The following is a 72,089-nucleotide window of genomic DNA, read 5'->3' as shown; positions in this document are numbered from 1 at the left end:
TCTCAGGAAAAGCAAAAGGAAAACATGTTGCCTGCGCTTTCCTCATAGTGATCCATATTGCCCCATTTGTTCCATGGTTTTTAGCTAACTTAAAAAATCTTTCTCCACAGGTGGATGATGACTTTACAGCCCAAGATTACAGGCTCCAGTTCCGTAAATGCACTGCAAATCATTTTGAAGACGTGTATGTAGGTTCTGAAACTGAATTCATAGTGTTGCACATAGACCCCAATGTTGATTATCAGTTCAGAGTCTGCGCCCGAGGAGACGGCCGGCAGGAGTGGAGTCCTTGGAGTGTCCCCCAGACAGGCCACTCCACTCTGGTGCCTCATGGTACGCTCTTTCTTGTCACACCTGCAGCTCAATGGGTGTAGGAAAGTTTACCTCCTGTGCTGAGAGTGCACATGTAACCACTTTGCTAAGGATAAGCTTGAATTGAGAGAAGATCGGGGAACCTGCCCGTAAAACTCAGATCACTCCATGTAAATTGTTTTCGTTAGCTCTTATCTTTGGAATTTAAATTTGAGTATCACCTAAAACCACACATTGAAAACAGTGCCTAGGACACTGATTTCTTTCTTCCTTCCTTCCTTCCTTCCTTCCTTCCTTCCTTCCTTCCTTCCTTCCTTCCTTCCTTCCTCCCTCCCTCCCTCCCTCCCTCCCTTCCTTCCTTCCTTTTCTTTTTTTCTCTCAAGACAGAGTTTCTCTGTGTAGCCCTGGCTGTCCTGGAACTCACTCTGTAAACCAGGTTGGCCTTGAACTCAGAGATCCATCTGCCTCAGCCTCCTGACTGCTGGTATTAAAAGTGTGTGCCACCACCGCCTAGCTGGTTCTTATTTTTTTTAAACCCTCATAAAAGTCTTATAAAGTTGAAATTGGTCTGTGTCCTCCACTGCTGTTTTAAAAGACATGATCTTTTTCTCCTTTTCCTGGAAGAGTTAGGGTCTTGTTGTGTTGACCAGGATGACCTTGAAATCAAGTCCTATTTCAACTTCCCAGGCAGCTGCACTAGAGCCATGTGCCACATACCTGGCTACCTAGATACACTTAGTTTTATTTTCCTTTTTTTTTTAATTTAAGATTTGATTTATTATTTATTTATTTATGTATATGTGTGAGTATGTGTTCACATGTTTTCTGATGCCCGTGGAAGCCATGAATTACAGGCAGCAATGAGCTGACTGAACCAAACTTTGATCCTCTGAAAGTGGTCTTCACCCCTGAGCCGTCCCTCCAGCTGTTTTGTTTATTCATGTTGTTGTTGTTATTGTTGTTGAGACAGGGTCTCTTGCAGCCCTGGCTGTACCGGAACTCATGTTATAGACCAGGCTGGCCTCAAACTCAGAAGCGTGCCTCTGCCTCCAGAGTTCTGGGATTAAAGGCTTTGCTTATTCATTTTTAATATGCTGCTGTTGATTGAACTCAGATCCTTATATGTGAATACATGCTGTATTATTTATTTAATCAGGTTGTGGTAACCTCAAAGTATTAAATTTGAACATGATTTTTTTTAAAATAGAAGATGATCATCATTTGATTTTTTTCAATAAGTATAGGAATTGACCAAAATCTTTTTTGTAATTTGTGGCTCTAACTCCAATACCTTGTTACTAAATCTTTTATTAAACTTAGTCAGGAGCCCTCTAAGTAATTACTTTGACTCAATTCTGTTTAATACGTCTGTATTCAGTATACTCTTGAAAAGATTGTACTAGTTTTTAATGTCTTTCTTTTGAAGAGTGGACAACTGGCTTTGAAGGGTACAGTCTGAGTAGTCGGAGGAACATAGCACTGCGAAATGACGCTGAGTCCTCGGGCGTTCTCTACTCCAGCGCTCCAACCTACTTCTGTGGACAGACACTGACCTTCAGGCAAGTACACCGAGCATGGCTGCCATGTCTCTAGCAGTGTAAGGGACTGTGGGGGGTGCAGGAGTTTGAGTCTGACGTATCTCAGCTTTAGTCCATCCCTTCTAGGTGGTGACAGTTTGGCAAGGGCTTGGTTTGGGTTTGATTTGTTAAAACCAGGTCTCACTTGGCCAGAACTCATAAAGACCAGCTGGCGCAAACTCAGTGAAATCTGTCTGCCTCTGTCTCCCAAATGCTGGGATTAAAGGAGTGCACCACCACCACCACCACCACCACCACCACCACCACCACCACCACCACCACCACCACCACCACACCAGGTTTTTGGCAAGGCTTTCAGTTTTTCCTCTGTTTCAGTTTTCTCATCTGTGTTCATGGGGTAATTGGGAAGACTAATGGGTGGTGTATGTAAAATGCTCGGGACTTGATGTTTGTCTCTTTGCTCTTAGTAAGTAGGGATAAATAGAATACCTCATAAAAGTGTTTTTAAAAATCAGAGGCATGGGGCATTGTGATGCAAACCTGTAACACCAGAACTCAGAGATGCAGGAACTCAAGAACGGCCTTAGCAGCAGAGCAAGTCCGTTAGTCAGTAAGTCTCTGAAAGAAGCTTGCTCCTGTGAACACACACGTGTGTATAACTAAACACAGCTGAAGGCAAGCCCCTCCCACCGCCCGTCATTGTCCTTTTCCTGCCCGCTTCTCTGTAGGGAAACGTTCCCCTCTTGTTAGCTGAGCACCGTGTTCTATGGTCATACTGCTAAATAGTTCTTTGTAGAAAGCCAGACTTCAAATGTTTTGTTTGTTTATTTATTTTTGGCAAAGCCCAGTTCTGAGTTGAGTGATGGAGTGTGTGCCTGCTTTTTCCCATGATTAGCTCAGTGTAGCAAACTCTCCTCTAAGTTTTGAGTTAAAGATTATGGAATGCTTTTCAAGATTATTTCATTAATTCCCTCCCTCCCTCCCTCCCTCCCTCCCTCCCTCCCTCCTTCCTTCCTTCCTTCCGTAAGATTTGTTGCCAGGAGGGGGTGGCACATTTGGTCCCAGCACTTGCGAGGCAGAGGCAGGCAGATCTCTTAAGATCAAGGCCAGTCTGGTCTGTAGAGTTCCAGGACAGCCAATGATATGTGGAGAAATTCTATCTCAAAAAACAAAAAAACAAAAACAAACCCAAAAACCTGGATCTGGGTTCCAGATAGTTGTGAGGGGACTTGTGGGTGCTGGGAATTAAACCTGAGTCCTCTAGAAGAGCAGCCAGTGCTTAACCACTAAGCCATCTCCCAGCACCTATTTTTATTTCTTTAAAAATGCTTTTAATTACTGTGTGTGTGTGTGTGTGTGTGTGTGTGTGTGTGTGTGTGTGTGTGTGTGTTGGGGCACACACACGTGCAAGAGTCAGTTCTCACTTTCCACATGTAAGTCCTGGGGTTCAGATCAGGCCCTCCAGCTTGGTGACCAGAGTCTTTATTTCCTGAGCCATCTCACCAGCTCAGATGTCTTGTGTAAGGCAGGGAGAACATCTGGAAGTCTGTCTGAGCCAGTGTTGCTGAGTCCCCTCCAGCCAAATCATTTGATCTGACCTCCACCGTCAGGATATGCTTGTTGATGCTTGTCTTGTTTCGGACACCTCCTCCCCCCATTAAGTCATAAAGAAAGAATGATTGAATCACCAGAAAAATGCCGAGAGGAGAGAAAGGAGTCTGTGTTAGCTTTCCATTTCCTTAATAAACACTTGAGATAATCAGCTCACAAAGAGAAGAGGGTTGTCTGGCTCCTCCTCTGGTGTTTTAGTCTGTGACAGGTCGGCTCCGTTTCTTTGGGGCCTGTGCCAGCATATATGGTGACAGGATTTTCACCCATTCCTGACACTGCCAGCCGGGGACCATCCCTTTGACACTGCCCGTCAAGAGCAGGAAGGGGTATTCTGTAGCTCATTATGACAGAACCTGAAACCCAAAATCTACTTATGCCCCACATAGTAAATTGTCTTTACTGAAATAGACTCCTGTGCTTATGTCTTTGTGTACAAAAAATACTTTCATTAGTGAAATTCCTGAAAACCAGGTGCTTATGAACATAACAGACCTCTGAGACTTGATAGATGCAGGCCACAGAATTCAGATAAGAATGATGATAAATAAATAATTGCAGTTGCTATCCAAATGGTACTTACCCTGTGCCAAGTACTAGTGCATATGGTTTCATGTACCCTAGGCTATGTAGCTGAGAATAACCTTGAACTTCTGATCCTATTGCTTCTGCTTCCCAAGAGCTGGGGTAAGCGCTGTGCGCTACTCTGCTGGCTTATCCGTGCTGAGGACTGACCCAGGGCTTTGTGAATGCGAGGCAAGCTCTCTGCCAAGTGAGCTACACAGTAAACCACCTTTCCTCTTAGGATGGCCTAATGTAATAAATGTAGTTAACCATTTTTGGAGTAAGGAAATCGAGGCACAAAGAAGTTAATTATTCAGTGTCTCACAGTTAGTATGTACCAAAGCTGGAATTGAAATCCAGGGAACCTGTCTCCAGAATCTGAATTCCTGCCTCACCCTGCTGAGTGTGGGTAGACATGCATTACCACACCCAGAGAAGTGGTGATCTTAGGCATGTGTCGTGGTCACATCTCCTTGTCTTTTGTGAGGAAGGGAGTGTGAGTCTCACTAAGGAGGAAGGGAGTGTGAGTCTCACTAACGAGGAAGGGAGTGTGAGTCTCACTAACGAGGAAGGGAGTGTGAGTCTCACTAACGTGGATGTCTCCATTCTTGCTGCCGCTGCCTCCTCACTCTGGTGTTGGTGCTTGTGCTATGGCTGAATTTCAGACCTTGGGCAGGTAGCACATCTGTTCTTCCACAGAGCTGCCCATCCCTCCTTTCCAGTTCAGAACCTCTTTCCTCCCCATATGCTTCATCTTAATGCTGTCTGATGTTTTAAATTCCCGCTCTGGGGATACAGAGCAATATTTGATTGATGGCTTTCCTAATTGCAATGATCCAGAGTGACCTGACTCCACTGCTTACTGGTCTCAGTCAAACTTGGATTCTCTGTCCTCTTGCAGAGAAGCTTCCCTGGGCCCTCTGGGCTGAGTGAGTGCCTGAAACTCCCATTTCGCTCAGTTAGCCCAACTGCATTTTTGTCCTTTTCCCCTTGGGTGTGAACTAAGAGTTTCTTAAACCCCTTGTTAAACCGGAAGGTGGATGGGAGGGGCAGGGGAGTGTACCTGCATGAAGATGTCTCGAGGACCTCTCTTGAGAAGGGCGCTGTTCTCTGGCAGGCACTGCTCTGTTGCTGAGCCAGTTGGTCTTTGCTGTGCTTTCTGGAGGGCTTGCGGGCGTGGCCAGCCTTTTGGCATTGAGACTTGGCGTTGTCATCTAGAAAGTGTGGACTTGGGAACTGAGCACTGCTGTTAGGGCAGAGGGGAGGAGGAGATCGCAAAAAAATTTAAATAAAAATATTTTAAGGAAGTGTACAGTTTTTCACTGGGCTGAATTCACAACTGTCCTCGGCTGCGTGTGGGCTATGGGCACAGGTTATGGTGCTTGGTAGAGCGTCTGAAGCCGGTGAGACCTTGTCCCTGGCTGAATGCTGAGTTGTTCCTCGAGTCTGACTGCCTTGGTGCCTGAGTCTGCTGACGGCCTTCTCCAGGCCTCCCGTTTCCTTACTGGACGTTCCTGTTTTCTTTGCTTCTTTACCTTCTCCTGGCACCACCATCATCTGTCTGCTTTTGAATTGGGTATGCCTGGGTGTGCATATGCCATGTGAGTGGAGGTGCCCTTGGAGGCCAGAGATGTTGGATCCCATAAGCTGGAGTTACAGGCGGTTGTGAGCTGCCTCTTGTGGTTACTAGAAATTGAATTCAGTCCTTTGCAAGAGTAGCAAGTGCTCTTAACCCCTGAGCCATCTCTCCAGCCCCTTATTACTTTTTAAATACACTTTTTACCTTCTCTTTTCTGTCACCTGTTTTTTAGTTTGTTTTGTTGTTTTTGAGACAAGGTCTTGTGTATCCCAGGCTAGCCTGAAACTCACTGTAAAGCCAAGAATGGCCTTGAACTTCTGATCCTCCCTAACTCCTTATTGCAGAGGCCATGAGTATGCCACCACACTCCATATGCTGCGCTGGAGATAGAATTCAGGCAGGCGGTCTCCCAGCTGAGCTATGTGCCTGGCCCATCACCTGTTTTTTGTTTGTTTGTTTGTTTGTTTGTTTTTGTTTTTCGAGACAGGGTTTCTCTGTGTAGCTTTGCGCCTTTCCTAGAACTCGCTCTGTAGACCAGGCTGGCCTCGAACTCACAGAGATTTGCCTGGCTCTGCCTCCCAAGTGCTGGGACAAAAGCGTGCGCCGCCGCCATCACCACCACCACCACCACCTGGCTCCATCACCTGGTTTTAAGCTTCCTTTTCCTTTGGTGCTAACAACCTTCCTTCACCCTGGAAGCCTAGGAAGTAGGCTGCTCTTCTTCCTTCTTCAAGTAAAGAACCAAAAGTACACAGAGATCATGTCAAGACTCAAATCTTGGTCGCTCCAAACTCTGTGTTCTTAGCACTGTATTCTCTGTCCTCTTGCATCCTACAGGTCCCACTGCATTCCTGAGGAGAACCAGGGCAGGAACGGAAGCAGAGAGGACAGTGGAAAGCTGCTTACTGACTTGCTTAGCTACCTTTCTTGCATACCCCTGCCCACATGCTTAGGGATGGCACATCTCACAGAGGCTTGGGTCCTTTTACATCAATTGCAGTTTTTTGTTTTTTTTTTTTTAAGATTAATTTATTTATTATGTATATAGCATGTATGCCTGCAGGCCAGAAGAGGGCACCAGATTCCATTACAGATGGTTGTGAGCCACCATGTGGTTGCTGGGAATTGAACTCAGGACCTCTGGAAGAGCAGCCAGTGCTCTTAACCTCTGAGCCATCTCTCTAGCCCCAATTGAAGTTTTTAACCCATGCCCCCGAGGCCATTCATTTGTGTTTTGAGACAGGTTCTCACTATGGTACCCTGGCCCCAGGCTGTCCTTGAACTTGGCAGCAGTCCTCTTTCCTCTTTCTCCAGAGTGCTAGTATTGTGACAAGTACTACCACATCCAGAGCTTGATAGCTTTGGGATGAGTGAATTTGATTCAGTGTTTGCTTGTGGTAGATCCTTTATCCTCCACACCCCTCGGTAAGGGTCTTACTTTATAGCCTAGGTTGGTCGGAGTGGAACTCACTGTGTATCCCAGGCTGGCTTCAAACTTTCAGCAATCCTGTTTGGTGTTAGGGTTACAAGTGTGTGTCACCATACCTGGCTTGTTTTATTTATTATTGTGTGTGCACAAGTGTGTGTATGGATGTATGTACATATGTTTGGTGTGTGTGTGTGTGTGTGTGTGTGTGTGCGCGCGCGCGCGCGCACTCATGCCATGGCATACCTGTGAAGGTTAGATGTGTGTGTGTGTCTCTGTGTATGTGTGTGTGTGTGTGTGTGCACACTCATGCCATGGCATGCCTGTGAAGGTTAGATGTGTGTGCGTGTGCGTGTCTCTGTGTGTGTGTGTATGTGTGTGTGTGTGTGTGTGTGTGTGTGTAGGTGCACTCATGCCATGGCATGCCTGTGCAGGTCAGATGACAGCATTCAGGAGTGGGTTCTCGGCTTCCACATCCTAAATTCTGTGCATCAGACTCAGTTGTCAGACTCGGAAGGCATCCATTTTCATGCCCTGAACCTTCTCACAAGCCCTTGATTTTTGTTTCTGAGACATAGATTTTTGTTTGTTTGTTTGTTTTTAGGTTTTTCAAGACAGGGTTTCTCTGTGTAGCTTTGCACCTTTCCTGGATCTCACTTTGTAGACCACGCTGGCCTCAAACTCACAGAGATCTGCCTGCCTCTGCCTCCCGAGTGCCGGGATTAAAGGCGTGCGCCACCACTGCCCGGTGAGACATCGTTTTTTATGTAGCCCAGGCTGGCCTCAAACTCTCCTCCTAAACGCTGGCATTACAAGAATGCACCAACCGACCACATCTCTAATCCAAGCACTGGAGAGGCAGAGGCAGAGGCAAGAGAATCTCTGAGTTCGAGAACAGCCTGGTCTACAGAGTGAGTTCCAAGACAGCTCCAGCTACACAGAGAGACCCTATGTTTGTATGGGGGGCCGGTCAGTTACTGTACCAACCTTGCCTGGCTGTTTTCTTTTTGTAGTACTGGGGATCAAACCCAGGGCCTAACATATTGAGGGCAAGGCCTCTGCCACTGAGCTGCATCCTCACCTTGTTTTAAGCTCAAGGAGATTTTTTTTTTTTTTTTTTGTACAGAGCTCATTTCTGCCATTACCAGATATATGTGTTAGCTTCTTATATTCAAAAAGTAGTCTAGGACTGGGGGTACACTCAGTGGTGCAATGGGCAGTTAGCATACAGAAGACTCCGAGCTCCATCTCCAGAACCAGAGAAAATACCCAAACTGCCAGCTCGATTCAGTATTACCTAGAAGAGCGCAGTGGAGAAGCTGCTGCTACGGAAGGTGTTTTCTATGTTAGGGGGTCCCTGGTAGGTGGCTCTTGCTCCAGTGGGTGGTCCCACACCCAGGTGACAGGCAGCACTCATTGGACTCTGGGATATTTAAAAGAAAAAGAAAAATAGGAAAGTTGAGCGGGAACATGTTGGAGGATAGTGTTGGAAGGAGCTAGAGGCAGGAAGAAAGATGGTTATGATTAAATAGATTCTTGCATAAAATTCTCAAAGAATAAATAAAAAATACTATTTTTAAAAAATTAGTGTTTGAGTCAGGCACATCACACATGATAATTCCTCCCAGCACCAGAGAGGCTAGGGCAGGAGGATCATGAGTTCAAGGTCAATTAGGCTACCTATGTAAGACCTTATCTCAACACAAAACAGAAATGAAGTTAATTGTTGTTAACTAGGATCTTTGAATCTCGTCTGTTCCTCCATATGCTCTGTGGAGAGACATTCCATAGTCCCAGGGAGAGTGCAGCTGGGCTGGAATTTTGTGTTTTGCTACAGCGATACCCCTAGAGGTACATTGACTGATGAGGTGGACTCTTATTACAGACATGGGAATGTCACCCAGAGGGACTCTTCCCCACACTGTTACAGTGGGAAGAGAAACCAGGAGGTGGTCGTAGATCACTCACTGCCTGACTTCTTTGTTGTTGTTGTTGAGACAGGGTTTCTTTGTGTAGCCCTAACTGTCCTGGAACTAGCTTTTAAGATTTAGTGTGTGTGTGTGTGTGTGTGTCTGTGTGTCTGTGTGTGTCTGTGTGTGTGATGTGTGTCTGTGTCTGTGTCTGTTACATGTTTGCAAAAGCCTGTAGAGACCAGAAGGTATTGGATCCTTTGAAACTGGAGCTGCATGTGGCTGGGAGTTACCTGGTGTAGGTGCTGGGTACTGTCTTGCCAGTCTCACGTTACATTTCAACAAGAGAGAGATGAAATGACCTTTCTACCTCAATTGTAGAGTTGAGACTGTGGGACAGCCCGACAGAAGAGACAGCATAGGAGTGTGTGCGGAGAAGCAGAACGGCTACGACTCTCTGCAGCGGGATCAAGCTGTGTGCATCAGCACAAATGGTGAGATACTCGAGTGGGCCGGGATGGAAGGCCCCTCCCCAAGGACTCCCTTACTGCTACAGAAGGCACCATGTAGTGAAACAGCCAACAGTCCTGCTCTGCTATGAGAACACACACACACACACACACACACACACATACACACACACACACATACCACACACATACAGACATACACACCACACACATACCACATACACACACACACCACACACACAGACATACACACACACACACACACACACACACACACACACACCACACACACAGAGACATACACACACACCACACACACATACACACAAACCACACACACATACCACATACACACACATACACACACACCACGCACATACCACATACACACACAGACATACACACACATACACACAGACATACATACACACCACACACACACACACACACACACACACACACACACACACACACACAAGAAGTTAGGGCTTGTGAGTTGGCTCAGTAGATAAAGCACTTGCCATGCAAATCCAAAAACCTGAGTTTGATCCTGGAACCCACATGAAGGTGTGAAGAGAAAACCAACTCCACAGTTGTCCTCTGGCTGTGGAAATGGGAGTTAATCTCTATTTTAATTCATTATCAATACCCGATTCTGGATTGTTTCATTTTCTGAAGTAGGAGTCAGTTTTGATTCTCTCAGTCATTGCTCACAGGTGAATGTCTCTTAACGTTTCAGGTGCAGTTTTTGTCAATGGAAAAGAAATGACTAATCAGTTGCCTGCAGTTACCTCTGGATCCACTGTCACATTTGACATTGAAGCTGTGACTCTCGGAACCGCTAACAGTGAAGGCGGAAACGTCAAGCTCCGGGTGACCATCAGCTCCAGTAACAGGGAGGTGGTGTTTGACTGGCTGCTTGACCAGGCCTGTGGCTCTCTGTACTTCGGATGCTCCTTTTTCTACCCGGGGTGGAAGGTGCTGGTGTTCTAGCATCATGAGGGCTCGGCTTTGGGGTGAGCGTCTCTATCCTCAGCCTAGTTTAGTTGTGCCTGACTTTTAAAAGGTGAACTTACCTCTGGGACCACCAGAAATAGAGAGCGTGGCTGGGTTTGCATTGTAACATTTCAGTAAGGGGCCTGTGGTGGCGGCGCATGCCTTTAATCCCAGCATCAGGAGGCAGAGGCAGGTGGATCTCTGTGAGTTCGAGACCAACCTGGTCTACAGAGCAAGATCCAAGACAGCCAGGGCTACACAGAGAAACCTTGTCTCACCGCCCCCCCCCCCCCCAAAAAAAGTAGTATTTCAGTAAGACGTGAGCTGAATGGGGTGGACAAAACCATAGTTCAATTTTATTTTTAGCATAAATACCAAACTAGCTTTAAAACTGCATACTTGCTGGCGGTGGTGGCACACGCCTTTAATCCCAGCACTCGGGAGGCAGAGCCAGGCGGATCTCTGTGAGTTTGAGGCCAGCCTGGGCTACCAAGTGAGTTCCAGGAAAGGTGCAAAGCTACACAGAGAAACCCTGTCTCGAAAAAACAAACAAAAAAAAAAAACTGCATACTTTTCCACTGTTCTTCTTCCTAAAGCGGGTCGTTAGAACAGAAAAATGTCACATGATTAAATCTTCAAGATCAAAGGCCGTAAGAACAACAGAAGAAGGCAGCTAGAGAGCAGGGCTCTGTAGTACTGTCAGTCCTGTTGCTCCTCCGGCCCCCACCCCTTGAGTGCGCTGACTGTTCCTGGGTTCAGTAGTCTCTGGGTCAGAAAAGCTTAGTGGTTTCTGCATGTTCACAGTGCCTGAGCAAGCGTCTGTGACAGCCAGTGTCAGCATCCTCCCTCTTCCCTGGCGGTGCGAGACAAAGTAGGATGGAGGGAACCTGGCTGTGGTGACGCACGCCTTTAATCCCAGCATTCTGGAGGCAGAGCCAGGCGGATCTCTGTGAGTTTGAGGCCAGCCTGGTCTACAGAGCGAGATCCAGGAAAGGTGCAAAGCTACACAGAGAAACCCTGTCTCAAACCACCCACCCCCCCCAAAAAAAAAGAAGGATGGGACGGAGGGTCTGTATTCCTCACGGTGAAGCCGCTTACAGTAGTCCACAGCAGTGTTAGCCAGTTCATATGTGCATCTCGCCTCAGCCATGCACATGGGCCCATGCAGAGCGAGCGGATAGTCCAGTGTAATATCAGGTTGAGAAATGGTCTTTCGATGGACCAAAGAAATATAGGGGAAATACTTGACCTATTTTTTTAAAACTTAAATTTGTGTAAAATATTTATTTGACTTACTTAATATGTAAAAAATGCGGTCTTGTTGTACCAGCGTACAGATGAGTGTTAATGTGAATTTTTTCTTTTTGTTTTTACCAGTAGTAAAAAAGTGGAAAAACAAGTGTAATATTTTTGTAAGATAATTTATTTGGGATTTATGTTCCCTTTTTGACAATCATGACCTTTCCTCCTTCCCTTGTTTTGTATAAGTAAGTGCCTTTTCTCATGTTAATAAGAAGTTCTAGAGTGTAGGTGCCTTTATCCAGCCTTCTGAAACAAAATAAAAAAATCAAAAGTTAACAGTGTGTGTTTTGTGGATTTTGTGTGTGTGTGTGCGCATGTGTGAGTATAATGAATCCAATTTTAATATGCTTTTCATTAGAAAATTTTAAAAAGGTTTATTGTGGCTTCAGGCATTTTCTTCTCTTGTAAATGGCTGTTTATACATGCTTGTGTTCTGTCCCATCTCACACCTGCATAGTCCTTGCATGAACCACATGCACCATAAATGTGGATTGAATGAATGGAGATGAGTCAATTTCTCTAGACATCTTCATCTCCAGAATTCTTAAATGTATGTTAATGTGTATGGATTGTCCTGGATCTCGCTCTGTAGCCCAGGCTGGCCTCGGACTCACAGCGATCTGCCTGGCTCTGCCTCCCAAGTGCTGGGATTAAAGGTGTGCGCCATCACTGCTGGATACTAATAGGAAAGTGCCAGCCGTTGATCACAACAGTGGGACAGATGGAGGGAGACGGACAGACTCAGCCTGCCCGAGGTGCTTGGAGAGCAGCTCTTGAAGATGAGTGGCAATGTCTGGAGCTAACAGGAGAGGCCTGGGGTGCAAGGCAGGAGTAAGGGTCTGGCGACTGACTGCAGTGGCCAAGAGTCTGGACAAAGCTTCTGCAGTCAGATTGCAAGTCTTGAATACCTAGTTAAAGAATTAGTATTTAATCAAATAAGTTGAAGTAGATGTTTTCTTGATCTTTTTCCTTTTTTAAAGATTTATTTGTAAGTGTGTGTGTATCTGTGTATATATGTAGATGTGCGCCTATATTTATGATACCAGACTTGTTATGTGACTATTGGGATCCAAACTTTTGGTCTTCATAATTGCATAGAAGTGTTCTTTACCACAGAGCCATCTCTTGAGTGTGTGTGTGTGTGTGTGTGTGTGTGTGTGTGTGTGTGTGTGTGTGTTTGTGTGAGTGCATGTATGCATGCATGTGTATATATATATATATATATAATATATTTATTTGTGTGTGTGCATGGTGGAGCTCAGAGGACATTGCAGGAGTCAGTTCTTGCCCTCTTATCATGTGGGTCCAGAGATCTAACTCAGGTCATCAGCCTTGGTGTCAAATGCCTTTATCTGTGAGTCATCTTAATAGTGCACCCCTCCCTCCCCCATGATGGTACTATAAAAAAGACACTTAGTCTAGTAGACTGGTCATCATGGAAAGACATTGAGCTGTAAAATGAGCAAGTGACAGTGAGGATCTATAACCAGTAGACATTTAAAGTAGTCAGATAGGTGACAGATGTGAATGCAGGGACATAGAAGAGGTTTTCTAATTTGCAACTTGGGGAGGAAAAGGTTTATTTGGCTTATAACTTTCAATCTGTCATCTAGGAAAGCCAAGGCAAGAACTCAGAGCAGGAGCTTGAAAACCCACGGAGGAATGCTGCTTACAGGCTCATTTCCCCGGACTTAGTCTTCTTTCGTTTTGTTTCTGTTTTTGGATTTTTTTTTTTTTTTTTTTTTTTTTTTTTGGTTTTTCGAGACAGGGTTTCTCTGTGTAGCTTTGCGCCTTTCCTGGAACTCACTTGGTAGCCCAGGCTGGCCTCGAACTCACAAAGATCCGCCTGCCTCTGCCTCCCGAGTGCTGGGATTAAAGGCGTGCGCCACCAACGCCCGGCTTCTGTTTTTGGATTTTGAGACAGGGTTTCTCTGTGTAGCCCTGGCTGTCCTAGAGCTTGTTCTATAGACCAGGCTGACCTCAAACTCTGAGATCCGCCTACCTCTGCCTCCCGAGTGCTGGGATCAAAGGTGTGCACCACCATTGCCTGGCCAGCTATCATTCTTATACAGCCCAGGACAACCCCAAGGATGGCATGGTTCACAGAGAACTTGGCCCTCCTACATCAGTCATTAATCAAGGAAATGCTGTTAGACGTCCCCACAGGCCAGTATGAAGGAGTCAGTTTCTCAGTTGCGATTCCCTCTTCCCAGGTATGTCTAGGACTGTGTGAATTGATGGAAACTAACGAAAGAGGATCAAGCTGGCCCTATAACCCTACTAATGACTTCCAAACTGGAGGATCATAGACCCAGTCTGTTCTCACTGGAGAGAAACATAAGGTTTACTTTTTAGTTGTACTTTTTAAGGAGGGCATTGGGAAAGTTTGGGTTTGGAAAAGTCTGGGTCTGATGCTGCACCAGTAGAAGAATCTCTGTGTTAGAAGCCATCCTGTTCCTGGTAGGAAAATCTGATATGTGTTCTGGACTTACTGTTTTCTCTTGTGTAGTTGTTCTGTATGACCCATGACCCGGAAGGTTTCAGGTGGTGCCCTCCTGTCCATTCCCTTCATTACACGTGCAGTGGTTGATGCTTCTGAGTGTGTCTTCACAGAGCTTGATATTTTCATTCATTGAGTTAAAGTTTCTTAAATGGTTTTCAAGGAGTTTGTAGTGATGATTTTATAGTTTTTCAGAATCTCACATAATAAGAGTAGCTGGCAGATAGGGGGGCATATGCCTGTCATCCCAGCACTCAGTAAGTGGATGAAGGCAGAAGGATCAGAAGGTCTAGGCCATTCTAGGGAACATTCTTGGGAGTGTTGCAAGTAAGAAGCAAGCCTGGGAGACAGCGCTTATCTGTGGAGAGACAGAGAAAGAAGCCAGCGAGATCGTTTAGCAGGTAGAGGGACTCACCAAGCTTGGCGCCCTGGGTTGTCCTCTGACCTCCACATACGCACGTATGCACACATGAAATAGAGCAGTTACACAGATTAAAAGTATGGATAACACTGGAAGGCTGTGGCGGGAAACTCACTCGAATCACAAATCCAAGTTGGTAGAGAGAAACCACAAATGTGGGACCTCTGTGATCTTAGTGTCTCCACAGGAAGAGGAAGTGGGAGAAGAGCAGACATGAGAACGGGAGGAAGCCCCAATCATCAGCAGGTGCTCTCTGGAAAGCACTATGGAGCAGTTTGGAAATAGCAGTAAAATTTGGGGGGTTTCCCATCAGTGCTGGTTGAACACAGAGCCCCAGCGAGTGCATACCTTGTTCAAGACTGCCCTCAGAGCTGGTCCAGGGAGTTGTACACCTGTAATCCTACCATGTGGGAGGTCAAGGTAAAGGCATCTGGAATTTCTGCCCAACACAGGCTTCATAGTGAGGCCCTGTCTCAAAACTAAAGGGGCTAGAGCAGTGACTCTCCTTAAGAATACAAACTGCAGGCTGGTGAGATGCCTCAGCGGTTAAGTGCACTGACTGTTCTTCCAGAGGTCGTGAGTTCAATTCTCCCAGCAACTACATGGTGTCTCACAACCATCTGTAATGAGATCTGGTGCCCTCTTCTGGAATAAAAGTGTACATGCAGATAGAACACTCATGCACATAAAAATAAATAACTCTTAAAAAAAACAACTTCTCATGCTAAGAGGAAAATTCATAGCTCTAAATGCACACATAAAGAAGATGGAGCAATCCCATACCAATGAATTAACAGCACAACTGAAAGCTCTAGAACAAAAAGAAACAAACTCACCCAGGAGAAATAAACGCCAGGAAATAATCAAATTGAGGGCTGAAATCAACAAAGTAGAAAAGAAGAGAACAATACAAAAAAATCAATGAAACAAAGAATTGGTTCTTTGAAACAATCAACAAGATAGACAAACCTCTAGCCAAATTAACCAAAAGGCAAAGAGAGAGCACACAAATTAACAAAATCAGAAATGAAAAGGGAGACATAACAACAGACAACGAGGAAATCCAAGATCATACTTCAAAAACCTGTACTCCACAAAAATGGAAAACCAGGAAGAAATGGACAATTTTCTGGATAAATACCACATACCAAAATTAAATCAAGACCAGATAAACCATTTAAATAGACCAATAACCTCTAAAGAAATAGAAACAGTCACCAAAAGTCTCCCAACCAAAAAAAGCCCAGGACCAGATGGTTTCAGTGCAGAATTCTACCAGACTTTCAAAGAACTAATACCAATACTCTTCAAAGTGTTCCACACAATAGAAACAGAAGAAACACTACCAAACTCTTTTTATGAGACTACAATTACCCTGATACCCAAACCACACAAAGATGCAACAAAGAAAGAGAACTACAGACCAATCTTCCTCATGAACATTGATGCAAAAATACTCAACAAAATATTGGCAAACCGAATCCAAGAATACATAAAAAAAAAAAAAAAAAAATTATCCATCACGACCGAGCAGGATTCATCCCAGGGATGCAAGGATGTTTCAACATACGAAAATCTATCAATGTAATACACCATATAAACAAACTGAAAGAAAAAAAAACACACGATCATCTCATTAGATGCTGAAAAAGCCTTTGACAAAACCCAACACCCCTTCATGATAAAGGTCTTAGAAAGATTAGGAATACAAGGGACATTCCTAAACATAATAAAGGCAATTTATAGCAAGCCAACAGCAAACATCAAATTAAACAGAGAAACTCAAATCGATACCACTAAATTCAGGAACAAGACAAGGCTGTCCACTCTCCCCATATTTATTCAATATAGTACTAGAAGTTCTAGCTAGAGCAATAAGACAACAAAAAGAGATCAAAGGGGTAAAAATTGGAAAGGAAGAAGCCAAACTTTCACTATTTGCAGATGATATGATAGTATACTTGAGTGACCCCAAAAACTCTACCAGGGAACTCCTACAGCTGATAAACTCCTTCAGTAAAGTGGCAGGATACAACAAGATCAACTCAAAAAAATCAGTAGCCCTCCTATACACAAATGATAAAAGGGCTGAGAAAGAAGTCAGAGAAACATCACCCTTTAAAATAGCACAAATAATATAAAATACCTTGGGATAACACTAACTAAACAAGTGATGGACCTTTTTGATAAGAACTTTAAATCTCTAAAGAAAGAAATTGAAGATATCAGAAAATGGAAGGATCTTCCATGCTCATGGATAGGTAGGATTAACATAGTAAAAATGGCAATCTTACCAAAAGCAATCTACAGATTCAATGCAATCCCCATAAAAATCCCAACACAATTCTTCACAGACTTGGAAATAAAAATACTCAATTTCATATGGAAAAACAAAAGACCCAGGATAGCTAAAAGAATCCTATACGATAAAGCAACCTTTGGAGGCATCACCATCCCTGACCTCAAACTCTACTATAGAGGTATAGTAATAAAAACAGCTTGGTACTGGTATAAAAACTGACATACGGACCAATGGAATCGAATTGAAGACCCTGACGTTAATCCATGCACATATGAACACCTGGTTTTTGACAAAGGAGCCAAAACTATACAATGGAAAAAAGAAAGTATCTTCAACAAATGGTGCTGGCATAACTGGATGTCAATATGTAAAAGATTACAAATAGATCCATATCTGTCATCATGCACAAAACTCAAGTCCAAGTGGATCAAAGACCTCAACATAAATCCAGTTACACTAAACTTAATAGAAAAGAAAGTAGGAAGTACTCTTGAACGCATTGGCACCAGAGACCATTTCCTAAATATAACACCAACAGCACAGACCCTGAGCACAACAATTAATAAATGGGACCTCTCGAAATTGAGAAGCTTTTGCAGGGCGAAAGACATAGTCAATAAGACAAAAAGACAGCCAACAGAATGGAAAAAGATCTTCCCCAACCCCACATCTGACAGAGGATTGATCTCCACAGTATATAAAGAACTCAAGAAACTAGACATCAAAATACTAAACAATCCAATTTTAAAATGGGCTAAAGAGCTAAACAGAGAATTCACAAAACAAGAATCACAAATGGCTGAAAGACATTTAAAGAAATGCTCAACATCCTTAATCATCAGAGAAATGCAAATCAAAACAGCTCTGAGATACCACCTTACACCTGTCAGAATGGCTATGATCAAAAACACCAATGACAGTCAATGTTGGAGAGGATGTGGAGCAAAGGGAACACTCCTCCACTGTTGGTGGGAATGTAAACTTGTACAACCACTGTGGAAATCAGTATGGCAGTTTCTCAGAAAATTAGGAATCGAACTATCTCAAGACCCAGCCATCCCACTCTTGGGCATATACCCAAGGATGCTGATTCATACCATAAAGATACATGCTCAGCTATGTTCATAGCAGCACTATTTGTAATAGCCAGAACCTGGAAACAACCTAGATGCCCGTCAACTGAAGAATGGATGAAAAAAAATGTGGTACATATATACATGGAGTACTACTACTCAGCAGGGAAAAACAATGAAAGCATGAAATTTGCAGGCAAATGGATGGAACTAGAAAAAATCATCCTGAGTGAGGTAACCTAAACCCAGAAAGACAATCATGGTATGTACTCACTCATAAGTGGATTCTAGATATAAAATAAAGAACTATCAGACTACAACCCACAGAACCATGGAGGCTATATATATAGCATGGAGGTCCCTAGGACGACTGTGGCCTCTAATAAATTTCGGTTTTACTCAATTACTGAGCAAGCCTCAATGAAGCATCTCACTATTAAGATAAGAATACATACTCTATCAAGCTGATAGAAGAAAAATAAATAAATTAATTTTAAACAATAAAAATAAATAAAAATAAAAGAAAATTTTGAAATATTAAAAAAACAAACAAGGGCCGGGCGGTAGTGGCACACGCCTTTAATCCCAGCACTTGGGAGGCAGAGGCAGAAGGATCTCTGTGAGTTTGAGGCCAGCCTGGGCTACCAAGTGAGTCCCAGGAAAGGTGCAAAGCTACACAGAGAAACCCTGTCTCGAAAAACCAAAAAAAAGAAAAAAAGAAAAAGAAAAGATAAAAAAACAAACAAACATTTTACTAGAGTTAAAAAAAGGGAAAACTAGGGACTCATCATTCTTCTCCACATTCTATTCTTCCCTTTGTTTTATATATTTAAAAATTTTTTATCGGTGATTCTGCTGGAGGATCCGATGCAGATAAGCACTGGAGGGCTCCTGTTGCAAATCACTCTCTGGAGCGATGGAAGGATCTTTCTACTAGCACATGGAGGAGACCGGATCTGATGTTGGTGTGGGCCCGGGGTTCTGTTTATGTTTTTCCTCAGGACAATGAGGTTCCTCTTTGGATTCCTGAGCACTGAAGGCACCCTGTGGCTGCTGCTGAAGCCCAACATGACAGAGACCTAATGGGTCTTCATGAAAAAAATCTACCCTTCTGATGCCAATGGAGATTGAGAGCCCAATATGGCCAGCTTTGGCAAGCATTAATGTAAGCCTAGGAATTGTAGCCATGAGGTTGGATTCTCCAGAAAAGCTGCCAGCTAAAGTCATGCTGGGATCAAGAAAAATGGGCCTTGGTGATTTGTGTTACTGGAGTTGTATCCATGCCAGTGGATGTCCACACAATCCAGAAGAGAATTTGACATTGCTGCTGCTGCTGTTGCTGTTATAGCAATGGCAGCCACCACAGCTACTGTTTCTGGGATTACCATTTCATAATTGCTTACTAACAGCTAGCACAGTGGAGACCCTGGCAACAAAAGTAGCTACCACAGTTAGTTAATCTTCCATTCTATTAGGCATGATAAATTTAATTCAGTAGTTATATACATTTTGATTGGCTTTGAAAATTATAAATTTATAAACTCAAGTTCCATTTGCTTTTGGGATACTATCTTACAAGGACTCCAATTTGAAGTAAGGCTCATTAAGGAAGGGAATGGCTCAGTTGCCTTTAGCCTACTGGCTATGGGTGAGATAGGACCTCTGTTGGTCTTTTCTGTGTCGAACACACAGATTGCAAGCCCAGTGCCACTTTGAGATCTTTGGCAGCAGTTAACTCTGCAGCTCACACATGACTGAGCCTGTATGATAATGAGTATTAAGAGATGGGTAATAAATACCTAGGAGGCCGCTCACCAACCTAAGACAGAGCGCCTGTGTGGCCTGGGCAGGCGTCTCCATGACGGGTAAGGTGACCTGCTGACGTTCCACGAAACCTAAGTCAGAAGCTCATTTTTTAGTAAAAGGGAAACCTGTAGGGTCCTGGCACCCGTTTTGGGTAACTGTAGCCTTGCTTGCTGACCTTGACCTTGATGTCCTCCCTATACTAATTTCCTGCCGGGTTCTACCCTCCTGAATGCTTAAGGGAAGTTCCTTGTCTGTTTATCCTGAATAATGGATGTTAACAGCTTAGATGCAAGATTGTAAAACATCGGCAGTAAACTTCTGCCCTCTGGGGTTCTCCCATTGTGCTGTAAGCCTGTACTTAAGACCTCCTCCCTCCTTCAATAAACAGCATTTGGCATTAAAAAAAAAAAAAAACTGAACTGCTCTTGGGCTGGAGAGATGGTTCAGAGGTTAAGAGCACTGCTTGCTCTTCCAAAGGTCCTGAGTTCAATTCCCAGCAACCACATGGTGGCTCAAAACCATCTGTAATGAGATTTGGTGCCCTCTTCTGGCCTGTACACACAGAACAACGTATACATAATAAATAAATAAATCTTAAAAACAAACAAACAAAAACTGCTCTTGCAGAGGACATGAGTTCAGTCCCCAGCAGGCATGTCAGGCAGCCCACTACCAACTGTAACTCCAGCTCCAGGAGGTCCAACACCCTCTTCTGACCTCTGTGGGTACCTGCATTCACAAGCATGTGTCCATACACAGACACACACATATTAAAAATGAGCAGCCTGCCCTTCCTTAGGGTGGGTGTCTTGCTGGGACACAGAACTCACGAAAGCTGTTGTTGTGTTGAGGACATGGCCTGGTGAACAGAAGTGCCTGTCAGGTGATGATGACCTAATTTTGAATTTCCAGAACCCGTGGTAAAGCCAAATGTAAACACCTGTTATCCAGGGCCAGCAGAGAAACAAGGAGACCCAGGCTCTAGCAAGGTGTATGGTGGGACTGGCACCTGAGTTTGTCCCCTGACCTCCACGTTCCCTCAGGAACGTGTGCCACACGTACTTTCGCCCTGTACACACAGCAGAGCTGTTGAAAGTCATGGTTTTCAGTGAAGACAGCAGTCAAATACAGAAGAAAGTCAGCAACATTGAGGGTCATGTCAGAGAAGCCCTCCCATATTAGGCTCTAGTTTGTGTCTGAGGTCCTCTCTTTCTCTTGACCCTGTGCTTACAGTCAGTATTAAAATGTCTTTGGGGCTGGAGAGTTGGCTCAGCAGTTCAGAGCACTGGCCGCTCTGTCAGAGGACCCATGTTCAGCACCCACCTGGCAGCATGCAACTGTCTGTAACTGCAGTTCTAGGAGATCCGATACCCACTTCTGGCCTCCTTGTGCACCAGACACGCACATGGTGCACAGACGTACATGGCACAGGCAAGCATTCCTACCCATAAAAATAATAAGATACCTTAAATAAATCCCAGCTCCGCAACTCTGGCCAGGCAGTGATAGCACACAAACTTGTAATCCTAAGTACTCAGGAGGCAGAGCCTGGGGGAATCTCTGTGAGTTCAATGCCAGCCTGGGCTACACAAAGAAATAATTTCAACTCTGCTTCAAACAAACAGCAAAAGAAGCAGAAACAAACAAAAAGCAATAGTGGGATCAAGAGAGACCAGGTACCTTCCAGTTAGAGTGTCTGTTGTCTTTCATCCAGTTTGATTGTTCTACACATTGATAAGAAAATGAAGTTTCTACCGAAGTGTGGACATTTGGCTGGTCATGGTGATGGAATCTCAGCCCCAGAGGCTGAGCCAGCCTGGCTCCTTAGCCACGTTCTGTCTGAAATAACCAGAGAAGCTAGAGAGATGGCTCTGTTGGTAAAGTGTGGGCGTGAGGACCCGAGTTTGATTCTCAGCATCGTGAGAGCCTGGCATGGTGGTACCTGGAACTACAGCACCATGGAGACAGAAAGGATCCCCAGAGCTCATTGGCCAGCCAGTCAGCAAGACACTATACCTTTAAAAAAAGAAAAAGAAAAAGTAGAAAATAGTTGAGGAAGATAACTGGTGTCTACCTTTTTTCACATGTATGTACACACATGTTTACATGGACACGTAAACAACAAAAAGTAAATAAATGGACATTTTTTTAGTTATAAGACTCTAGACCATACTCAGTCTGTGCCGTGTGTGTGTGTGTGTGTGTGTGTGTGTGTGTGTGTGTGTGTGTACACTCACCCACCTGTGTGTCTGGAAACCAGGGGAACGTGTGTTGGATGTCCTCTATCATTCTCTGCCTTATTCCGTTGAGGTAGATTCCCTCCCTGAACCAGAAGCCTCAGTGATCCCTCTCCAGACCCTCACTGCCTCAGGGTTACAGGCCCAGGAGGCCACACAGGACTTGGTATGTGGGTGCTGGGATCTACACTGGAGTCTTCAGGGTTGTGTACAATCACTCTTAATCCACTGAGCATCTCTAGCCCCACTTATTAAATCTCTTCACTGCTGACATTCAGTCAGGCCTGCTGTAGGGGAAGCGTTAGGGAAGAGAAGGCCTGCCTGTTCCTGATAGGGAAGTCTAGCTCCCCGTCAGTGGCCAGGCTTGGGAGGTCAGGTCCGTGCAGCTGTGGGTTGTGTGTAGCTTTGCTGACACTGATGTAGAGGTGGGCTGGCCGCTAGGCCCCAGGTAAAGTACTATCAGGCATCTTCTACATCACACCATGATGGGTACTGGATTCCAGACTTGGGTGCAAGTCTAGCCCCATGCATCTTCATTGGTATTGCTAGGTTGTTGCTCACTTCTTCTGAGCTGGGCTGTCATTCGTCAGTAGAAACTACTAGTATATGAAAGGGCTGGGTGTAAGCCTCACCGTCATACAAAAAAAAAAAAAACCTCTTTAATACCATTATGACAGATCTGTTAAGCACACTTCAGTGTCTTTTTATTTTTTTTAAGAGAACTAGAGAGATGGCTCGGCAGTTAAGAGCACTTGCTGCATTTCCAGAGGACCTGGGTTCAATTCCCAGCACCCATATGTAATTTCAGGTCCAGGGTGGAGATCCAACAGCATTTTCTGGCCTCTTTGGGCAACCAGGCATGAATATGGTGCACAGACATATATGTAGTCAAAACACCCATACACATAAAATTAAAACAAAAACATTATAACTGAAGAGAAGGCACAACAGCATCCCATGACTCCAGCTCCGAGGGACTCTGGTCCTATTTCTAGACTGTAGACACCTGCATGTGCATGGCATACATTATGCTACCACATACACATGATTAAAATTTTTTTGTTTTTTCAAGATGAGTTTCTCTGTGTAGCTTTTGGAGCCTGTCCTGGAACTTGCTCTGTAGACCAGGCTGGCTTTGAATTCAAAGAGATCCACCTGGATTTGTCTTCTGAGTGCTGGGATTAAAGGCATGGGCTACCATCACCTGGCAATTAAAAATCTTTTAAAGCAATCACACAGTAGTGGCTGTCCATTGACACCTTTCAGAGGTTTTTTTTTTTTTTTTTTTTTTAAGACAGGGTTTCTGTGTAGCAGTAGCAGTTCTGGCTGTGTGGAACTTGCTTTGTAGACCAGGGGCTCTGTCCTAATTATGTGATCTACCTGCTGTTGTGTGCATGTTGCAGCTTGACTATCTGATCTCATCTTTAGAGTATGTATCGTGTGGCTGGAGAGAGCATTAATAGCACTGGCTGTTACGCCTAGATTACAGGGACCCCCAAAAGACCACCACGGAGACCAAATCCCATATGTAAAAGAAAACAGCCCTTATTTTCAAGCTCCAAGCTTGGTCTGTCTATCCAACACAGCGGTGAAAGCAGAGAGCCCTGAGCTCAGGCAGGGTAGTTTTAATCATGGGAAAGGTTGGGGTGAGGGGATTCCCAGGGTTCAGGCCCCTGACTAGCTGACATTTGTCTAGTGGTATCTGTAAAACAAAAACAGGTGTGTGCTAGACTCGGACATCTGGCCACCTTATCTAACCTATTGAATGTTTGGGATGTCAGGTACTTCACCTTACAACTAGGCCCTCCCTGGTGGGCTCAGCTTATGGCTTTTCCTGGGTCTGGGTGTTGACTGTGAGTAAGCCTGTCCCAGAAACTGTGTCTGGGCCAGAAAGCCTGTCATGGCAGCTGTGTGGACAAGCTGTTTTGGGGCCCCACACCCAGCACTCCCATGGCAGCCGACAACTCTCTGCAATTCTAGTTCCATGGAATCCAACACCCGCCTTCTGACCTCTGTGGCCACTGCACACATGTGATACACACATACATGTATGTGTATGTAAACTCAAACATAAAATTTAAGTTTTCTGAGACAAGGTTTCTCTATATAACAATCCTGGCTGTCCTGGAACTCACTCCATATACCAGGCTGTCCTCAAACTTAGAGATCCACCTGGCTCTGCCTCCAGATTGCTGGGACTAAAGGCGTGCACCACCACCGCCTGGCTTGGCCTGTTTTTATATGTTGTTTTATTTTTCTCATTGGAAGTCCTCATTGTGAATCTTCTCATGATCTTAAGCTGGTGTAATGCCACCCAACTGCTGCCTTTCTGGATGTGTTTGTGATACCCGTGTAAAGCAGGGGATTGTAATGCTTTCCTCTCAGGGATGGATGTTGTTCTCACCCCGCTGCACTTCACAATCACCTGGAGAGCTCTGGAAGCAAGGAATTCTCTTTAATTGGTCTCCCGAGGATGTCCCCACCCACTTCCCCCTTTTCTCCCTTTAAGAAACTAGATGATTCTATTGTGATGATCAATTTAGGAGTAACTTGTTCTAAAGCGAACATTTCCACAGAGAATTTTTTGTTGTAACCCTGGTTACTATATTTGAAGAGTATGTATTAGTACCCATCTTGCTTTTTGTGTAGTGCTCTTTTATAGAATAATCTGTAGATGGTAGGTTACTTTTGTATGACAAAGACTAAGCTATTATGTATTTAAAATTATGGAAATAGGGTCATCATGGCTCAGCAGGTAAATGCACTTGATGCCAATCCTGTTGGGCCGAGAGAGGCCCCAAAACTTGCCCTTAGGGGCCTAGACACAGCTTCTGTGACCAGCTTACTGGCAGCCAACGCCCAGATCCAGAAAAAGCCTTAAGCTGATACCACCCAGGGATCCACCCAGAGGTGAGGAAGTACCTGACATCCCAAACATTCCAACCATTAGATAAGGTGGCCAGATGTCCTCGAGTCTATCACCCACCTGTTTTTGTTTTACAAATACCCTTAGACAATTGTCAGTCAGTCAGTCAGGGTCCTGGACCCTGGAAATCGCCTCACCCCAACCTCTGCTATGATAAAAACTCTGCCCCACCTGAGCTCAGGGCTCTGCCCTCACCGCTGTGTCAGAGCTTGAAATAAGGCTCTGTGCTTTTACATGCGGGATTCAATCTGCTGGTCTTTTGGGGGTCCGCGATCTGAGCATAACAGTAGCACAGACAAGTTGTCCTCTGACCTTCACACGTGCACAGTGGCACACAAGAAATGGAATAAGGCTATTTTAATTTATACATTTTTGCTGGTTGGTGAGGTTGAAAGGTATGGGACATTCCTACCTCTGTAGGTATACCGATAGCTGATAAATAGTTCTAAGACTTTAGTTTTACTTTTCTTTTTCCTGGTAGTCTTGTCATGTAGCCCAGGCTCACCTTGAATTGACTATGCAGCCTCTGGTGGTTTTGAATTCTGGATCCTCCTGCCTCCACCTGCTAAGTGCCGTGATGCAGTTTTTTTTTTTTAATTTTGTTTTTAATGTGCTTGCATGCCTCAGTGTATGTAAGTGCAGGGAGGCCAATGGCTGCTTTGGAGCTGGAGTTAAGAGATGGCTGTGAGCTGCTCATTGTGGGTGCCAGGAACTGAACTTAAGCTCTCTGGGGGAACACCAAGTGCTCTTAACTGCTGGGCTGTCTCTCCAGCCCCTTAACTGACCTCTTACAGACTCTAGTGTAGATGATGGAGTTTGGATGAGGATACATTTCAATAAAGCTGTACTTGAGCTGAAAAATCTCAAAAGAAAAATATTTATCACAGCCGACCAGTCAGCGCACTACTGACTGGCAGCCACCAACAAGAATAAGTGGCCGCATGGAGACTTAGTGCCATCTATCACCAGCCCAGGAAAAGGTAAGAGTCCATATGAATGCATTCTGTCAGTTTTTTTTTTTTTTTTTTTTTGTTTTTTGTTTTTTGTTTTTTCGAGACAGGGTTTCTCTGTGTAGCTTTGCGCCTTTCCTGGAACTCACTCTGTAGCCCAGGCTGGCCTCGAACTCACAGAGATCCGCCTGCCTCTGCCTCCCGAGTGCTGGGATTAAAGGCGTGCGCCACCGCCGCCCGGCGCATTCTGTCAGTTTTGCAGCATGCTAAAGTAGACCCCACTGTAAACCAATCATTTGCTTATTTACTCGAACTCCTACTCTCTAACCTTTTTGAAGGCCAAGATAAATTCAATTTTTATTAGAAACACTGGAAGAAGAGCCAGACGTGGCGGCGTACACCTCTGATGCCCACACTCTGGAGGCAGAGGCAGGTGGATCTCTGAGGTTCAGGCCCAGCCTGGGACAGCCAAGGATACAGAGAAACCCATTCTTGGAAAACATTATTTTTTAAGTCAGGTGTGGGACGGCACACCTTTAATCTCAGCACTTGAGCCAGAGGCAAGTAGGTCTCTTAAGGCCAGCCTGGGCTACAGAGTGAGTTCCAGGACAGCCAGGGCTATACTGAGAGAGACCCTGTCTCAAAACAAAAGAACACACAAGACAAAGTACACACACACACACAAAATCTACACCTAACGATGCCAGTGTGGTTTACTGGCTTTGCTCTACACTACATACTTAGAAAACAACTTGGGGCCGATAACTTTTCTATATGAATTATCTCAATAGAGATAATAGCACAGGCTAGGCTCCAGGTCCACACCATGCTCAGCACATACAGACCACTGTCAATGACAGTCTACCGCTGTGAATATTGACAGATTTTTTTTTTTCTTTCCCCGATTCACTGTTAGCTCTTCCATCAACCCAATATACTTTTCTGGATCCTTCCTAAGCTATCTAAGCAAAAACCTAAATGTACACATGCAGACCATGAATGAAGAAAAGCAGAATACAGCTTTATATTATTGAACTTTATGTACAAAATCATTTGATTTCAAATAAACATTTAATGTAAAAACAAACGTTTCTTTTAAACTGAATTTTTTTTACATCTATTGTACCATTCAAATGCTTTATCATCTTACATGATTTCTTCAAAATCTGTTATCAAGGGTACATATAGAAAAGCTTTTTTTTATAAATAGAAACAAAGGGACTTTTCAGCTTTTATTATAAGATGACATAAAAAGTTTACTCAAAGTAATTTCATTACTATTCAGGGAGGGAAATCACCAATTTTTTTTGTGCAAACAATGCTAGCCTTCTTTTAAGCATTAAGAGCATAACTGCTTAAGAAATGACATAAGCAATAATTCTACATCTACATCTTCCCTAAAATAATCTATTTTTTTTTTTAACATATGTGCACAGCTTTAGCAAATTAAAGCCCAAGAGAAATGCTCAGAACCCACACCCAGAGGCCAAACGAGAGCTCAGTGAAGTCAGGAGGAGAGCTTCCCAGCCAGGGAGTCTGCAGTGAACACTGCAGTTCCCTCTTCCCTATATTTTAAACACAAAAACCAGTAACTAGGAACTTAATACTGGATGACAAACCACATCCACACTATTTAAATAGCCTCACAGTTAAACACATCGTAAAGACCAGCCAAATCAGTATTTACATTTATAAATCTCTGAAGACACCATGAGAAAGCTTGTGTCCCTTCACTAAACAAAACAGGGAACTGCATCTGATGGTGGTGGAATGAAATTAAAACATTAAAAATACCAGTATTTACAGCAGCATTGATCCTTTATAAATAAAGAATATGAAAATGCAATATCTTTAAAGGATAATAAAAAATTGAGGTGATGTCATTCAACCACAGTGCTTGGAGTTGGAATAAAAATCTATTGGTGCCTATTAATAATATGCCAGTAGTGAAACCACTTTCTGTTGGAGAAAATCCAACCACAAAAATGTGCATAAAACACACAACACAGGAAAAATTTCTCAAAACAATTCAAGTCAGCTTATTGACATTGGGTAAATCATAAAGTACATCAAAAGAAGGCAAGGTGTAAGGACTGGTTCATTCTCAGGGATACCCCCCCCCACAAAGTGGCATCTTATAAAATCTCCAACTGTTTTCTTGCTTTACACTCCTACTGCAAAGATGTGCACAGGAGGATTTCCATGGGATTACCTAATTGAAAACAAAAAACTTAGAAAAACTAAAAAACGTGTTCAAGTAAAAAAATATACTGGGTAAGTGAGCACTAAAATTATCCACTTGAAAAACAAATGGTAACTTCATCAATGCACATGACACCGAATGGTCTACCTGGAGAGTTAATGTCATTTGCAATAGGCAGATGAATAGGCGCTACTTTAAAATTGCAACATGAACTGATGCAGAACTTGCATTGTAACTTTCCATTCCAAATGTAGAAATGATTTCAAAATCAAGGGTCAACTTCTGGGAAAAGTGTCAACGTAACAATTTCACAAAAATCCTCCAATTCTAAGAGGGAATTATACCCCAACCTCCCCGCCCCAGAAAACATCTCATAATTACAAAGCCAAAAAACAGCCAGTCACAAATACAAAAAGCATTATAATTTAGGTGTGAAATTTCTAGATTAGCCCACTGTATTTCATAAGATGACTGTTACAGCTGACATCACTAAAGCTGACGAGCATGTGAGATGAAGTGAAGCCGACCCACAGACCCTCCACGCTGAAATCACTGACTTCTTCTAACACTGCCTGTTCCGAATCCATGATTAAAAACCAACCAACCTAAAACCACAACTCTTCTCAGAGGCTGAATTCCCTAGAAGCAATTTCAGTGTTTGTCCACAACACGGGGGATAGATCTCAGAGTTTTTGTTTCTTGCTCTGTTTTGGAACCCCTGAGACACCATCTGTTTCCAAAGCTTTCTCTTTTGAGTTAGTTTCACTGAATCCATTTGCTGTCCCGTTTTGTTCCTCAGTTATTTCTTCATTTGCAGGGGTTGCAGATTCTCCTTTTTCTAGTTTTTGCTGCATTTCCCGGAGCTTGGTAACCGCTTTATCTATTGACATTATGCTAATAAGATTAAAGTCATGCATGCTGACTAGATGAAGCATGAAGTTTCGACATAAATTCTTCTTAATTATTTTCTGTCCATAATTTTCTACAAACAGCATACAGGCATGATTCATTTGATTGTCAGCAATAAATCTATTCAAGAAAAACAAAGCATTAATAGTGATACAGATCTTTTATGAAAACAGAGATAAGCAAAGTGTAACATGACAAACACACTCAAGCTTAGCAAACGACTTCGTACAAAGTCACCAGCAAGACATGAAATTTTCAACCATGATTGAGCCAGGTATTTTAGAATATTAAGAAACATGATCTAAATAGACTTTAACCAGCCTCAGTGGCCGTCATACTTACAGGCTTGGGTCAGGGAACTGAAACATAAATCAAAGTAACCTGACTAGAACCATGACTTCTGTGGTGTGAGGGATGAGCCTTGTACAATATACACAAGCCATCTACTTAAGATCATTTCCCAGTCTAAAATTACATTTTGAAATAGGCATATCAAGAAAAAAAGGAAAACACATTTAATCCAATTTCTATTTTCTTAACTGTATATGGATGTTTTGCCTGCATGTGTACCCTGTATGTACCTGGAATTACAGACAGCTGTGATCCACATGTGGGTGATGGGAATTAACCTGGATGCTGTGCTCTTAGTCACTGAGGAGTCATTTCTCCACTCCTTCATTTCTCAAGAAAACATTTCTATCATTGTATGTGTATGGGTCAGGCCATCTATGGGGCGTGGGTTCTTTCATGTTTTTATCCATTTCAGAGACTGTCTAAGGTTAGCGGGCTTGTACCCTACACCTTACAATTTTTAAGCATATATTATTTTTGTATTCCGTGGCAATAAAAAGGAAAAAAGGAATCAAGGATGGTGGCACATGCCCATAGTTTTAGCTATCTGGGATGCCGAGTCAAAGGGATGGGAGGAGGCACTCAGTGGTTAAGAGCATTTGCTGCTCCTACACAGGACTTGAGTTTGGTTCCCAGCACCATGTGAGGTGGATCACAACCACAGGTAATTCAGCTCCAGGGATCTGATCTTTTGGCCTCTAGAGGCAAACACACACATGCATGCACATATCGTAAATCTCTTTAAAAGAATAAAAAATAAAAAGGGAGAGAATGGGTTGAACCCACGAGTTTAAGATCACCCAGGAAAACATACTGAGATCCTGTGTCTGGAAAAATGTAAAGAAGCTGAGCAAGGTAGTACACACCCATGATCCCAGAGTATAGGAGGAACATGAGTTCAGGTCTAGCCTCTGGTATATGAGCCCCAACCTCAATAAACAACCAAACAAGGTAATGACATGTTTTGTTAAGCTTTTAGGATTATTATGCCCGCATAGAAAGTTACAGTATATTAGTGTTCAACTCAACTAGTATTAAACTGATGCATCAAAAATACTTAAAAGAGTCCCAAGGCCCCTTATGCAGTACTCTGAGCATCATTAGATAATTCATAGTCAATATATTTTTGGATGAGGGTATTATTTAGGACACATATCTAAAGTAATAGTTTAAAATTCTGGCAGGTGATTCACCTATCATTACCACAACCCCTGCAATCTTTGCAGGCAAGGCACTAAAGAAAAAATGATCGCCGCGCAGTGGTGGCACACGCCTTTAATCCCAGCACTTGGGAGGCAGAGCCAGGTGGATCTCTGTGAGTTTGAGGCCAGCCTGGGCTACAGAGTGAGTCCCAGGAAAGGCGCAAAGCTACACAGAGAAACCCTGTCTCAAAAAAAAAAAAAAAAAAAATCTTTGATGGTGTGGTGGTGCATGCCTAATCCCAGCACTTGGGAAGCTGAGGCAGGCAAATCTTTTGTGAGTTTGAGGATAGCCCGATCTACAAAGTGAGCTACAGGATAGCCAGGGGTATGTATGTAGAGAGATGTTGTCTCAAAAAGAAAACAAAACCCCAAAAATTGATCTTCTTGTCTACTTAAAAAGGGGGACAGGAGATGGCCCAGTGGACAAGCACTTGTGCTGTGCTCTTTGAGTCTACAATAGAAGAGACAATTAATTCCCAAAGGATCTCCACATGTGAACAGTGCATCCTGTGTGTGTTAACATCAACATAATAGTAATAATAATCATGAAAGGTGAGCCACACATGACACTGCACACCTATAGTTGTAGCATGGAGGCAGAAGTATAAGGATTAAAAGTCATCCTAGCTTTATAGGGAGTTCAAAGCTCACCTAAGCTACATGAGGCATTGCCTCAAAACAAAAGGGAGATGAGTATTGAAGAGATTTCTCAGTGGTTAAGAGCACTTGTTCTTCTTCTAGAGGACCTGGGTTCAATTCCCAGCACCCACAAGGCAGTTTACAACCATCTAACTCCAGTTCCAAGGGGCCAGACACCCTCTTTTGGCCTCTGGAGGCATTGGGCACACAGGGGTAACACAGACATACATACATACTGACAAAACAGCCATACACATAAAACAATAACTAACTAAAATACTGGACAGACTCAGAATGAGAAGCAGCAAAACGAACGAAGTAATGGAACAGAAACACTCTACCCATGCTTCATGACATGGAGATTCCACAGTTTCATTACTTCTTTCTCTCCTTCATTCACATCAGAAAACTCTTCAATTTGCTGAAAGAGAAAGAAAAATACTATTACACATGTAACATAAATGATATTTCTAAGAAAAACAGGCTGTCAAACTAGAAGAATGTTTTGGAACTCAAAAATAGCAGACAGGGTTTCTGCGTAGCCTTGGCTGTTCTGAAACTCATTCTGCAGACCAGGTCGGCCTCCCAAGTGCTGGGATTAAAGGCCTGTGCCACCACTGTCAGTCTCTCTCCTGTGTCCTGGCTGTCCTAGAAATATGTAGCAGACAAGGCTGTCCTCAAATTTAACCCACCTGCCTCTACCTATCACATCTATTTTTGGTTTTTTGAGACAGGGTTTCTCTGTGTAGGTTTGCGCCTTTCCTGCAACTCACTTTGTATACCAGGCTGGCCTGAACTCACAGAGATTCACCTGGCTCTGCCTCCTGAGTGCTGGGATTAAAGGTGTGCACCACCACCGCCGGCCTGGCAGCATCTCTTAAAACCAACTTTTACTTAAGCAGTTATCTTAGAAAGGAAATCCTGTGCTGGAGAGATGGCTCAGAGGTAAACAGCACTGACTGCTCTTCCAGAGGTCCTGAGTTCAATCCCCAGCAACCACATGGTGGCTCACAACCATCTGTAATGAGATCTGGTGCCCTCTTCTGGCCTGTAGACATACATGTAGGCAGAACACTGTATACATAATAAATAAATAGATCTTAAAAAAAAAAAAGAAAAAGGAAATCCTAAGCTTCAAAATAGGAATAAAAAAAAAAAAATCAAAGTACCCAATACAAACTCACACAAGGAAAATAAAATTTTCCATATTCAAATAACTTTTTAAATGAAATAGTTACAAAACTTGTATTAACATTGCTGAGAAGGAGGAAAATAGTGGTAATTACAGTAATCGTTTTTTCTCTCAGCCATTCTGGATCTTTTTCATCTTCACTATCTACTTCCATTTCTTGTGGCCGGAGAGGTAAGCAGGTATCACTGTGGAAATAGAGACGATTGTGGCCACTACTGTATGTTCTTTGCTGTTCTACTTCTCCATCTTCAGATTCAAGAAACTCCGACATGCTTGCTTTTGTTCGTTTTGGCCTAGTGAAAAGAAATCAATGCTGATACAAGACAACAACTTCTACACCCATAAAATACTAAATATAAGCCAAGATCTAAAATATTCTACTTTATAAAACAAAAATCATTAACACTTGAGGCAGCATCCCTTCATACTGTTTTTTTTCTTTTTTAATTTTTATTTTATATGCATTAGTGTTTTTGCCTTCCTGTATGTCTGTGTGAGGCTGTTGGATCTCCTAGAACTGGAGTCACAGACAGTTGTGAGCTGCCATGTGGGTGCTGGGAATTGAACTTGGGTCCTCTGGAAGAGCAGCCAGTGCTCTTAACCACTGAGCCATCTCTCCAGCCGTGTTTTCTTTCAATATACAATGCAAAATGGACAAAGACAATTTTGCTTTTTTGCCCCCACAAGAATTAGAGATCAAAGCCTAAACTATAGATAGCCCTCATACTATATATTAAACATCAAAGTTTCAAAGAGCAGCAGCCATAAGCGAGACTTACCTCTAGGAATCCTGACTGAAAGGGCTGGGTATCCTGTCTCCACCCACTCTCTATTCCTGTCTGTCTCTACCTCCCTAGTGCTGGGATTAGGGCGTGTACCACCACCACCACCCAGTTCAGTTTATCTTTTAGACTGGTTCAATCTTGTATAGCCCAGGGTGGCCTTCCTGCTTCTTCCTCCCAAGTCTCTCTAGTGGCTGGCTACTCTGCTTCTATTTATCTCCAGGCAAGCTTTATTTGTCAAAACACAAACAAAAATATCATACAACAGACAAAAGTATGTTTCTGGGTCTGAAAAATGAACTTAAAAAAAAAAAAAAAAAAAAAAGGTTAAAAATGTATACAAGGGCCAGGTGGATATCTGTGAGTTCTTCCAGGCCAGCCTGGTCTAGACTGTGAGTTCCAGGGCAGCCAGGGCTACACAGAGAAACCCCATCTCTAAAAACAAAAACAAAAACAAAACAATAAAAAAAAAAAACCCCAGCCACAACAAAACAACAACAAAAAACATTTGAGTGAGATGTAGAAATGCTTCAGTGGTTAAGTGTACACGCAGAAAATCCAAGATCAGATCCCAACATCTACATCTAGATCACAACTACCTATTTCTAGATCCAGGGGACCGGACACCATCTTCTGGGGTCTTGGGCACCCACATTTACTTGGTATTTACTTAGACATAAATTCCAGGGTATTACAGAGCAAAACTGTCTCAAAAATAATTAATATTATGTATCAGAATTGTTCAGTATAATATTTATATTATTTTGGTTGTGAGCCTAGTCTTTGATGGTTGAGCCAAGTATTTATTCTAAACTCATTATGTAGACCAGGCTGGCCTTGAACTCATGAGATCCACTTGCCTCTGCCTCCCAAGTGCTTGGGAGTAAAGGCATGCATCACTAATGGCTGATTGCTTTTTAGGTTTTACAAAGATGCATCTTTCATCACAGTAGTGAAATCTGCTGTTTCAAACTCACCACTACTATGTGTTTATAAAGCTCAATGAAGGGAGAAATAATGTCAACTCTCTTAGGATAAAATGACAGGAATAGAATCATTTACATTTCATACTGTCCTTTTTCGGCAGGTTCGTATGTATGTACACACAGATCTGGGTCCTCTGCAGTGCAACTGATTTTAACCTCGAGCCATCTCTCCATTCCCAATGTACAGAATTCTCGAAGTCCACAATACAATGAAGGAGTAGCAACATTAGTAAATAAATGCCAGCCACCATGGTGGCGCACGTCTTCAATCTCAGCACTTGGGAGGCAGAGGCAGGCAGATCTCTGAGTTCAAGGACAACTTGGTCTACAGAGTGAGTTCCAGAACTGTCAGGGCTACACAGCAGTCTTGGGAAAAAAGAAAATCTCTCTAGATAGACTGATTAAATGCTAAAAACTTGAAAAACAGGTTACATCAATAGAGTGCTGTCTAGCATGTACACAGCCCCAAGCTTAATCCTCAGCAGCACACAAACGATAAAACTTGGGAAAGTTCAAAGTAAAAGAGAAAAAACCTGGTAGAAACAGGGTCTAGAAGGGTTATGAAATAGTGTACTACTTCAGAGACTTAATACTGACACATTCCTACCCAAACACCAGCCTTTTCTGGATCCTCTGCTATTCTACATCAATAAAAGCAGGGCATAAGCTGCCTATCCTGACTGCCTCAATTAATCCCTGGGACCCACACAGTGGGAGAACCCCCCTCCCCCGACAACACAATAGAATCAATCACAAATAAAATTCCGAGTATAAGCTTTCTGCCTACCTGCACACAAGAATGTGTGTGATAGGTGTTCTCTTTACTGGTCCATTTCGACTAAAAGCAAATCCAGGTTGGCGATGAATATCCTGAGGATTTCCTGCATAGGAGCCATCATAACACTCATTGATAGAGACATCTATCCTAGCACCTTTTGGATGATACTATAAAAAACAAAAAACAGGGTGTTTAAGAAAATATTAATAATCCTATTCTAAACATATATTCTTCCAATTTAATTAAAATACAGCTATTAGGTTCTTAATGTTTTGAAAACTAAAATAAGACAAACATTATCAGCTTGATAGAACACATACCATAAGACTTAAAAAAAAAAAATGCAGGCCAGGCACGGTGGCTCCACATGCAATCCCCAGAAGAAGGAAGACAGGGCAGTCTAGCTACAGATAAGGCCTGCTTTCAAAAAACAAAAACAAAACCCTACAAAAAATAAATTAAGCCAGGCGTATCTCTGTGAGTTCAAAGCCAGCCTGGTCTAGAGAGAGTTCCAGGAAAGGTGCCAAAGCTACACAGAGAAACCCAGTCTGGAAAAACAAAACAAAACAAAAAACCACAAAAAAAGTAAATTAAAATCTTACAGAACTCATTTATTGGTCTGGTGACTTTGCACAAACTATTTCTTTCTCAACCAAGGAGGAAATTCCTCTTAACTATATTCAATGAATTTATGGTATATACAAATATTTACTACTATTCAACATAAATACAATAAAAAATCACCCAATGTGATCTAGGCAGATGCTCCACTATTTTCATGCAAAGTGCACTTTCTTTAAGGTGGTCCTAGGTATGATGTGTACTATTGGTAAGCAATCAAAAAACCTACTTACTACATAATTGAAGATAAACCTGCTGTGGCAGAGTTTTAGATGCTTGAGTAGACTATACAGCTTACGGCAGTTGAGAGTGCACCAAGGGCAGTGCAGGTCATCTCTGGCTTCTGTCTGTTGTCTTGTATTATTATTATAAAGGAACTAAAAACAAAAAACATCAAGCTCACAACTTGCACATTTCTAAGCACTGTTTCATTATCATCTCTAAAAACAGTTTAACGTGAAAAATATTCAGATATAACATACAAAACTGTATTTCACAATTACTTAAAATGAACCAGTCAGTTGTGTTTACCTGATAAAATATTCTTAATTTCTGGCGATTTTCATTTGAAGTATCCTTTTCTTTCCTTGTCTGCAGCTCTGTCGTCGGTGTCTCCTTAACAGCTGAAAATATAAACCTGCTTATTTGATGTAAAGACTCTCTTCTATAAAGTATCTTTCCAATATTATTGAACAAAAATTTATAACTGTGTTTTTCTTTTGGTTTTTTGAGAAAGGGTTTTTCTGTGTAGCTTTGCGCCTTCCCTGGAACTCCCTTTGGAGATCAGGCTGGCCTCGAACTCACAGATATTCGCCTGGCTCTGCCTCCCAGTGCTGGGATTAAAGGCATATGCCACCACCGCCCGGCTGGTATTTCTGTTCTTAACAGTGATAATGAAAGATGTATTAGGAAAACATTATTTAATATTTGATCAATAATCAGGTATTACTCTGTTGACCAAGCTGGCCTCAACCTCAGAGAGTTTGTCACCACCCATTAAGGACTCCTTTTTTTTTTTTTCAAGACAAGTTTCTCTGTGTAACAAGAGTCCTGGCTATCATGGAACTCACTTAGACCAGATTGGACTTGTAACTCACAAAGATCTGTGTGTCTCTGCCTCCCAAGTGCTGGGATTAAAAGTGTGCACTGCCATACCTGGCCCATCCTTTGTTATCCTAAACCATAATAAAAATAACCCCAAATAATTCTATGCAGTCACCACAAAGTTTTTAAATACTTCAAAGTAAAGAGGGGTTTTTTGTTTTGTTTTTAGGTGGTGCTGTGGTTGAATTCAGGCCCTCCCTCACACATGCCATTCACTGATGTCACAGAGCTATACAAACCTAGCCCTGACTGGTTGTTGATGCAAAATAGCAAGAAGTCATCCTCTAAAAGCTCCCTTATTAGAGAGTGAAAACTGATGGTTTTATATTCAATCCAAACTCCAAAAATAATCATCCTTCAAGATTTTAGTCTATTTCTTCAGACTTAATGAAAAATTAATTTAGTGTTTGTGTAACAAAACGAATGATCCCACACATACAATTCTGTCATAAAGTTCTGTTTTAGTTTCCCTGTGATTTTTTAAAAATTATTTATTTTATGTTTATTGGTGTTTTCTGCATGTATGTCTGAATGAGGGTGTCAGATCTTGAAGTTACAGTTGTGAGCTGCCATGTGAGTGCCAAGAATTGAACCCAAGTCCTCTAGAAGAGCAGTCAGTGTTCCTAACCACTAAGCCATCTCTCTTGTGATTCTTTTACCCATTTCACTAGCTTAAGAATATTTTGAAAAGTGCTCAAATTACAAATTACTCAGCAAATGTTTTCCATGGCAGAGGTCATTTCTTTTATAGCTTATAAGTTTTATTTATTATCTTTGTGTACAGTGAGTTTAACACTCAAGTACCAGGCTACATATGTGGAAGCCAGAGGACAACTCTCAGGAGTCATTTTTCTTCTCACCACATGGGATTTGAGAATCAATCCACGTTGACAGGCTTGCACAGCAAGCAGACAGGGGCTCACTATGACCCCCAGAAGGCCTCCCAAGCGCTGGCATTAAAGGCATTAGAACAAGTCACTACTATCTCTCATTTTTACAGTCACCTGCACATAACAGATGCACATGATCATGCAATGTCAGAGAGAAACTTTCCCTCCTCAGATAAAAGTAACTAGATGCTCCAACATCAGGGGCAGTGTTCTTATTAAACTGATCTAAAACACCTCAAGTCAGGACTGAATACAGCAAAGCTCTGGTTCTATCTGTACACATTCTTTAATTGTAGTACCAGGGATTAAGCCCAGGGCCTTGTGTATGCTAGGCAAATACTCTATGCAACCCAATACTTTTACATTTTTTTTTTTTTTTTTTTTGATTTTTCGAGACAGGGTTTCTCTGTGTAGCTTTGCGCCTTTCCTGGAACTCACTTGGTAGCCCAGGCTGGCCTCGAACTCACAGAGATCCGCCTGCCTCTGCCTCCCGAGTGCTGGGATTAAAGGCGTGCGCCACCACAGCCCGGCAACACATTTACATTTTAATAATACATTGAAAACCAATCATTTTCTTATCTGAGGCAAATTAGTGGAAAATTTTGTTCTAAATTGACACAAGGATCTTTACAGACCCACCCTAAGGTGTTATATATGATAAACATACCATCATACTTCTGAAATGTTAAAGACAAAGTGGAATTCCCAAAACATCCACCACAAGGGCTCTCGAAAAGGGATTAAACAGTACTTTAACATAGAACTTTACATTCAATATAGGCAAATTCTAATTTATCATAGCTAATACAACAACTTAATAAGCCAAATAGTATTTCCTGAATAATACATGCAACAAAAATACAACTGAGATACTCTAAAGCATATAACATTGAAACTACTATTTGGAGAGCAATGGTGTTTTTACCAATAGTTTGTGCAGGTTTAACTGAACCAGGTTTATTTTCCTGATTGAGGCTCTCTGAATTTCTAGTGGCAAGAGGCTTGGCAACAGGAGCTGTAGACTTATCATTGGTTTCTCCTGTCCAACGAAGAGTGAATTGCAATGTAGGTCCCTGAGAAAATGTTTCAAATGGAGGCAGCCTCTAAACAAAGAAACAAACAAAAGAATATGGAAGAGTTATGACGACTTCAAAGATATTGCAGGAATGAGAAATATTCATTGTAATATATCAATGTGAATTTATTAAAAACCAACACAACTTTTTATATTATGTATATGCACATGTGCACACCTGTGCAAATGGGCTTCCAGTGCAGTGCCAAAGAAAGCCAGAGTATGAGACACACTAGAGTTGGGAGTTCTGAGCCCAACATTGGTGCTGAGAACTGAAAGCAGATTCTCTGAAACAGTACACGCCCTTAACTTCTGGACCATCTCTCCTCCAGCCAAATACATTTATTTTTAAAGTACAAAACCCACCAAGCATAGCCAAATAATGTATGGGGTAAGTCATCATTGGGGAAATGGAAAGCTCAGGCACATGAAGTGGCAGCTACTTATTACTATATGGAAACAATGACACATAACAGTCAGAATTTCAGATTTGTCAGCCAGGCAGTGGTGGTACACACCTGTAATCTCAGTACTTGGGAGGCAGAGGAGGCAGATCTCTTTGAGTTCAAGGCCAGCCTGGTCTACAGAGCAAGTCTCCAAAACCCTGTCTTGAAACCACAACAAATATGCACTTCACAACAAACCTGGAGATCTGAGCACACCATGGTGTTTAGATAAGTGTCGAATGTGGTAGTGCAATGTATTTAATACATCATTTGGTGGGAGGCAGAGGGTTCTTTGTGCCTTTAAGACCAACATAGTCTACAGAGAGCTCTAGGAAAGTCAGAGCTATATACTAACATCTTGTCTCACAAAAAACTAAAATAATTGCTTATTGTCAAAAAACAAAAACAAAGACTCCTTATTTCCAATAAAATTTGCATTTAGGGAAGAAAACATCAATCAAAATAAGAGTTGACGGCCGGGCGGTGGTGGTGGCGGCGCACGCCAGGGCAGAGCCAGGAGAATCTCTGTGAGTTCAAGGCCCGTCTGGTCTACAGAGTGAGATCCAGGAAAGGCACCAAAACTACACAGAGAAACCCTGTCTCGAAAAACAAACAAACAAACAAACAAAAAAAAGAGTTGACAACTGACAACTAAAGTGTGCTCAACCTTCTAAACCATGCATACCTTCCCATCAAGAATAGTCTCCCATGTTGCTCTTTTCTTGCTTATTGGACATTCTTCCATTTCCTGCATGGCTACTTCATATTCCCCATCTAAAAGCTGTAAACGCCTGTAAGATAAACACATATATTTAAAAAAGTAACCTGCGTATTATTATTGTAAGGACACAAAGTCTACACTCCAGATGTACACTAAAAAGCATTAAAATTGTATACTACCTTACATACACAGCAAGATTTAAAATTTCTACATTCCAGCTCTGATAAAAGGAACATTAACAAAAAGCAATTACAACTATATAGAGAATTCTATTACTGTAGCTAGAGATATTACTTTTAACCATTTGAAATATGATATTCCTGAAGTCTCAAAACCTATTTTATGCATTAAGTATAAACTGGCTCTGTGGGTTTATATATATATATATATACACACACACACACACACACACATACATTTTGGTTTTTTGAGACAGGGTTTCTCTATGCAGCTTTGTGCCTTTTTCTGTATCTCGCTCTGTAGCCAGGAGGATCTCTGTGAGTTTGAGGCCAGCCTGGGCTACAGAGTGAGTTCCAGGAAAGGAGCAAAGCTACACAGAGAAACCCTGTCGGGAAAAACCAAACAAAAAAAGAAAAGAAAGAACAAAACAAAACACCAGGACGCAGTGGGGAATCTAGTGGTAAACAATGGGGCGTACCTGCACTAGGCCTCACTTGTGCAGATACTGTGTTCTGGGCACCTAGGGGCACATGTGTTTTCTTGTTTATTCTGTGTACCTCTTTGTATGAAATAAACTTGTCTTTGTTTTAATGAAGAAAAATGCTAAGAAGAAACTAAATGAATTTTTCCTCATGGTTTAATTGTGAAAAATTTTAAATATATAGAAAAGTTCAAAGAATATTTGGATAATAACCACACACCCTTTACCTTTTTTTTAACATTTTTTTTTTTAACATTTTATCTCATTGGCTATCTTTGTGTGTTTCATTTTTGTACTAAACCAGTTGAACATATACTTCATCTCCACCTGGCTATGCTTCAGCCTGATAGCCACTTACCTGCACACAGCATGTCCATCAGGGGCTTCCTGTTCACCTAGTAAATCTTTTTGTTTGGAATAGTCTTACTATTATTTAGATCAGGCTGGTTTCAAACTTTTTTTTTAATTATTTAATTATTTATTTACTTATGTACCCAGTGTTCTGCCTGTGTGTGTGCCTGCAGGCCAGAAGAGGGAACCAGACCTGTAAACCAGATTTACAGATGGTTGTGAGCCACCATGTGGTTGCTGGGAATTGAACTCAGGACCTCTGGGAGAGTAGTTCCTTTATAAGAACAGTATGTGCTCTTAACCTCTGAGCTGTCTCTCAAGCCCTGGTCTCAAAACCTCCCCCTCCTCCTCCCCCCCCAGCTGAGGACCGAACCCAGCAACTTGCACTTGCTAGGGAAGAGCTCTACCACTGAGCTAAATCCCCCCCCCCCTTTTTTTTTTGGTTTTTCGAGACAGGGTTTCTGTGTAGTTTTTGCGCTTTTCCTAGAACTCGCTTTGTAGCCCAGGCTGGCCTCAAACTCAGAGATCCGCCTGCCTCTGCCTCCCATGTGCTGGGATTAAAGGAGTGTGCCACCACCGCCCAGCTTGAATAAAAAATTTTAACTGAGTTAACTCATAGTTCCTTATCTCTGCTTACTGCTTACTATATATGATAAATAGAAAAATTCAGTATTTGCAAATCTGTTCTTTCACTTATTAGAAGAAAACAAACAAAAGCAGTATCACCTTACTCTCTTCCAGAATGAAAACATTTACAGACCACTAAGGAAGCCTCATTTGACCATCAATATTACCTGTTTTTGTCAAACACTGTCATTTGTGCAACAAATGTCTTTTCTCCATCTTCACGATTTCGTTTTCTTCTGGCTGGAACTTCTTCACTGACATCTGAATTAAATAAAATTTTTTGTAAAACAATTACTTGAAAGAAACTGTGTCACCTGCAAAATATGGTCCCTTTTAAAGCTGCAAAGTAAAATGTGCTTCATTTATCCAAATGAGGTACAAATTACAATGTTTCAATATTTAGATTCATTTGTGTCAACTTTGGATTTTTAACATGTATTATGTCCATCTTTATTTCTCTATAACATGATCTCATAATATAGCCAAAGCTAGTCTGGAAATGGCCATGCACTGGCTGGCTTTCACTCCAACTGGTCTACTGGGTGCTGAGACTATAGGTCTGTACAACTCAGTTGGGTCTGACCTTACTTCCTGACATCATTGACCATCAGAACTCATATTTGCAAATGCTAACTTGCTTGGGATGACTCATGCTAGGCTAGCTTCTCATTACTACTCAGAGTTCTATTATAAGAATTTAAAAAGAGATTTGTTTATATTTTATGAGTGCTTTGGGCAGCATTTATGTTTGTGTACCATGTACATACAGTGCCCATGGTGGCCAGAAGATGTCAGATCCTTTATAAATGGAGTTATAGACAGCAGTTAACTGCCACGTGGGTGAGAGGAAACAAACCTGGATCATCTAGAAAAGCAATAAATCTCTTCTAAGAGTGTTTACAATGAGCTATCGCTCCAGTTCCTTATAATAACTTTTAACAGTATTTCACATATACCTGTTCTGCCGCTGCTCATTTCAATGCAATTATTTATTCCACATTCCGCTCCCTAAACTAGGCTGTAAGCCTTCTGAGAATAGTACTACAAATTATCTTCGTATTGTAGGTATCTATACATCAACTGAATGATTACCTCAAAGATGAATTCTGATCTGCTAGAATAAAGGAATGGGTATAGGAATCAATGTGATATGTATTATACTGCTCAAGTTCAAGACAGTACAATGGCATGTACTCTAGTCCCCAGCACTTTGAAAGCTGAGCTGGAAGGATCATGAGTCCAGTTTAAAGACCAGCCTAGGCAATGGTGAGACCATGTACCAAGAGAAAAAGGAAAAAAGCAAGAAAGTAAGAAGTGAGAGAAAAATAAAGAAAGGGAAAGAGTGGCAGGAAGAGTAGAAAAGGGAAGGAAAAAAAGCAGGTAGGCAGAGAGACAGAAGACAGAAAGGGAAAGGTCAGGTTTAACCTAAGCAGTGAGCAGAAACCCAGCATGAGGAAGGCCCTAGGTCAATCTCCAGGATAGCAAAATATCAATAGAATAACAATCTTTCCAATTTTGGAAAGAAACAAGGTTGTATGGGTTGTTTTATTTATTTTACTATTATTTTAAGGTTTGTTTTTGAGATAGGGTCTTGCTACATTACAGCCAAGGCTAGCGTCAAACTCGTGTTCTGCTGACTCAGTCTTCTGAGCACTAGATTACTGGCACAAACTACCACACCCAACAGAAAGTCAAGGTTATTTAAAAAAAAAAAAAAAACAGGAACTACTTTATACACAATTCTAAATATTATGAAGAAATATTAATTCAAATATTTTCACTGACTACTTTAACATCCAATAATAAGATCTAGTGAAATTATAGAAATAAAATTACCAATATTTTCATTGGTTTCTCCATTAATCATTCCGTTAAATTCTCTTCTTCCTGGACGAGTTACTCTAAACAGTAATGAGTAAGACTTCACCATATGGCTGTTACTAGGTTCAAATTCATTACTGGAAACTGCCAGGGATGGGAAACTTCCTGGTTTTGTTTGATTGAGGTCAGGATTCAAAGGCACCTGCTTTTTACCAGTAGGAACTTGCCTTATTGGACAACTTACATCCTGCAAAGTAAAGATTCATAAGTTACATTTATACATAAGCAATGATTAATTACATTAAAACGTCTAATCACGGTTATAGGAAATATGGTATAAGTCATGATTATCAAATGGCATGTTAAAATAATCATACTGCTGAAAATTGTGAAGCAAAAATAAAACTGGAACAAGCAGATTCCCAATATTAAAGCAATGGAAGATTACTACAATATAATGAGGAGAGAGAAAAGTATATCCAGTATCTAGCTGTTAGTTATTTGCAAGATTTGTATTACAAATGTGGAATACGTAGGCTTAGAATGGTGGTCTACTCTGTGCAAGGCTTTGCTTCAACTACAAGCAGTTAGGAAAACAATATAGAAAAAAAAAAAAAAAGACTGGGGATATTGTAGTGCATTAGTAGAGAATTTCCCCTGTATGCACAAAGGCATGAGTGCTGGGCTCAATCCCAAGCACTATACTGACAGGTATGGTGGTACAGGTGGAGGATCACAAATTCAAGCTCATATTGGACTATATAGCGAGCTGGAGGAGCACAGACTACTTTAAGACTCTTCCTCAAAATAAGTAAATATAATAAAAACCTAAAATATAATCAAGATAACTGGAAATATAAGAAATATAAGAAAAAAGAAACAGGATTAAAGGGCTGGTGATAAAGTCAGTAGTAGGGCATGAGTCCCTGGGTTCCAAGCACTCAGCAGAAAAGACAGAAAGATCTCCATGAGTTCAAGGCCAGCCTGGGATACAAAACTGAATTGCAGGACAGCCAGGGCTGTTACACAGAGAAACCTTTTGTCTTGGGGGAAAAAGAAAAAGAAAAAATAGAAGACAAACAAAACAAAAAACCTGGGCAGTAGTGGGGCAAGCTCTAGGAGGTAGAGGAAGGTGAATCTCTGTGAGTTCCAGGCCAGCCTGGTCTACATACTGAGTTCCAGGACAGCCAGGACTACACAGAAACCCTGTCTCCAAAAAAAAAAAAAAACTAAAAAAAGGAGAGAGAAATTAGTAGCATGCTTAAAATATTAAAATCCCCTAACTTCAACATTTCCTTTAAAATTTGATGTAACAAATGGGAGCATCAGAAAGAGAAGATACCTATAAACCCCATTGTTACACAACAGTAAATCCACATCTATTTTATATATATTTATATATTTTTTAACAGGAAAGACAGCAATCATCTGAGAAATAGTTACTCCATAACTGATTATGCTGAGAGCACAGTAGAAAAATACTGCAACTCATGTGGTAACTATGGAGACAGGACAGTCCAGGAGGTTGGCCGCATAGCTCTGATGCTCCTGACTTAGAACATAGGCATGTGCTTCCACAACCAACTTAGTAAATTCTTTAAACGAAACAAAACAGGCTGGAGATGGCTCAGCAGAAACTTAACACTGGCTGCTTGCTCTTCCAGAAGACCCAGGTTTGATTCCCAGCACCTACATGGTGGTTCACAAGATCTAGGGATGCCTCTTAAGGTATCACACATGCATATGGTGCACAGATACGCAGGCAGTCAAAATAACCATAAATAATAATAGTAATAATAATAAATCTGTATTTACAGATAAAAAGAAAATTCTACTCTACATGAGAAATCGGAAGTCTCACCCACATCCTAAGCCTTACATTTCACAAATGACTAAAAATCAACAATTGGGTATGTATATGCTTTGAAGATGCTTACAACTGTTATTTTTTCTGAAACACAAACAGGACACACTCTTATACCTACAGTTTTTCCTTATAAATAATGTATTTTAAAATTTCACTTTACTGCTAATCATAAATTTTTATGGGAGTTGAATAACTTTACATATACTACTTTTTCATATGTTATGTGCCTCCTATCATCCAATCTGCTTCCTGTTATGACTCTGGCAGTTTTAAGTTTCTCATCACCTTAAACCGTATGGAAGAAATCTCCAGCAGGAATTCTATATAGTTTAAGTCCTGTTTAAGATGTAATGATACATAGGTGCACTGGAAAAAATAGGAACAAAAAAACCCTATCACCCTTTCTTGTGCTACTGGACATACTAATATCCTCTTTGGAAAGAAATACCCATTCCTATCATGCAGCCATTATTAATTTTATTGCCTTTAATAAAAGAGAGACTCAAGGACTTAAATTCACAAGTACATACTGTTGGTTTTGGTGGGTTGCTCAGGAAATGTATGTTGCCATTATGGCAGCTGTTTCTATGATGAAATGAGTTAATCTTCTAAATAGAATCTGATGGAATGTATTAATAAGCCAATGGTTGATAATGCTGACAGTAAATTTTTTTCCATCATTGTACTATAAAAGAAATAATCTTGCTGGGTGGTGATGGCAAACCCCTTTAGTCCTAGCACTTGGGAGGCAAAGGCAGGCGGATCTGAGTGAGTTTGAGACCAGCTAGGACTGTTACACAGAGCAACCTTGCCTCTAAAAACCAAAATAAATAAACAAATAAATAATATGGGCTGGAGAGATTGCTCAGCCATTAAAGGATAGGCTTACAACCAAAAATATAAGAAATAATCTTTTGGGGAAAAACTCTCTCAGCTCTTATTTAATACTGTAAAGATTACATCCATATCAATGCACTAGTAGCTAAGAAACAACCTGAGACTAAATGATAGAAGCAACTGAATCTGTCCTAAAACCACAGCTTCTGCCTGTGACTCCTACTTGACAATGTTTTGTACAGATGCTCAGCTCAGGGGAAAATTAGGAAGGGCGGCAACAGGTTATAATAAGAGTAAGTCAGCCACCAATGTAGCTGTCTCCCTGTCCCTCTCTGAGACACCATCTCATTATGTAGCTCTGGTAGGCCTGGCTTGTTCCTGCCTCCCAAATGCTGGAACTAAAGGTGTGTGTTACCAACCCAGCCTCAACAGTCTTCATTTCCGAGGTTTTAAAACTGGCTCACAATTATAGTAGATATGAAGAAACATGTTCAGTTAAAGATTATTCTACTTCATCTACTAGTATTTTATACATTACCTTTCTTTTTTTGTGGCAAACTTTCACAAGCAGGACTTCCAGGGTAACAGAATTTTGTTCATTTTCTGAGTTTTGTGATGGCTTATCTAAATAGAAAAACCAATGTCTTAAAAATCTTTTTAATGTATACATGAGAAAAAAAAAGATATTTTCCTAAGTTAAGGAATCTCAAAAGACTTCCTATAATTAAAACATATCACAAGCTTTATTTTTCTTTTTTCTTCCCAGTTCAGTTCCAGACTTGCAGCATTCTTTTTAAAAATAAACTTTTCATAAGACAAATATATGTATCTGCCTATAGACTAGGATTTTTCTCCCAATTTGAGTAAGATGGCTCAGTTGTTTTAATTACACTTAACCTATTTACTTCTCACTTGAAAATTTAACGTTTATGGTAATACAGAAGATGTGTTCTTCAAAAGTGACAAATGCAGGCAAAACTTCTTGGCAGGAAGCTTGAGTAAAATAGTTCTAGAGGATTAAAAAAAATGCTTTTCCTTCTTTGAAAATCCATTACTAGAAAATTTATTTAGTGAGACATGATGGTACACATCTTTATTCCCGGCAATTGGAAGGTCGAGGCAGGTACATTTCTGTGAATGTGAGGCCAGCCTGATATACATAATAAGATCTTGTCTTTTAGAGAGAGAGAGAGAGAAAGAGAGAGAGAGGGGGGGGGGGAAGGTCTAAGTGGAAAGAGCAAAAATATTTACCACGTAGGCATGCTTTGGCTTAGAAAACTTAAAAAAAAAAATTAGTTTTAAGTATCAGAGTCCATACTTTCTGATTAAATAACAAAAACTTTTGCAAGCCAAGGCTCCAAAGTACTGTCTATTATTTACTGATCTGTAAAATTCTGAAGTTATCAATAGTTCAAACCTAAATATTTAAATATTAAACTTCAATAATATACAGAACTATTATTAGATCATTAATACACCTATATATATACTAAAAACAATATTCTTTTCCCTTCTTAGATTTTTAAGTAACTTTCTTTCCTACAGAAAATCAACCTTCTTGGGCTATGGGCATTGCTCAGGGGTAGACTGCTTCCCTAGTATGCTGAAGGATGGGTGTTTGGTATCTAGCACCCAAAGCAAAATAAAACCAGTAACAAAAAGCACTAAAAACAAAAAACAAAACAAATCCACCCCGATCTTTTTATGCAACATATACTGAGAGAAGATAGCTGAATCAGTCTCTTTGAAAATTATAATCATGATGAAAATTTTCTAAGATGGCAAAAATAATCCAGAGTCCAAAACAGAAAGATTGTCAGTGACCTAGATCTTGCAAGAACTACTGATCCTTTGGCCTTGGCCTCCCAGGTGCTGGAGTTATATACACAAGCACATGCCACCACATCCAACAATGTTAAGAACCTTGAAGCTGGTTCTCTATTCTGGCTTTTTTCAAAATTCTTTTTTTTTTTTTTTTTTTGGTTTTTTGAGACAGGGTTTCTCTGTGTAGCTTTGCGCCTTATCCTAGAACTCTCTTGGTAGCCCAGGCTGGCCTCAAATTCACTGAGATTCGCCTGCTTCTGCCTCCCAAGTGCTGGGATTAAAGGCATGTGCCACCACTGCCCGGCACCTTTTTTTGTTTTTAAAATATTTATTTATGACGGTTGGCAGTAGCGCACACCTTTAATCCCAGCACTTGGGAAGCTGAGCCAGGTGGATCTCTGTGAGGTCGAAGCCAGCCTGGTCTACAGAGAAAGTTCCAGGACAGGCTCCAAAACTACACAGAGAAATCCTGTCTTGAATAACACAACAAACAAAACCACTAAACATTTATTTATTACATAGTGTTTGGCATGCATGTATTCCAACAGGCCAGAAGGAGGAACCAGATCTCATTTATAAATGGGTGTAAGCCACAAAATAAAAATTTTATTTTATTTTGAGACGGGGACTTATGGAGCTCTGGTCAGTCTGGAACTCTTTTATTTATTTATTTATTTATTTATTTATTTATTTATTTATTTATTTATTTATTTATTTATTTATTTATTTATTTATTTATTTATTTATTTATTTATTATGTACACCGTATTCTGCCTGCATGTGTCCTTCCTTGCAGGCCAGAAGAGGGCACCAGATCTCATTACAGGTGGCTGTGAGCCACCATGTGGTTGCTGGGAATTGAATCAGGACCTCTGGACCAGCAGTCAGTGCTCTTAACCGCTGAGCCATCTCTCCTGCCCACCTGTCTGGAACTCTTTAAGAGATCCATCTGCTTCCTGAGTGCTGGGATCAAAGTTGTGTGCCTCTACACCTGGCAAGGAAAATTTTTTTATCAGACAGTTCTCAAAGATACCATTTTAGGGCTGGAGAAATGGCTAAATTATGGCTTCTAATATGAGTTCATATGAGTACTATAGCAAACAAATACAGATGATTAAAAATAGGAATTGCAGATTATAAATTATTTAAGAGAATAGAAATTGTTATTTGGGTTACTTCCATATACAAAACAGGCCAGCTCTTAAAGCAAGGTCTAAACACTGTTAGTGGATAATATACATATGATCAGATTTGAAGTTTCTAATATAAAAACCATGACTCACTTATCAAGAGGTTACCACACTATTTTATCATCCTCACCTGTCTGTTGCTACAAGGCTGCAGACAGAATGCAGAACCTGGCCTATGTTGGGCAACCACACCACCACTCTCTACTCCTCAGCCTCTTAAACTGTGTTACTTACTGAACTATTTCAAAAAAACTTAAGCTTTTTTCGGGTAAAAATTTTATTCCACTGAATAAGAGGATATATAAACTTAAGATGGACAAGCTGACAGGCATTATTTATTCTTTTTATAATCATTATTTACTTTAAATGTGTATATAGAGGTAGAGGACAACTTACAGGAGTCTGTTCTCTCCTCTACCATGTGAGTTCTGGAGATCAAACTCAGGTCATTAAGCTTGGTCTCATGTTATCTACTAAGCCACCTCAATAATTCCCTAATTATTTTTGGGTTGTTTTTTGTTTTGTAGTTCTTTGAGTCAGGGTCTCACTGTCTGTAGCCCTGGCTGGGCTGGAACTCACTATGTAGACCAGGATGGCTTTGAACGCAGAGAACTCTCTGCCTCCTACATGCATGTACCACCATGCCTGGCCCTTACCACTCTTGGCCCTTATTCATTTTTAAAACAACTCAACTTCCCCAACATACTTTTAGCGTTTGCTGAAACGAACACAAAATACCATATATTTTCTTGGTACTGACATTCAGATAGTATCTCATTTGTCGTAGTGGTTATTTCAGTTTTTTATTGTTCTTTGAAAACATCAAAACAAAAACAAAACAATACCAATGACGTAGCACCAGCTCAACAAATAATATGTAGATGGGTCATACTAAGATGCTTGGCCTCTTGAACTTCTGAGATAACTACTTAAATTTTTTTCTTATTACATTTTAAGCTTAAAATTGAAAAGCATCAAATGGCTATGGGTATAGCTCAGTGGTAACACAGTTGCTTGAGAGGGACATTGTGTTTAATAGCCAGCCCACACAAAAAAAAAATAAAATAAAAATAAGAAATTCCAAACAAATGAAAATTAGCAAAAACAAAATTAGAAAAAGAAAGAACACAAATAATTCAGAATGAAGAATTTTTCCATTACAATACTTACCATTTTTGTAGAAGAAACCGGTAAATGTAAGTTGCAAATGAGCAGACAAGCTAAATAAAACAAAAAGTTACCACTTTAATATTCTGTAATAAATGTAGTACAGACCTTAAAATACTCTGAGAGCAAAGGTATTCCAAGTATTTATGAACGTTTGATTTTCTCACTCTTAACTGCGCAGGCTCAGATCTCTAAGTGCTTTTGCTAACAATCAAAACAGTATGTCTCCTTTCACTACAGCACATGCAGACACATAGAGGCTAGTGCAATCTCTGTCATCTCTGTGGCTCAGCAGACAAAGATATTAGCTATCCAGATCAAGGACAACCTAAGCTAGGTGGTGAAACCCTATCTCAAAAACAAAATCACAACAACCACAACCAACTCCTCTCACATACAACTGACAAAAATACAAGTAAAAACACTAAAGGAATAGGTCAAAAAGAGCACACCACCAAATGATGCCCCATAACCACAGTGTTGCTTTATTGTCTTTGTTATAAAGGGGAAGGTTTCCTATCATTTAATGTTAGAAATATTTGACAATGGAATCTAATTCAATGTAGAAGTATTTAATATGTTTCCCATGGTTCTAGGATTTCCCATGTTAGGCAAATACACTACCTCTGAGTTCCCAGCCCAGCTCTTCAAATACATCAAAGCAATGGAAATTCACACATCTTAACAGATGATATGGAGCCACTACTTTATTCTAAAATTAAGAGTGAAACACACAATCCAAAATCCATTATAAATGTATATTTACTGTTTGTTTTTTTAAATAATATAACTTTATTTTAAGGTAGGAAGGTGTCAGATTCCCTGGAACTGGAGTTACAGATAGTTGTGAAATGCCATGTGGTTGCTGGGAATCGAATCAGGTCCTCTGGAAGAGCAGCCAGTGCTCTTAACCACTGAACCATCCCTCCAGCCCTATAATTTACTTCTTTAATACACCAGTTTTCACATAAGAGTTAGAAGCTCTACAATAAGAAAAGGAAGCAAGCCAGGAGGTGGTGGCTCACATCTTTAATCCCAGCACTCAGGAGATAGAGACAGGCAGATCTCTGAGTTTGAGGACAGCCTAGTCTTAGATAGAGTTCCAGGATAGGCAGGGCTACACAGAAATACCCTATCTCGGGGAAAAAAAAACAAAAAAACAAAAACAAAAAGCATGAAAAAACAGCTAACAGAAAAACCAACAGGCTCTTGTAAATACATTTAAATGAGAAAAAAGAATGAACATTTGTTGCAGTTTCTATGGTGACAAAGAACCAGGATTACAAAAGACTCAAGAGAAAAGACGGCAGATAAGAACAAGGTATTTTTATAGAGAAGAACTAAAGTGAAGAGAGGAACAAAGCTCAGTAAAGGAAAGGCTATGAATGCTGGTTAGGAATCCTAAGATAGGAAAACACACTTCTAGATGTGGCTAGGATGACATTTCCAGAGCAGCTAATGAACACTGGGAGCTAATGCACAGATTCACAATTGTGAAGAAGACATTATTAAGACATGCTGAAAAATCAGTGGTAGGGCTGCTTGTAGGAAGGAGGCCCTTCCTCTATGTTGTTTTTCTGCTTCCACCTGACACACTATGGACTTCACTCCCACTATGTGTTTACCACCCCAATGGACTGACACTTCTAAAACTATGAGCCAAGACAAGTGTCTTCTCCCTATCTCCTGTATTTTGGTCACAGCTATGCAAAAGCTCTATAATCCAGTACATGTGCAGTTTTCTTAAAATGGTGGTAACACTCTAGGTGTGTGTATAGAAAGAAATGGGAGTTAGAGAGTGAAGCAGGCTGCCAAGTGTTACATAAGTAATGACTAGAAATGAAACATAGCAAAGAGGTTGACCTAGAAAAATCTTCCCAAAACTTCTATTTTTTTGTTTGTTTTCCGGAGCTGAGGACTGAACCCAGGGCCTTCCGCTTGCTAGACAAGGGCTTTACCACTGAGCTAAATCCCCAACCCCTATTTTTTGAGAGAATTAGAGGCAAGTAAGCTTTTTTTTCCAGTAACAGATATGAGGATACCTTTATCCTTAGTAGAATATTCCATAAAATCTGCTAGAACATTATAGGATAGGGCTACTGAGATAGCATTTCAAGAACAATGCCAAGAAAGCAAGAGGAAACCTGGTCTATACATTTTATGAGTTCTAGAACAGCCAGAGCTACAGAGAGTCCCTGTCTCCAAAAACCAAAAGTGTCAGTAAAAAAACAAAATGACTATGGAAATGAGTAAAGGTAGAAGCAAAGTTAGAAAAAATAAAATACGAAGGAAAAACTAAGAGCAACAACCATAACTGAAGTATCAACAAAACTGTTATATAATGGGATTGGTATTAAAAAAAAACAAGCCCATGATGTTTATGGGTGTTTTGCCCTGGTGCATGTCTATATACCACTTGCATGCCTGGTGCCTACAGAGGAAGACCAAAGAGAGTGTTGGAGTTCCTCGAACTGAAATTACTGATGGTTGAGAGTCGCCTTGTAGGTGCTGGGAATATATATATATATAAAGGGTTATTTGAAGAAAGGAAAAAAGAACAGAGCACAATGGCAAAGGCAATCATGGCAGTCTGGAGGCTGAGACAAGAAGACAAATTCACCGGGCGGTGGTGGCACATGCCCTTTTTAATCCCAGCACTCGGGAGGCAGAGGCAGGCGGATCTCTGTGAGTTCAAGGCCAGCCTGGTCTACAAAGCGAGTTCTAGGAAAGGCGCAAAGCTACACAGAGAAACCCTGTCTCAGAAAAAAAAAAAAGTTATTTGGCCGGGCGGTGGTGGCGCATGCCTTTAATCCCAGCACTTGGGAGGCAGAGACAGGTGGATCTCTGTGAGTTCGAGGCCAGCCTGGTCTACAGAGCTAGTCCAGGACAGGCTCCAAAGCTACAGAAACCCTGTCCCAAAAACCAAAAAAAAAAAAAAAAAAAAAAAAAAAAAAAAAAAAACAAAACAAAAAAAAGAAAACACAAAAACAAAAAAAAACCCAAAAATAAACAAACAAAAAAAAAGAAGACAAATTCAAGACCAACCCAAGCTACATAGAGATTATCTCAAAAAACAAAAGCAGAAAATGATTCATACGTTGCAAACACTTTTACAATACTCACTTTCTAACTCAACTCAGGTACTTTTAAAAACACAGGGTTAAATTGGGTGGCGGCAGTGGTGCACGCTTTTAGTCCCAGCACTCGGGATTCAGAGGTAGTTGGATCTCTGTGAGTTTGAGGCCAGCTTGGTCAACAGAGAAGAGTTCCAGGACAGCCAGGGCTACACAGAGAAACCCTGTCTCCAAAAAACAAAACAAAAAAACAAACCAGAAAGAAACATCAGGGCTGTCATGATGGTTAATTAGGTAAGGGCACTTGCCATCAAGTCTGGTGACCTGAGTTTGATCCCTGGGACCGACAGGTAGAGAAACATGACTCCTTCAAGCTGTTCTCTGACCTCCACTGCACAAGTGGCACGTGTGCACCTGCATGCACACACACACACTACTAAGTAAATAAACCAAGTACCTCACGCATCTCAGGCTGGCTGCAAACTTACTATGCAGCCAAGGATCTTTCTGCCTTCACTTCCCCAAGCTGTGGTTACAGGTGTATACCACCACCATGTCTACCACAGATTTCTTCTAAAGAAAAAGGGCAGGTTTTCTTTCCCCTTCCTCTCCCCCTATATTTACTGTACCCACATTTGAAGCTGGGTCAGAGAATGAGAAAGAAGAAAACCATGTAAAGTTAGGCATTATTTAGTTTCAGGCTAAACAGAATTTAGTTTAGGTGACCAGGATAAAACCTAAGGATTAGGTCCAGCATAGCCTATAATTTTAATTCCAGCACTCAGGAGGCAGAGGTAGATAGATCTTTTGGAGTTCCAACCTAGCTTAGTCTACATAGCCAGTTCCAGGCCAGCCAGGGCTATGTAGTAAAATACTGTCTAGGGAAAAAAGACAGAATTGTTATTTATCTATATATTCTCAGGAAATAAGAAGTATGATAACAAAACAATGGCTAAAAAATTTAAAATTTTAAGGTAGTTGATTCTAAGCATAAATACCTGACAATTCTGAAGCACCCTGCAGAAAGAGGTTAAGCAAATCCTTAAGGGACTAACATTCTGAAACACGATCCACCTAAAAACCTCAAATCTGAATACTGGATCCCACAAAGGAAACCAAGGGGTTTTTTGTCTTGTTTTGTTTTTCTTCTTCAAGAAAGGGTTTCTCCAGCTGGAGAGATGGCTCAGGGGTTAAGAGTGCTGACTCTTCTTCCAGAGGACCCGAGTTCAATTCCCAGCACCCACATGGCAGCTCACACCTGTCTGAAACTTCAGTTTCAGGGGATCCCGACACCCATGGCAAAAACACAAATGCACATAAAAATAAATAAAAATAAAATGCACATACGGACCAATGGAATCGAATCGAAGACCCTGACATTAATCCATGCACATATGAACACCTGATTTTTGACAAAGAAGCCAGAACTATACAATGGAAAAAAGAAAGTATCTTCAACAAATGGTGCTGGCATAACTGGATGTCAATATGTAAAAGATTACAAATAGATCCATATCTGTCACCATGCACAAAACTCAAGTCCAAGTGGATCAAAGACCTCAACATAAATCCAGTTACACTAAACTTAATAGAAAAGAAAGTGGGAAGTACTCTTGAACGCATTGGCACCGGAGATCACTTCCTAAATATAACACCAGCAGCACAGACCCTGAGCACAACAATTAATAAATGGGACCTCTTGAAAAAATAAAATAAAAAATATATTTAAAAAGAAAAAGGAAAAATAAAAGAAAGGGTTTCTCTGTGTAACGGCCCTGGCTGTCATTGATCTTGCTTTGTAGATCAGGCTGGTCTTGAACTCAGAGATCCACTTGGTTCTGCCTCCCTGATGCTGGGACTAAAGGTGTGGGCCACCACATCCAGCTGGAAACCCAGTTATGCTGAAAAGACTGTGAAAACTGCTTTAAATTTATATACATTACTGATAGTACTGGTACAAAGCTTTATAACTATATTTCCTCAAAATAGGAATAAATAGCCGGGTGGTTGTGGCACCTTTAATTCCAACACGAAGGAGGCATTGGCAGGTGAATCACAGTGAGCTCAAGGCCAGCCTGGTCTACAGAGTTCCAGAATAGTTACACAGAGAAACCCTGCCTCAAAACAAAATAAAGCAAAAAAGGAATAGGTCATATGCTAGCATCTAGACTGTGCAAGGATAGCTACTTCTCTTTTACACATTCACTTATTATTCTGTTTTCTGTGGGTACACACAATACATGTGTCAAGGTCAGAAATCAGAGGGACAATTTTTGGGAATCAGTTCTTTCCTTCAACCACGCTAGTTCTGGGAAACAAACCTGGGTCATTAGGCTTTGAAGCCAGTGCCTTTTGCAGTTGAGCTATCTCATTGGCTTAACTTTCCTTATGTATTTTATCATATAATAAAACATAGTGTGCCATGTTCCAAGCACTATACTTAAGCTTCAGGGATATAATGGTGAGCAAAACACATCTTTTTGGAGGGAAATAAATGGTGGGGAAGAAAAGTACAGGAAAACATGAGTACTTTTATACAAATATAGTGCTTGGAACATGGCACAAAAGCTAAAAATATGATTACACTACAGAATTCATTATTCTAGAACCCAGGTTCTCAAATATAGCATTTGAGACATACAGACAGGGAAGACTCTGAATTGGGAGATGAGATGGTGTATTGTCTATTACACAGAAACAAATCTTTCAAAACTATAGAGTGCTGAAGTAGGGCTGGTGGCATATATCTATAATCCCTGTACTTAGGAGGTGGAACAAGAGGATCATTGTAAATTCAACCTCAAGTACATAAGAGTTCAAGGCCAGACAGGACTACAAGAGTCCTCATCTCAAAGAACACAAAACACAGACAAAAACAACTTAAAAAAGGAAAGACATTAGAGAAAAATAGACAATAAACCAAAGAAGCCTAAACATTATCTACAAAATAGAAGGGCAGAGAAGAGCTATTAATATAATAGTACTGTTTAAAATAATTTCTTTAATTGTGTAGTTCAGTGATAGAGCAACTGTCTAGCAAGCACACGGTCTTAGGTTCCATTCCTAGAACTACAAAGATCCATATGTACAAAGAATGACTTAATAGCATTCCTATGATAAAGACCATATCTTTTATTTATTTATTGAGTTTTTTTTTTTTTCAGACAGCATCTCACTATGTAGCTGTCTATCCTGGAACTCACTATGTAGACCAGAATAGCCTCAAACTCAGAGATCCACATGCCTCCTGACAGCTGGTTAAAGGTGTGCACCACTACGCCCAGCAAGACCATGTCTTCATATAGCCTCTAAGACCCTGAATTGACTGGTCACAGGCACCTTTTCCAGGCTCCTCATATCAGTCTTCCTGCTCTCTCTACTCAGACACCTTGGTCTCAAAGGCTGTTTACATAATGTTCATTTTTCCAGAACCACCTGCTCTTCCTCCCTCACTTAACTCCTATATTCATTTTTCAAATTTCAGCTTATTTCTCCAGACAAGATTTCCTTGGACATTACATTCAACAACTCAAACAAGAACGGTTTCTCCTGTGGTACACACTCATGTTTTCCTGTACTTTTCTTCCCCACCATTTATTTCCCTCCAAAAAGATGTGTTTTGCTCACCATTATATCCCTGAAGCTTAAATATAGTGCTTGGAACATGGCACACTAAGGAAGTGACACACCCCTCTGGCTCCAAATACAGATCCAAACCTTCTCATTGTAGAAAAAGATGCTTACCAAAAGGATGTTTATGAAAGGAAGATAAGTAACTCCAAAGTTTAGGTTTTAACAAAAACAGTGATAAAAGACCCGTTAGGACTAAGGATATCTCTGAAAAGTTAGAGAGCTTACTTCGCAAGCAACAAGGCCCTGGGTTAATTTCCCAGTAAGGCACACAAAGCAAAATAACTACAAAAACCAACTAATAAAAGCTCTATTCAGCAAGGGATAGTAGTGTCATATGCCTATAATCCCACCATAGTTGAAGCTAAGGCAGACAGGAGGATGATAGCAAATTGAAGACCAACCCAGGAAACATAGCAACACCTCTCAAATAATTAAAAAAAAAAAGAAATTCTAGTTGTGGTAACTTTCCTTGGGATTTCTTCAGCAAAGAGACGCATCAGAGAAATCTGGGAAGCAGGTGAGACCTCATGAGTCTCTAAAATTTGCTACATGCTTTGAAGTATGCTATTTTTAAAAATGCTACTTTTCCAAATAATTTGAATGACAGTTTTATCATTGTTTTAAGATCAAAATAACTCTTGTTTATTGAAACAAAGTAACATCTTAGAAAAGCAAAAACTGCAGGACATGGAGGCACACAGCACTCAGGAGGCAGGTGAACTTGAGAACAGCCAGGACTAAAAATCTTGAAAAACCAGAAAAAGGAGGGGGGGAAAAAAAAAAAGTAAAACCCATAACATGACTCACGATCCTTTTTTTGTCCATAATTTCTTCTTCTAACAAGTTTCTATAACTAATGTGTAAGACAGCTGTAGACCTAAAGTATAAAAAACCATGGAATATCAACTTGTTTTACATAGATGAATGTTAATATTTTGGTTCTATTTTTACTTGCCATAAATTTCAAAACTAAATTGGGAGTGTTGACCACACCTTTAATCCCAGCACTTGAGGCAGAGGCAAGGCAAATTTCTGTGAGTTTGAGACCAGCCTGGTCTACAAAGTGAGTTTCAAGACAGTCAGGACATACCCTGTCTCAAAACAACAACAACAACAACAAAAACTAATTTAGGCATTTATACTAGATTTTGGGTTGCAGTACTGTGATATTCTTGTGAATCTAGAAAATCCCCTTTAGTTCTGGGAAATGAAATACACTGGAAATGGAAATGGTCTAGTCTAATTCTGGGAAGTGTGTGTTGAAAGAACATGAATTCCTGCAGAAGACATTTAGACTACTAGAATTGAACAGACATAGCTGTGATCAAACTGAATGAGGTCCTCATGTCTGTGATAATGCAGAGAAGAGAAATGCTCCTGTATATGATTTAAGATTTTAAATTTAATTAATACCACGGAACAACAAAGATTTGTATTATTCTAACAACGAACTTGACAACAGATTATATAGTTTTTTATAGTACCAGCACTGGCATCTAAGATATCTTCCATAAACCCTGTGTAATAAATTAACACTACAATAAGAATACAGTTAATCTGAGATGAGAAGTACACTGAAACACGCTACCTCACTGAAATACACTACTGGGGAGTTTGAGGAGAACTTGAAAAAAACGTTCTCGGATTATCTTAGTACCTTAGGGAACAACACTGAGACAGTAGTATACAAATCTCAGAGGGTTTAATGATGAATTTGCTGTACCCAACTTGATCTTAAAGATCTAGAATTTGTCTTTCAAAACTGTGGGCAAGAGGCTGGGGAAATGCTTGACTAACATGCAGGCATGAGGACCAGTCCAGATCTACAGCATCCTCATACAAAGCCAGGCACACACTAGAACTCTAGCACTGGGGCTCAGAGTAATGCTCTGAAGCTCACTAGCCAGCCAGGGCTCCTAATTTGAGTGTACGTGGTATAGGTGTGTATGTATGTCTGTAGGACCTGATCTAAGGACTTCCAAGAATTTCATATAGCAAGGCAGGCACAGTGGCACATGCCTCTCATCCCAGCTCTCAGGAAGCAGAGGCAAGTAAACCTATGAGTTCAAGAACAGCCTCAGCCAAATTAGAAAATACCAACCTGACTGAGGTAATCCAGACTCAGAAGGACAAACATGGTATGTACTCACTCATAGGTGGATACTACATATATAAAGCAAAGGACAATCAGACTGCAACCCACAGATCCAGGGAGGCTACCTAGCAGGGGGGACTCTAGGATGACTGTGACTTATACTAAGTTTTGGCTTTGCCCAATCACTGGGCAAGTTTTAGTGAAACATTTCACTATTAAGATAAGAATTTGGCCGGGCCTTTAATCCCAGCACTTGGGAGGCAGAGGCAGGCAGATCTCTGTGAGTTCGAGGCCAGCCTGGGCTACCAAGTGAGTTCCAGGAAAGGCGCAAAGCTACACAGAGAAACCCTGTCTCAAAAAAAACAAAACAAAACAAAAAAAAAGATAAGAATTTGTACTGTATCAAGCTGATGAAAGAATATGCTGGCTCTACTTCTAGGAGGGGAGGCTAAAAATCTTTTTAGATTATGGATTAACCTATAGAAAAATGTCTGCCATAAATCAAACAATGAAGGGGAAGATGAATAGGAATCTCACCTACACAACTTAAGTAAAACATAGCTCTCTGAACAGATAAAGATAGGTTTCTTCTGTATCCCAGATTTAATCAATATTTATATGTATAATTCAGCTATTATTTGGCTTAAAGGGGCTTACTGGGAAATGTTATCATTTTTACTATTTTCTACAAAGAAAATATTTTCCAGTTTCAAATAACCCTGACTTTTGAATTATAACCTGTTTCTACGTTAAAAAAAAAAAAAGTCTGTATGGGAGAAAAAAATAAAAACCAGCCTGAGCTACATGGTGCATTGTAAGTCACTCAGATTTACATAGTAAGACCACCTAAAAACACAAAACAAGATTTATACAGCTATAGTAATTAAGACACTGAAGAATTGATGTCATGTGGAAAATAGAGAACAAAAAAGATAAAGTCTAAAAAAAGAATTTTATATAATCTACTGATATTTCTATGAATTGCAGTTCAAACCACTGGGTTAAAAGGAAGAAAATTACCAGAGGGCAAATGATCAGAAAGAACTGATCATTTCACATCAATACAATTCACAATTCCTTATAATACACATTCTTAGAGAAATGCTATTATACTTATCAAAGACACTGCTGCCACAGTGAGATAATAGTAGGGTTTATTATTGATAGAACTAAATTCTGGTAAGGAAGATAAAGAGATCATACTTTTTTTTTTTCTTTTTCAAGACAGGTTTTCTGTGTAGCCTTGGCTGTCCTGGAACTCACTCTGTAGACCAGGCTGCCCCTAAACCCACAAATCTGACCGCCTCTTGTTAGGAATAAAGGCATGAGCCACCACTGCCCAACAAGATCAAAAATTTTTACTGGCTCATTATTCTTATAACCTTGAAATGACTAGAGGGCAAATTTATGAAGGTAATCAGAAGAAAAAAGTTAGGTCATCAGATGAGGTTCTAACTAGACTATGACGCCCTAACACAGGAGATGCAGGCATGTGGTAGCACTACCACCACATATTAATATTAAAAATCCCTTAGGGCCCCCAGAGTTTTGTCAAAGGCAAGTGACCAGATAAGCATCTGAAATAAAAATATAAGCTCTGTGGATGGTACCACCCCAGGCTGGTGGTCCTCAGTGACAGCAGGCAGAGCAAGCCTTGGGGAGCAAACCAGTTAACAGCACTCCTCCACAGCTTCTGCTTCAGTTCCTGCTTTCAATGTCTTTCCCTTCTTGATTTCCTGCTCTGATTTCTTCAGTGATGAACTGTGATGTGGAACTAAGCTAAAATAAACCCTTTCCTTCCCAAGATGCTTTGTTTCATGGTATTTTTTATCACAGCACTAGAAATCCTTACTAAGACAATTATCTTATGTTGATTGGAAAGATATTAAATGGCACATGCTTGTTCTATACTTGGGAGGGTAATACAAGAAAAAGGGTTATAAGTGAGCCAGACTGAAAAAAGAAAAAAAAAAAAAGCAAGACCCTTTCTCCACAACAAAAACTTAGAGAAAAAGAAAATATACCACCACAAATTTTCTATATAAAGTTTTTTTTGAAGAAACAGAATATATAGCTAACTAGAGCACTTGCCTAACATTCACAAAAAACTGTATTCAATCTTCAATCTCCAACACAGAAGCTGAGGGATAGGTGGATGGAGAGTTATCCAGAATTTCCAGTTTCTACATTCTCCCTAAAAGTAGTCAATAAATAAATAGCACCTTAGTTCCTGGAATATTCAAAAAGAACAATGAGTTTTTTTCTTTTTTGGTTTTTCAATACAGGGTTTTTCTTTGTAACAGCCCTGGCGGTCCTGGACCTCATTTAGTACAAAAGGCTATCCTGGAATTCACAGAGATCTGCTTCCTCTGCCTCCCGAGTTCTGGGATTAAAGGAATTTGCCACCATGCCCAGCTAAAATTATGAATACTTTGTACTAAGAGATAAATAAGGATATAGAAAAAGGGGATCCCTCTTTCATACTTAATTTCATAATTACATAAAGCAGCGGTTCTCAACCTTTGGGTTCCAACCCTTTCACAGGGGTCACCTAAGACCACTGGAAAACACAGATATCTACATTAAGATTCATACATGGGCCAGATGGTGGTGGTGCACAATCTGTAATCTCAGCACTTGGAAGGCAAAGGCAGGCGGATCTTTGTAAGTTTGAAGCCAGCTTGGTCTACAGAGTGAGTTCTAGGCAGCCAGGACTACAAGAGAAACTGTGTCTCAAAAAGAACAAAAAATAAAAAAAACTTAACAGTAGTAAAATCACAGTTATGAAGTAGCAAGAAAAATAATTTTATGATTGAGGGTCAACACAATACAAGGAACTATATTAAAGGCTTCCTAAAGCATTAGGAAGGTTGAGAACCACTGACTTAGGGGAAACACAATACTTCAAGACACCTAGCACAAAGTATGTGTACCATAAATTCTAGTTGCCAAATCTCCGCACGTGAGGTAGTAGGATAAAGATCAAGCCTAAATTAAAATGCCAGAAATTAGTAAGAGATAAACGATGACTTATGTCCTAGAAAACAGTTTCTAACATTAGAGATGGTCAAACAGTCAGTCTTGAGAAATCTCTGCCAGACATGCTACAGAAATTAATTCCTGACTCATACATGTACCTGGAGCAACTGAATCTAAGGTTTTTTTTAAACTCCTAACAATCCTGTGTGATCACTAGGGAAATGGCCACTCTAATTGTCTCTTTCCTCAAGTGTATCACTTAATGTAAACTGACAGATTATCTTACCTATGAGATTCTTGCTCTCCTTTCATTTTCTCTACTTTTGATAACATATCATCAACTTTAAATGTTTTCCTGGAAAAAACAGATAAACATAATAATCACTTCTCAACTGGGGAAAATACAAAATTATACTGTAATAAGCAAAGTAGAAATTCAATTTTGATTATTTCAAGATAAACTAGATGGCTAGTTCATAACAATGCACACACTATTGAAACAATTTTTTATAATATAGTAGACACTCCTTCAAGTTCAACTGTAAATGTTATTTTTCATGAAACCTCCTATAATTATCTCCAAGTCATGAGTAATTGTCCTTACCCATGGCATTTAATTTTACTTATTTTTAAAGTCTCCTACATATAAAACCTCTCTTAAGAATTTTATTTCTAATAGGCTGTACGTTCCTGAAGGGCAGTGATTACTTTTTATAATAAGGCCTTAATTTTTTCCCCCCAGACAGGATTTCTCTGTGTAGTTTTGGAGCCTGTCCTGGATCTCACTCTGTAGACCAGGCTGGCCTTGAAATCACACAGATCCACCTGGCTCTGCCTCCCAAGTGCTGGAATTATAGGCATGTGCCACTGCTGCTTGGCTGGCCTTAATCTTAATAGGTATTTAAGTGCCTATTAAGTTGAGCCAAGCAAATGCAAAGTAAGCATATTTTTGGAAGACCTTTTTTTTTAGGAGACGGGTTTCTCTTTGGTTATCCTGGAACTCTTGAACTCAAGAGATCTGTCTGTCTCTGTCTCCCAGTGCTAGGTTTAAAGGCGGTGTGCCACCATGCCCTATTAGAACATCCAGTATCTATTAAGCAACCCAATAAATATATATCAGCTCCATGGTTATTCTTTTTTATCTTTTTTGAAATAGTGTCTCACTCTGTAGCCCAAGCTAGACTTGAACTCAGGGCAACCCTTCTACCTCAGCTGCTCAAATCCTGGGATTACAGTATGAACCATCACACCAGACTACAAAAAACATAACTGAAAATCATAAAACATCCTCAAAGGTTATTGGCAAATTTTCAGCTGAATGATATGCCACAACAAAAAGATTAAATAGCAAAAACCAGTAACAATAAAGTTAGGGCACATTCCATTCAATCATAAAATTATGTATGCACCTTTAACCTGACACTTAATTCTTTGGGGTTTTTTTTTTTGTTTGGTTTTGTTTTTCGAGACATGGTTTCTCTGTGTAACAGTCTTTTTTTTTTTTTTTTTAAGATTTATTTATTTATTATGTATACAGTATTCTGCCTGCATGTGTCCCTGAAGGCCAGAAGAGGGCACTAGATCTCAATACAGGTGGTTGTGAACCGCCATGTGGTTGCTGGGAATTGAACTCAAGACCTCTGGAAGAGCAGTCAGTGCTCTTAACCTCTGAGCCATCTCTCCAGCCCTCTCTGTGTAACAGTCTTAGCAGTCCTGGAACTCGCTTTGTAGATCAGGTTGGCCTGGAACCCACAGAGATCCGCCTGTCTCTGCCTCCCAAGTGCTGGAATTAAAGGCGTGCCCTACCACTGGCCAGCTACACTTGATTCTCTCTGTCTCTCTTTTAATTCGGAGCTGAGGACTGAACCCAGGGCCTCGCGCTTGTACACTTGATTCTCGATAGAGGGCCTTGTTATACAGCTTGAGCTGGCCTAAGACTTACTATGTAAGCTTGAGCTGGCCTCAAACACAAGGCAATTCTTAGTCTTGAGGACTGGGTTACAAGCATACCTCACCACACCTGGCTTAACCTGCCTAAGAAAATACAAATTCCACCAGCCCCTTCAAAAATAAAAGCTTAAATAAAATCTTCCAAAGCAATGAAAGTTGAATGGATTACAAAATATGCCTCATCTTAGTTCTCAAAGTGAACTATGTTCTCAAGATAGAAGTTAAAAATGAAACTTCTTGGGTTGGGGATTTAGCTCTGTGGTAGAGCACTTGCCTAGCAAGTGCAAGGTCCTGGGTTCGGTCTTCAGCTCTGAAAAAAAAAAGAAAAAAAAAAAACTTCTAGTAATTTGTTAATCAGAATGTTTAACAAATGTTTCTCTTTATACAGATATTTTCAAAATTAGTACTTAAAAAATTCAATGTAGTCCACATTCAGTTATAGTTTTTAAAAAAAAGATTTATTGATGTATTTTATGTATATGTATATATGCTCAATTTGCATGTATGCCTGCATGACAGAAGAGGGCACCAGACAGAAGAGGACATCAGATCCCACTATAGATGGTTATAAGTAAGCATCGTGTGGTTTCGGGGAACTGAATTCAAGTCCTCTGGAAGAGCAGCCAGTACTCTTTTTTGGTTTTTCGAGACAGGGTTTCTCTGTGTAGCTTTGCGCCTTTACTGGAACTCACTCTGTAGCCCAGGCTGGCCTCAAACTCAGAGATCCGCCTGCCTCTGCCTCCCAAGTGCTGGGATTACAGGCGTGCGCCACCACCGCCCGGCGAGCAGCCAATACTCTTAACCACTGACCCATTTCTCCAGTCCCTTAGTTAGTTTTTTAATCCTTATGTGTAGATAATAGAAATTACAGACATAGAAGGCTTACTCTTTAAAAACAACCCCCCTTCAAACAGGCTTTTGACAAGTAGCCAAAAACTTGAGATCCTCCCTTCCGTGCCCTTCAATATCTTATACTACAAATAGGTACCATTGGGTCTGATCAAATACTCAACTACTCTAATAATAAAAATAATAAAAAGTATCTAAAGGCTGGCGGCGGTGGCGCACGCCTTTAATCCCAGCACTCAGGAGGCAGAGCCAGGTGGATCTCTGTGAGTTCGAGGTCAGCCTGGTCTACAGAGCGAGATCCAGGACAGGCACCAAAACTACATAGAGAAACCCTGTCTCAGAAAAAAAAAAAAAATGGGGGAAAGTATCTAAAGGAAAGTGCTAGTAAGAACACATTACAGTAAAACATTGACAGAACAGTATTAAGTTTCTGTATTTTAGGTGAACAAGAACATTCTCCACTAATGAAAGATATTTTTTTTAAATCTCTATCTCTAGAATAACAAAAAAAAAATCAATTTTAAAGTTTTATCATAGAGCCTAGTAGTACTTTAGAAAAAAGTCTATTTTCAATCTACAAATAAGAGAATATACAAATACAATAAGAAAACTGAAGGATCTTTTAGGCTAATTACAAAGAACTATTCAGTATAAATATTAAAGGAAGGTTTTTTATTACTGGAAATATTTAATAGTAACTTTTTTATAACTAAGAAAAAATTTAAATTTTGTCTGCAGAGAGAAAGGTAAGATTGAAAAATCCAAGCATTTCTTCCAACACTGAGTTTCATGTGGGTGAAACCCATCGAACTGAACAGTAGCAAAGGTTTGACATAGGTGAGAACAATCCAGCCTTCCATAGAGAAAAAGGAAGAAACCACAGAAACACAGCACCTCTCCAACTCCAAGCACTTCTGTAGAAAGGCAACCTCATACTACAGATGAGATTAACAAAGAAAATGGTACCATAAGGTTACCAGTAAATAGAATGATTAAAATTACACAAACTTTGGGGTGTGGGGAAGGCGACATACTGGGAGGGCTCAGAATAACTTAAAAGATATCTAATAAAATAGATTAAATAAAAAGACCGTTCTTGAGTCAGGTGTGTAGTTGCATGACTGTATCATAGTACCCTAGAATCTGAGGCAGGAGGATAATAACTTCCAGCACCAGCTTGGGATACACTGTGAAATCACTTCCCAAAATGAATGAATGAACGCACAAACAAAAGCATTCACCTCATTTTTAACTCTACTATCTCATAGTAGGGTAAGCCTACAGTATTTGAATAAAAACTCCAAATCTTCTATGAAGTAAGACTGAAGTCTGAGTCTAACAAATACACCAGAATTAATATCATAACCGATGGCATGACTTTAAAGCAAGTAATATGGACTAAAGATGTAGCTAAGAGGTAAGAGCATTTGTCTAGCATGCCTAAAATCTTGTATTCAATTCCCAACAGTGCCCTTCCCCACAAAATACTGTTATACTGATTTACATATTATACATAAATGCAAATGTAGATATTTGCTGTGCAACATAAACCTTCAGTCACTGATGGCAAAGACCACTCATCTAAAGATCATATTCCTAAAGTCCTAAAATCAGATGTAACAAGAGAATTAAGTAATCCATATGTATTTTGTGAGAAAATAATCTAAATGAGATTTAAATGTTTCTACGCTAGTAAATTTGCTTCAAAATCTCTCAAAGACAGTTCTTAAAATCCAAAGGGTGATAATCAGAAAACTGGTTTCTACTACCAAAATTTTGCTTTGTTTTTGAGACAGAATCTCATTATGTAGTCTTGGCTATCCTGGAACTTGCTATATAGACCAGGCTTGCCTTAAACTCACAGAAACCTACCTGCCTCTGCCATTCCAAGTGCTAGGATTAAAGGCATATGCTAACCATGCCCAGCACAACCAAACTTTTTATGCTGTCTCTATCGGCACATAATATATCCCATGAGACAGTCTAATAAGCAAACATCATGAAAATGATGTGTATTCAATCTACTTATAAATTAATCCAAATTTAGGTTTTTGTTGTTGTTTTTTCCTCGACAGGATTTCTCCATGTAGTTTTGGTGCCTGTCCTGGATCTCGCTCTGTAGACCAGGCTGGCCTCAACCTCACAGAGATCCGCCTGGCTCTGCCTCCTGAGTGCTGGGATTAAAGGCATGTGCCACCATCGCCTGGCCAAATTTAGTTTTAAAAATCTTTATCACTTTTAAAATCAAAACCAGGTCATATCCTAAATAACTATATTAAAAAACTTTAATAAAAAAAGTTAAGTTCACAAAGTTCTACGAAATGAATCAAGAATAATGAAACTACAGACCACAATCAAATCTGGCTTACTGTTTTTGTATAAGCCCACAGGCGAAGAATGGGTAAATAGCTGATCTGATGATAGAAACTATGAATCCTTAAAATTAAGTAAGTTTTTCTTTACTCAAAGAAACCAAAAAGGATTCTATACTTCTATTAGAATATACGTTGTACCCTTATATAGCCAATTTCATTTATAAACACTTTTCTCTTTATATTAACTACCTAGAAAATATTCTTTTGTTTGTTTGTTTGTTTTTTGGAGACAGGTTTTCTCTGTGTAGCTTTGAAGCCTGTCCTGGAACTTGCTCTGTAGACTAGGCTGGCCTTGAACTCACAGAGATCCACCTGCGTCTGCCTCCTCTGCTGGGATTAAAGGCGTGCACCACCACAGCCAGCAACCTAAATAATATTCTTGATTTTGTCTTCTGGCTACAGGACCCTAAAATATTTACTATTCCTTTAACAGAAAAATTTGGTGAATCTTGGCACATATCAAATAATGTATTAGACAAAAAGTAGACAATCTAATTCTGTTGCCTAATTTGTTATTTTCTTTCTAGCTATGAGTGCTTAGCAACTTTTATCTATTAAATGCAATTCATTTCTCTTACATTTCAATTATTTGTAGTAAACTGTGATGCATTTACAAAACTATATCTTGCCCTAGAAATGCCTTCACAGTAACCAAGATTTTCCCAAGAAGTTTTTTTTTCTTTCTTTTTTCTTTTTTTTTCCGAGACCTGTTTAGTTTCTAATGTATTGAAGTAGCTGAATGGTTTCATTAAGTCAAGACCATTAAAATAGATAGGTGTGGTGGGTGGATCATACCTATAATCCCAATACTGGGATGGAGGCTGAGGCAGAATAGCCACAAGTTTGGAGCCAGTATAAGTTATATAGCGAGTTATCAGGCCATGTCTACCTAACAAGACCCTGACTCAACAGACAAACAGTAAGACTATATAGATACAAAAAGTTTAATGGAAGGTCTTTCTTTTCAATTTAAAGTTGTTCATTTTGATATACTTAATAGGTAGATCTTGCACATAAATCAAGAAACTTGATTTCCGTTATTACCTTTACTAAACATTACACAGTCAAAGTTCCTACAGTAAAAATAAGTACAACATACCCAGGCTCTGCTTTAAGACCAGATAATCAAAACATCTTATTTTTAGACACCCTTCTATAAACTTCCAAAGTATCAAAGACAGATAGTTACCCTGAGCCCTTGAGGAATCATTTAAGTCCTAGCAACCAAACCTGAAAATAACTAACAAAGAGTAAAAAATAAGAGTCAGTAAAATCACTTCACTAAATAATTTCTATTAGAGAAAAAAACTAATTACAAAAATGATACTTTTAAAAGATGATTCCAAATTCAACTAGTTGCTCTTTCAATTTTCATAATATTTAACTAGAACTTTTAAGACAAATTTTCGAAGAACTCTCTCCTGAGAATCTCTCCCCCACTCTAAAATAAAACTTTCTAGTAGTTCAATCAGCTCGAAATAAAATTCATAAAATGTACCTTTTGATGTTTGTTCTGGAGTTTCGATGAGACATGTAAGTAAGAGTTCTGTGCAAAAATATTGGCTATAAAAAATTAAAAATATTAAAATTACAGGTGAAGTTATAAGAATGAAATAATATTGGTGAATTTCATTGACTACTTACTGCTATAAGATTTCGTGTTCGAAGAAATCTATAGATCTGTGTTGGTTCTGGGTAACAGGAAACAAAATCCAAACATTATCTTTTTAATGAACTTGTTAATAAACCATCAACCCAGTCCATGCAACCCACACTCTAACCAGCACAAAACAATCTTTGTGGAAATAGTGTACTACCTGTTTATACCCAGGATATTAGTAAGCACTAAAGGCCATTCAGTAGTCTATAGCATAAAATCCTCTTCCCTCCCCCTGCCACCCTGTCTCCCTAGATATATTTACAATTTCAAACTAACCCTAAGGTAGCCGACATTACTGTGCAAAAGCAAAGAACAGTAAATTCATTTGATGACTTACTCCATTCCCTCCTCCAAAGTACTTTGAGATCGCTCTATTCCACAAAAACTTATTAAAAGCCAAACATGGTGAAAATTTCATTCTAACTGGCCATTACAAAAACTTGTAGTAACTAGCCAAAATTAAATAAAACTCTTTCCAAACATTCTAATACAGATATGATCAAAATCAGGATTATAAAATTCACTATATTTTAAACTCACAATTGATAGGTCCCCAGAGCAATCTTTTTAATACTTAAATTTTAGATTTTTATAAAAGACAGGTTAAAGTTAAAAATACATTTTCATAACGCCATTCCAGTGATATTACTGAGTTACGAGAATCACATTTCTTTGAAGAGTATTAATCTAATTATGACTACCTAAATTAATAAGTATATTAAGAACTTAAACGTCCAGAAACTGAAATCAATATCAGAAAAAAATAAGACCTAATTCTTAATGAGAAATGATTTCTCACAGGTGGACTCCTCTGAAAACAATTAGTTAAAACCTTTCTAGAGGATTGATTTTCTCCTAACATTTACAAAGTTTTCAATTTCCACTTAATCTCCCGTTTAGTTTTAGTTTCAAATTAAACTAAAAGGAGATATTTTAGAAGAGGTACAAACAAGCGTGTTTATTTTTATGACTGTCCTTCAGTTCCGTTTCCACTTAAAAGCTTTTCAGATTTTTTAAAAAGTATATTAAGCAAAAGAATAATGATTTCTGAAGCAGGTTCAATATCTGTCTCAATAAAAATCGAAATTATTTGTATTAAATTCCAATTAGAATTTCATGAAGCACTAATGAGAATGAAGGACAGTATTAAACAATGTAAAACGTCTTTCCAAGCACAGCTGATACCATGCCCATAACATATGCCACGGTAATATTGTAAATAAAGACATTCGACGGTAAAGCTGAGTTTATTCAAGTTGCTGTAAAATACTTCGCTAGAAGACTGCCCAAGAGCGAAGCAAAACAACCAGGATAGAATATCTATTAAGTAGAAATTTTATTTGTAGTCATAATGTTGTTTAGAAATTCTATTGTTTGTTTCCAGACACTGTGCTCCCCTTTCCAAGTAAGTCATAGTTTCGCCCTCCACGCATCTTTTCAAACAGAAAACTGAGATAAGAAAATGTTCTGGAATTAAGACACAGTTCCGAGGTTATCCCCGGAGAAGACGCCTGCCCATTCTGTCTCTCAGTCTACGTATCCATAAAATGGGCGGATAGGTTTGAAAGGCTTAAGGCTTCCGAAGGTGCCGTGTTAACTAACACGCAGCCCGAGGGGGTGCGAAGGCATTTCGGACCAATGACAATTTCCTCGGCTTTACTGCACTCGCGCCCGCACAGGATGCTGCTGCATCTTGTCCCCCCGAAACCTACAACTGGGACCCCGGTACTTGTAGAGTAGGGAAGGGATAAAAGAAAACACGAACTCGTCTCGGGCTCGGGCTGCATTCAGTTCAACCGTCACGTCCTCACCTCAAAGGCGGCTCTGAACGCGGGGGCCCCGGGGCGAACCTCCCGGGAGCCAAGGACCTGCCCGGGACCCCGGGAGCCGGGACGTCCCCCCTCATCCCTCCCCTCCACTCCCAGACCAAGTGCACTCTCCGAAAGCCCCGGCGGAGCGCCCCGCGCCCCGCACGCTCGAGAGGGGCGTTCGTCCTCTCGAAGCCTCCCGCACTCACTCTCAAAGGCCTGGAGGAAAAGCTCGTGGTCAGCCTGGACGTGCTCCATTTTCGGCTTCTTCACCGGTAACACCGCGGCCCCCGCCGCCGCCGCCGCCGCCGCGGCCGCCGAGGAGGAGGAGGAGGCCGAGTAACTGCCGCCGCCGCCGCCTCCACAGCCCCCGCCGCCGGATTTGCCGCCCGAAGCCGCCGCCGCCGCCACCGCCGCCGCCGCCGCCGAAGCCCCGAAGCCGCCTCCCCCGGACCCCGCGCTGGGCCCCGAGCCGCCCCCTCCCCCACCGCCGTGCTTCTGAGGCGCCATCGCGGTTCCTGCCTCCTCCCCCCGCCAGCTACCCGCCGGGCGGCCCCGGAGAGTGAGCGCCCGCGACACCAACCGCTCGCCCCAGCAGGCTCCGGCGGACCGAGGGGGGAAGGAGGAGAGAGGGGAGGAGAGGGGAAGGGAAGGGAGGAGGAGAGGAGGGAAGGAGGGAGGAGAAAAAAAAAAAAAAAAAAGTGCCTCCTCCGAGCCCCGCTCCGCTTCGGAGGCCGCTCACCCTACCCTGGCCTCGCTCCGCCCACTTCCCCGCCCGGCGCGCTGATTGGCCGACGGGAGCGCGCGCCGCCCGGCCGCCCAGCCCGTTGGTCCGCGGCGTCCCCCGTCAGTCACGCGGAGGCGCTTCTCGCGGAGGCGCGGCTTGGTTGGCCCGTGCGCGCTGCCGACCGCGGGCCCGGCCGCCTCTTTGAACTGAATTCGCGGGAAAATTAGGGGTCGGAGCGGCCTTCCTGCTGGTCCCGGTGCATTGTGGGCAGAGGGGGACCCGGGAGCGGATTAGCGAGCCGTTTCTCGCCTGGGGAGCGTCGGCCGTCGCCGCCCCCCCGCGGGTAGAAGACCCCCCGAAGAGAGGCGGGTGTCCGAGGAACCCGGGGCGAAGGCGCCTTGGACAGGAGCTCGGATACTCGGCCGATCCCCCAGACTGTGTGGTCTTTAGGAAGTGGCCGGCCCCGGGCTGCATGTGTGCTCACAGTCTCTTCTCGGCGGAGGCGGGAGGGAACCGGAGCCCCTGTCCCCTCGCCGCCACGTGCCCCAAGGCGCCCGTGGCCGACATCCGCGAGCGCAGCCACGGGCTTGTCTCGGCTGCCCGCTCGCCCCACGAAAGGGAGCGATCTGTTTTGTGGCGGCGGCGGCGTGTCTCGAAAGAAATAAGGAGACCCCCCCCCCTTTTTTTTTTTTTTTTTTTAAATAGGTGCTGGGAGGCTTCAGGATCCTTCCCGATTGTGATCGTGGTTTCTGCACGTGATGCGAGCGAAGTAGAT

General features: G+C 41.0%; 2 protein-coding genes across 5 annotated transcripts in view; one reads left to right on the top strand and one right to left on the bottom strand.

The window, feature by feature from the left end:
- Positions 1-11,443, top strand: part of Crlf3 (cytokine receptor like factor 3) — a 37,227-nt gene extending 25,784 nt beyond the window's left edge. The window contains exons 5-9 of one of the 2 annotated variants that reach the window (XM_076542979.1): positions 111-333; positions 1,739-1,871; positions 9,319-9,431; positions 10,147-10,836; positions 11,323-11,443. In XM_076542979.1, coding sequence (XP_076399094.1) covers positions 111-333; positions 1,739-1,871; positions 9,319-9,431; positions 10,147-10,400 — 723 coding nt within the window. In that variant the 3' untranslated portion in view covers positions 10,401-10,836; positions 11,323-11,443. Of the gene's footprint in view, positions 1-110; positions 334-1,738; positions 1,872-9,318; positions 9,432-10,146 lie in introns of both variants that reach the window. The other variant, XM_042283379.2, reaches the window with a different exon arrangement.
- A 15,498-nt stretch (positions 11,444-26,941) lies between these two features.
- Suz12 (SUZ12 polycomb repressive complex 2 subunit) lies at positions 26,942-71,296 on the bottom strand. 3 transcript variants are annotated; one of them, XM_076542978.1, is made up of 17 exons: positions 70,797-71,296; positions 68,764-68,810; positions 68,618-68,682; positions 64,170-64,205; positions 62,232-62,300; positions 50,168-50,217; positions 46,522-46,607; positions 43,295-43,526; positions 41,626-41,719; positions 39,784-39,889; positions 38,503-38,680; positions 36,115-36,206; positions 35,817-35,960; positions 34,972-35,129; positions 32,511-32,709; positions 31,566-31,645; positions 26,942-29,152 (listed from the first exon to the last, which is right to left on the bottom strand). In XM_076542978.1, the coding sequence occupies exons 1-17, from the start codon at positions 71,095-71,097 to the stop codon at positions 28,807-28,809; spliced, it is 2,283 nt and encodes a 760-aa protein (XP_076399093.1). In that variant the 5' UTR covers positions 71,098-71,296; the 3' UTR covers positions 26,942-28,806. The 3 variants fall into 3 exon arrangements, with proteins under 3 accessions (XP_076399093.1, XP_006977599.3, XP_042138413.2); XM_006977537.4 differs by lacking the exon at positions 64,170-64,205 and having other exon boundaries at positions 70,797-71,208; XM_042282479.2 differs by lacking the exons at positions 62,232-62,300; positions 64,170-64,205 and having other exon boundaries at positions 70,797-71,207.
- Positions 71,297-72,089: the final 793 nt, after the last annotated feature.

Source organism: Peromyscus maniculatus, chromosome 8 (assembly GCF_049852395.1).
Source record: "Peromyscus maniculatus bairdii isolate BWxNUB_F1_BW_parent chromosome 8, HU_Pman_BW_mat_3.1, whole genome shotgun sequence".
In the NCBI taxonomy this organism is placed as follows: Eukaryota; Metazoa; Chordata; class Mammalia; order Rodentia; family Cricetidae; genus Peromyscus; species Peromyscus maniculatus.
This window is presented reverse-complemented; position numbering and strand designations above follow the sequence as displayed.

Coding starts and splice junctions, on each gene's coding strand:
- Suz12 (XM_076542978.1), bottom strand. CDS start 71,097: ATGGCGCCTCAGAAGCACGGCGGTGGGGGAGGGGGCGGCTCGGGGCCC. Junction 39,890..41,625: donor ACAGTGTTTGACAAAAACAG/GTAATATTGATG, acceptor TTTATCTTACAG/GCGTTTACAGCTTTTAGATG. Junction 35,130..35,816: donor GGTTTATCTTCAATTATGTA/GTAAGTAGGTTT, acceptor TGTTTTTTATAG/TATCATCCAAAAGGTGCTAG.